The sequence below is a fragment of the Vanellus vanellus genome (genome assembly GCF_965231255.1).
Source record: "Vanellus vanellus genome assembly, chromosome: 2".
NCBI lineage: Eukaryota > Metazoa > Chordata > Aves > Charadriiformes > Charadriidae > Vanellus > Vanellus vanellus.
The window spans coordinates 8,515,853-8,587,941 of NC_138906.1; the positions used below are offsets into that span (position 1 = coordinate 8,515,853).

Here is a 72,089-nt window from a genome sequence, read left to right on the forward strand (position 1 = left end):
CCCATTTCTGCTGCTGAGAAAGGCTAATTTGCTACTGTGGTGAACATGGTGAAAATGGGGTGCAATAGGATTTACCTTCTGAGTCCAGGGGTGTCCCACTTACTTCCTTGCAGTGATGGGAGATGGAACCCGTGCTGAGGATTTTGCAGCCGGCAGTGCCTTCGGGAGGCTGAGCAACGCATTGTGGGCACTTGCCGGGAGGCCCCAGGCAGCTGAGCCCTGCCTGCCTCCAGCCAGTACCCACTGCTGGTACAGTCACCCGCACCTCGCGAGCCAAGGAGAAAGTGCAGCCAGTTGTCAGGGTGCTGGTGGTGTCCCACAGGACACTGCCACAAAAAAGACAACTGTGCTGGCAAATACTTTTGTGCATTTGCTCTGAGGGATGGGGATGTTTAAGTTTTAATAAGTTTTAATCTTTAGCCAAGGACTTCAGGCTTAATATGCTCAGGGAGCCATATAAATCAGTGGGAAGGGCCGCATAGCGTCAACCTGCAAGGTTTGTCATGAACAGGATTGCAGAATAATCTTATTTTGAATGCCTCCATGGATTTTAAAGATGGTGAGCCCCTTCCTTTAACCACATTAACTGCTATTCAAATACCTGGCTCTACTGGCTTCTGTAGCTTCATTGCCTATGCAACCGGTCTATCTCATTTGCTTAGGTTATTCATAAATTTTATTAATAGCATCATTTTTTCTGATGGGTGAAAATACAAAATGTGACTTTGTTGTTGGAAAAGTGCCGCTGATACATATGGTAATCGACACACAAACAGTGGCAGTAGTCTCACTGCAGAACCACCAAGTTAGGGAGTTAAGATAAGGGATGAGGGAAAGTTTGGTCATGACCTTGTAAGCGAAAGCTCCCCACCGTGGGGCAAGACTGCTTAGCAGCCGTGAGGACAGGGCAGCCTCCCACCAGCCTCCTGCTTGCCAGAAAGGGTTGAACTGTGTCCCACCTCCAGCTGGAAGGAGCTCTGACAGGGGTTTTGAGTGGCAACGTGCTGTTCCCACCAGGACATGCTCAGAAGAGTTTAGAGGAGCAGAGCAGCAGTTCTGGTGGTATGTCCTCTCCAGCCAGGGTTTCCTCTTCATGGTGGCCATCAGCTGTCCTTGCAACCTCCTGACCGTGTTAAGAGTCTGTTTGCTGTTTCCAGCTAAGCCATTCCTCACCACTGTGGGCATTTTTCCACAGGCTCTTGAGTGAAACAGAGCCCTTTGCCTGTCAGCTTTTGATGACCATACAGCTTTCCTTTCTCCCATGCTTTATCAAAGTCGCAAGAAGTTCCCCAAACAGCCTCCCCTCTTCTCTACTGCTTCCTCTCTCACTTCCCTAATCCATCGAGGCTTCGGGATGGTTTGGCTGTGCGAGTTGATAGCCTTGCTGGAGGAGAAATTAATATGCTCTTATTCGTTATTCATCTTTGCAACACAAAATTTTTATATCATGCTTTTCACATCTTTATATACCAGAGCCTCTTCGCACTTGTGGCATAGCTCCACCTTGGAGACTCTTTCCAGCTGCCCTTCCACGTCTCGAGTCTCAGAAACCTCCATCATTTCAGGAGTGGTATGAGGTGCCTGAGAGAAGCTGCATTGTTCCTCCGCTATATTGCATTTCACATCAGTGAGGCAGTATGTCATCAGCTTTCGGATAAACCGTGTAGGGAACCTGCTGAGGTCCAGTTAGGAGATGGAACCATACTGCACTGCTACAGCCCCTCTGTTCATTAGAGGACATGGCCCCATCCATGAACCAACACAGTAAAGGCATGCTGCTCTTTGAGGAGGGTGAAGGGGAACCCAGCAAGTGACATACCACTGGGATTCACTACTCACACTGCCTTGATGTTGTGCAGCTGGACTGGCACAACTGCCACTGTGCAAAGCAGTGAAAAGGTTCTCCTGGCCTTATAATGTTGGGGACACAATAGAGTAATTTCTGTACCTAAAATTCCCATTTTATATTCCTTGTGAAGATAGTAATTTTTTTGGTGCTCCTAATGCTGTTTTATAGCAATTTGCAGGTCTAATTGTCTTTGTGCTTTGTGAACTGTGGTGTGCCATGTGCTGCCCTCTTTACTTACTTCTGCAATCAGTCTTTAACAGATCAGGAAAACACTCTGCTAATATTTTGCAAGTCAAAAGTAGCTCAGAGTTGTTAAAACTGTCTGAAATTTTCCTGAGCAGAAATCAACCTGCTTTGATGAGATCTCCACAAACATACTCTGATTTTCTAACCCATTCATTGCATGGTCCCAATATGGTATATTTGTTACACGACCGTGGGATAATGCTTGAAGTTGTGCACTTGTGTGGAAAAGGATTCGTCGTCGAACCTGGTGAACACACAGCACAAGAGATTGGGGGTCAGCTGGGGGCTCAGAGGTGGTACTGCTGAAGTGCTGACCGAGTCTGGAGGATGGGTTTGCAGTTGGCAGTTTGGCCGTTGAAAGGGTATGGACTTGCTATTGCATTTTCCTTGACCAGTGTCATCATATTGGACATGCAGAAGGCAGTTAAAGTTGGAAAGTGGGGCTCAAACCTGCCCCAGATGACAATGCCCAGCACCATCTACCAATGCACAGCATCACTCACCTCCAGTGAAGGCAAATGTGACGATGTTCACTGATCTCTGCAGCACTGCTGTTGGTACTATGGAGGAGGAGGCTGGGAGCCTGTGGGGATGTTGGGCTGGAGTGGTGGTGGAGTGGAGGTAGAGCAGAGCTTTTGAGATGCACTTCAGAGACAGTACTGCCCACCACAGCATGCTCTTCTCTCTCTGCAGTATGCTGAAGTGTGAGAATATGCAAATATTTTAAGTCAAAAATCCTATTCACCTCTTCATAATATGGACAGTTGGTAAGGTTGACGTAGAGTGTGTCCCTTGATCTTCGCCAAGCTACCTTCAAGGCCTTGACATTTACCTGCCACTGCTGGGAACCTCACGGCCTTGCTTGGCCTCTTTTGTAGCAACAGCCTAAAAATCTTGTCCTTCTTACACTCAGAAACCAACATTTATTCTCTTTCATCTCTCCCCATAGGGCTAGGAGGCCTTTAGCACAGGCCCAGCTAGACATATGAGAAAGAATCCTGGCAAATGGTTTAAATTAAAAACTACAGTGGTTGTGCCAAGTCCTGCAGTATGAGAGTGCCAAGATCCAGAACGCGGCCGTTCATCAGCATTTGGCAAGGCAGTGACATCTTGTCAGTGCTGTCCTTGAGCACTGAGGCCCACACAGGTACGCCGACCAGTTGGTCGGGGCAGGATGCAAAGCAGTGTGGGAAAGCAGAGGGAAGACTGCCAAACTTCTCCCAAGGGAAGTCACAGCCACATTGCTTCACAATTATCTACTCCAAAGTGGCATTACTCTTGATTGCAAACAGAATGAAGTCTCCAAAGCTATTTACCAGTTACACTGAGGTGTCACGTGGGTTCAGTCTTTTATATCTGGGTATCCCAGTCTGCGCTGGTAATGAAGAGCGCATACAGAAATGCTCAGCAAAGGAGAAAACAATCCACTTCCAGTAAAGAAGGTCCTGACACAGAGAGCTGCGAGAGTGATTTTGGAGCTGAGTGCTGACTGCTGGGAAGATGCCTAGAGCTGCAGGGGAAAAAAAAAACAATAAAAAAAAAAAGAGTCTGTTTTTACATTTAATTCCTCCTGGGTCCAGAGGAGCAGGGTTTTACATCTTCATTATAAATAAGCTATACAGCATCTACATAGTGGAATCCATCACCAGTTTTGTCCCTTGGTGGGAAGAACCTGCAGGTCAATTACGGCCAACTTTATATTTGAAAGCATTACCATGCTAGACATCTTAGTTCACAGTTGAAGAATCCTTTTGTGGTACTACACGTTATTCATAGCTCAGTGCCATTCTGCTGTCATCTTTCATGCCCAGGGATGGCCAGACCTCTAATTTCAGAGGCTGCTGCAGGGCATCAGAGTCTTCTCCCCAGAAGATCATGCAGATGCATTGTACTGATGCTCCTTTCCCTGTCTGAAAGTATTTTTCCACTGCCAAAAGCTTCCAAGCTCTTCCAGTGTTTCCCCTTCTTTATAAAATGCAAAAGTCCTGTGCTATTCTATAGTTGTTTAAACATTAAAACTGTTTGCAGCTTTTATGCAGTTGAGTATTCACTGCAGCTTCCTACACCAGCTCCAGCTGGGTGGCGTGGCACGGCTGTCTCCCGAGGCGGGTCTTAACTTTGGCATAAGGCTTGCTGATATGAATAAACAGGTTCTAGAGACAATTGTTAGAGCAGCCACAGAAAATAACCAAAATGTCATGTTCCTCTCCAGAATGTGGTCCAAGCCCCATGTCCAGCAGCCATCAAAACAGTATTGCCTTCTGCCTTTCTCCATTAGTCTCCAGTAAAAATATAACTGCAGGTATGTTTCCACATGACAACCTTTCTCTTCTGCCATTTCCAAACTCTATGGAAAATCAAGTGGCTGGTGTTAGTTATGTAAGAAAAAGGAAACTTGAATTTTACGTGCAAGTAGAAACGTAAACCAAGCAAACTGTTATTTGTATTTTATTTGCTTTATTAAAAAGTCTAGGAATACAAAAAACTTTTTGCTGAGCATACAAATGACATTTTCTTTCCAGGTGTCCATAGAAATACCGGTTTATTTAAAAACAAATATAAAGCCTACAAAATGCCTGAATTTGGTTTTGCTAAAAAGCTCTTATTATGAAAAGGATAGAGAAAAAAGGGTGAGCTAGTTCCTCTTTGTTTCAAGCTTGCTGCTTTAATTCCTTGTTGCATATGAAGCAACAAATAAAAATCGTAAGGAATGTTAGAAGTTCCTATGCCTACATAAGCCTTAATAATATAACACTGAGCCGAAGAATGACAACACTGACATGAAAGGATTTTAATTTCTAAGAATGGATAAATTAGAGTTTAGGGATATATGTATTCTATCCTCATACTTAATGATATGTGGTGGCAATTATCTTTGCAGGGCCCATTTCCAGCGGCACAGACCTACTGACCCCAGGTGGGCTTCCTGCCTGGGAGACGGAGCGGCAGCAGCACAGGTCACGCCAGGTTAGACAATGGGCTGGAGACTGGACGGAAACTTGGGTCTAGGTGAAAGAGGAGACTTTGGATTTAATATTATATACTAAATATAATGCTACATTTAATGGACTGTTCCTGGCTCATGAGGAGAAACTGCATTCTCCACTAACTACAATTTCTATCTAGTTTTAATGGAGAAAATTCTCCATTGAAAAAAATAGTAAAAACCATTTTTAATACCCACAGGTAATTAAGGTACAAACAAAATTGTTGCTTCCCAGCTTCTTCATCACTGCATCCTTCTTAGACTTGTATCCTCAAGGTTCATTTTTCCAAATGGCGTAATTTTGGCAGAGGATAAGGTCGGTGCACTCCCAGACTGCATACTGCCTATCCCTCCTGCAGACTCACAGGGGCGTGCAGGCACTCAGCACCCCTGAAAGCTGGGTTTGCTATACATCTCAAACAAATGTGCAGAGCATGAATATTACAATTACCAGAGAATTAAAAAAAATCTGTCTGCATTCAAAGTAAAAACAAAACTGTGAAATTTCAAAATTTCCTGAGGTGCTCTTTTTGATCAATTTGAACTTTGGCTTCATTTCAATTTAGGCATTTATTTTATAGTACAATGCAAAATATAAACTACACTGTGAATAACATAAAAGCTTTTTCACCAGACGGGAATGCCAGACCGTTTCTACTGTTTTTTCTCAAACATATTTTTTAGCAAGTATGATTTTACAAAGCAGTTAATCTTCAGTGGAGCTGTATTCCCTGATAGAAAAGGGGATTGCTGTTTTTTTTTTAAATAGTAGAAATTATGTAGTCCTGCAATTTTCACATTTAAAAGTTTTGTAGTTCTACTTGAATCTTCCCAGTTTTTTTACAAAAAAATGCAAGCATGTCCTTTATCATAATTCCCAGTGGAAGCACCTACTCATGTTAAACCATCTAACTGGGGTCCAGTCTAGGCTGCATGGTTAAGCTGTATGTTTTTTGTATATTTGGGTACTTATGCAAGTTCTAAAATAAAATAAATATTGGTGTTGATGGAAGAGAAAGCACAAATGAAATGACAGTCTATAAAATCATCACCTCTGCAGAGATGTTGAAAAGGCAAAGTTCGCTCGTGTCACAGTAAAAGAACTGACAGCGTGAAGAAGTGATCAGATAGCAGGTTTAAAATGAGAGGTGAAAAACCCCCAAGTTTTCCCACAGAAAGAATAATTAAGCTGAGCTCATCATGAAAAGACGTGGTGGAGCCCAAGACGGTAAGTAAGTTAAAAACAGATTGGATGAGTTCATGGATCTGATCAATGGCCATCAGACACTGGTCTGCCCACAGGCTCTGCTCAGGAGCTCCCCGAGTCCTGTGCTGTGGGAGGATGCGCCAGTGAAAACTGAGTATTCTCACACTCTTCCCAAAACCTTTGGTACCAGCTGCTGTTAGAGGGAAGACACTCAGCATCTTTGCAAAAAGCAAGGCAAATCGCAGAGGTGCCAAATTCTATAAACAATAGTATAGCTGTGTTACTAGCTCTATATACAGAAGTCTGGGTACACACACCGAACTGTACACAGCTGGGAGTCCAGATATACATTCAACTTGAAAAAACTGGCTTCAGAATTCCGGAAATTAAAAAGTAAGTCTCTCACAATAGAGTTTTTTAGGCATCTTCCTCAAAAAGATACTGTACTAGATACTTCTTCTTAATATGCATTTTTGTTAATAATCTGCTCAATCTAAACTATAAAACACGCTGTGCAACATGACTGAACTAATATTGCTGTGAGAAATATTTTCCCCTTGTTTGAGTAATTTAAATTTGTAAGCTAATGTAAGTTTTTGTATTAAAGAATGTACTGCCTGCAATTTTCTTTCTTGTAAAGCACTTTGAAGCTTTCAAAGGGCACTCTAGGTTAATAAATAATATGGTATTCTTTGCCAGAACTGTAGGGCATTTCCCATAAGTTCTGAATCTTCTTTGCCAGAATTGCAACACGTTGCATGCCAAATCCTGCACACAAATGTTCTACATGTGGCAAATACATATTGGTAAAGACCAGAGGCATGGCATTCCTGGGTTTCTTAGAGAGAGTGGGGGAAGGGAAAGTAGTGGGAGGGCATAATAAGGGAGGGCAAAGAAAAAAAAATTATGTCTGTGCATACATCTAAAAAAAAAAAAAAAACCAAAAAATCCCAACCCCCCACACCCAAAACAACCCGTAACCCACACTTCATTAGTTTCAAAGACTAAACTGCTTGCTGCACGCAGCACAAACTCACAGGTACTCAGGGCTGGGTCTTTAGTTGTCCTCCAGTTATGGAAATCAGGCCTCCATTTCTGTGATAGCTGTAGATTCTTCAAACCTAGCTGTTTCTAAGGGTCAAAGCACCTGCCATCCTTGCTTCTCCAAGCACATACTAACGTAAACAGAGAGGCTGCAAGCTTGGAGAAGCATGGTCAAGATTATCACTATTTAACAGGCTGTGAAAACAAATCCTCGTCTTCAGGCAAAGTCGTGAATGCATTTCATGTGCCCGAGGCTACTGGGAATAAACCAAGGCCAATATTTATAAAGAGCAAACACTCGCCTTTTTGCAGTCTCCCCCACGGACAACTAGGCTCCCATTTCTGTGGCTTGGAAGAGGAGGGGTGGAAAGCAGTAAGACCCAGAAATTATATCAGTGCATTTGGCTGCGTATCACATAGGTTAGATCACTGAACGATACTAGGAGTTTAAAATGTCTTTGGTTATAATTTTTTTGATTTAATCTCTTTATGCGTAAGCACAAAAAAGTAATTTCAACATTCTTCGCTAGTTTAGACTAAACGTCTATAGTAATTCAAAAATTTTACCTTTTTCTGGCTTTCACTAAATTTTAAGAAAACGGTGACAAAAATTCTGAATCACCCACCAACAAAGTTTAAAAGGTACTAAAAACTACTTAGACCTAATCAAGCCTTAAGCACCAGGATTTGCTACAAGTTAAAAAAAACAAAGGGAAGCTAAAACTGAACTCCACATTCTGCAACACTAAATGAACGTTTTGCTACATGATTTCTTTTGAGGTGGCAAGAAATGACTGTAAAACTTTTGCTGTTGCCAGAATTACATTGCTTAGAGAAAAATATCCTGTGGGTTACCATTTGTTGCCATGATTTACAAAGATAAGGTCTATAGTCTGTATCAGTTTCATGTTGAAGTTTTAAAGGAAAAAAGCTTTCTGCAGAGTTTATAGATTTTTGCATGAGTGTCTGTGTTGTTGCAAAGAGGACTAAGTGATGCTCCCTCACAAGCTTTTCAAGAAAGTTGGCACATTTCTTCAGATTCATCTCCTGCGAGTTAAGACTCTCCCCTCCATTGCTTCTGTCTATCCAATAAAAAGCTGACAGGCTATCTAAAATCAAAAGGCAGAGAGAGGGGTGAGTGCAAAACATGTTTTCTAAAGAGTAGAGAGTGAGGAGTAACTGGGTGCTACTATTGCAGTTCACAAGAAAAAGCCTTCCCAGACATTGCTTTATCATTTCTTCCGTCCTTTGTGCCAATCTGTTCTCAAGAATGGTAACCAGTCGAAGCATATCAAAATGGTAGTCCGTATCAATGAACATGACTTCTACTTCCAGTCCTCCTCCTGATTTTGGAATGATGCAGCGGGCTATTATGTGATAAAGCATTTCTGTTTTTCCTGTTCCTTCTGGGCCATGGAATTCAATCACATCTCCTGTTCAAAAAAAGCAGCAAGCCGTCAGGTAAGAGAATTTATAGCTCAGTTTTCAGTGTTTACTGAGCCAATATTCTTATTCCACTAATAGGAAAATGTATTTTTTTTAAAAGTTTGATATTCATAGAACTGTTTAAAGCTGGTTTAGCACCTACCAAGAGAAATTTCCATTTTCAAGAAAGGCATCTAAAGTAAAGAAAATCAACTGAGAACGAAGGCTGAAAAAAACCCCTGCCAATAGCATCTGGGACAGCAATACCAATCAAAGATTGGCAACTGGATTTCATCTATCATTACACGTAGATGAAGGCTGAAAAGGAAGCTGCTACACAAAAGCAGCTAAGAAACGATATACCACCAGTATATTTATTTAGCACTTACATTCTTCTGTGGTGATCATCATATGAAACTGCTTCTTTTGACGAGGGGGACTCAGAGATGCCTTGAACTCCAGGCAACAACTCTACTGGCTAAAGCAAAGGATCTTTGCTTATAAACGGACTCAGTCTAACTGCCTGATCCCTGTGGGTCAATAAAATACATATCACATCATACATTTAAAATGTTAATTAAAAAAACCATTATGCTTTTCTAGGGAATCAGTCCTTTTGTTGGAAGTGAATGCAAGATACTCTAAAGTGTGTTCCAAAGTCATCTTATGTTTTACATCAGAGCAAGACTCTAAAAAAGGTTAATTTATTAGTTGCTCTTCATAAATTTCTAATTTCAGAAACTGGATCATTTATTTATGACATTTTGGATTTCAGGCAGAAGAGTAAAGACATGCACTAAGGAAAATCACACAACTGTAATTGCAGGAAGGTGAGAGATGTCTATGGCCTTGCCAAGTGCAAATGGCATAACATCTTTTCATAGGGGGGGATGCAAGACTAGAGAATTAATTGCAACTTCACTTAAACATGTTTGTGCCTGCCTGAGTTAACAGGGTTTTTCAAGTCATTACTCAACTTGCAGAAGATGTCCTTGTTCATAAGTGCGTATAATGTCAAGATGCAGCTTGGGATGAGGGGCAGAGGGTGGTAGGGAAGAAACTAAGCTCTTACTTCACCCATTGCAAGCGGTGAAAGCAATTTACACCTCATGTGACAATTCTATCCGTTTCAGTGACACTTGGACTGCCTGTCTCTCCATAATGAAATTCCTGCTGCTCCACAACTGCAATTACGTTTTCCTGAATTTCTCATAGTTTGAAACTTACTAAAAAGCTTGATTGCCTCCCAAACCCTTACTTATCTGTTCTGAATGGCTCTTCCCACTTTTGAGATGAAAGATGACTACACTTCCTATGACATAAATCTTCATTTTCTCTTCCTGTTCAGAAGTCACAATGTTCAACTGTGCCACTTGCAGCCAGCAGCTGCTCTGCTGTCACATACAGGGTGCCAGTGACATAGCCACACCACGGTAGGATACGATAGTGGCTTGGAAGTACTCCTCCTAAACGTGCTGGGTAGGTCATTCCCTCATATTTCAAGTCAATTGGAATATATTTAGAACAATTGCATAAGTCATCTCTTGTTAAGCAACAAAGTGTATCTTCTCTTTGCCGCTAGCTTTCAGCACAAGACTTCTGCCACCCTGACTGGCATTTCTGAATCCAGACCAATAGCTGAATTGGACCAATATGAAATAGATTGCTTCACCTACCTTTTCAGCAAAATCTGACTTGTTTAAGAAAAAATGGCTCTCTGTATGGCCACTCAGAAGCAGCAGAGGCCAAATCAGAATTACTGTTTGGTAATGATTCAAAAGAATTGAAATAAATGCTTGACTTTATCCATTTAAAGACATTTTATGAAGGTATCTATGTGTTACCTCCTATAAAACTTCACATAAGGGAGCTGTAATGCACAGAATAATTTGGATGAGCTTTTATTGGCAGAACTAACAAATTTATTTAAGAAAAAATTCTAAGTTGAAAGCAAACACATTCTTAAAGGAGTTTTTGTGGTGGTGGTTTATAAATTTCAACAGCAAAACAGCTAAGCACTCTTCAAAGCTTATTCAATATTGCTGAACAAGATACACACCCGGGTGGTAGCTTGACCAAAACACTTAAGTTACTCTGAAAAGAGCAACAGCTTGGACTGTAAGAAACCCTCAAGGCAGCTGGGGATTTCTGTGCCTTCATGATTATCAAAGAGGCTGCCCACAAGAAGAACCGGTGCAAAACAGAGGCCATTTATAGCAACATCTATAAATGTAGAGTTTCATTAAATTAGCCACCAGGCTGTTACAGTAAGATAAGAGGGGAAATTCATCCTTCTGGATCAGAGCAGACAAACCATGACACAGCAGAGGAGGAAGTGTGGCCAGTAATGTTTTCAAGAGGCCTTTGACACCATCACAACAGGTCATGGAAGAAACAGTGATCAGTACTAGCATCATCCATTACTGTCAAAATACTTTGAAAGGAGGGTTAGTAAAGAGATACTGTTATGGGATGGAAATAGTCTGCCAGGCAGAGTAGGAACAGACACTTTATCATGGAAGAAAGCTAATGGGAAATTTTCCTATTAGAATTGGTGTTGCCCAATGTTACAAATAGCAGTAGATTAGTGTTCCAAAATGTGCAGAAGACAAACTAATTGGGTTAATAAAGACTTAAGACTGAAGATTTAACAGATCAAGATGGATAAGCAGAATGATTTCATATGAAATTCCGCACTGACAAATTCAAGAAGTACATTTTAAGGAGTCACCCAAGACATCGCTTGGCTCACAGTAGCTTGAACGGCCAGACTAAAGAATACAATAGGCCCCTGCCATGCAATGGCATACAGGAGAAACTAAATGATGTTGCATAAATGTAAATATGTAACACTAATACATTCTTAACTGAAACACTGTGCTCAGTCCTGGTCATCAGTTCAGTGTTATCTCTTGAATAAGAGCCTTAAGTTTTGTCTGTAACCATTACACTAGCAAGTGTTGGTTAAACTATTTTCTGACGCTGCAGTTACAAACAGGCCATTAGAACACTCCGCAACAGCTCTTCAGGTTTCACATCGTCAGATACCTTGAAGTTACTGGACTAGTAATTTACAGTACTGAGCAGAACCTGTCACTAATATTTGTGCCATGTATCAGTGAAGTAGAAAGGCCTAATATTTATTCCAAGTTAATGCTGGGTGTCGTACTGCTGCCGAACATCAGAGCGTTATACTGACACCCACACCTTCATACCAGTGGCATAGGAGAAGTATGACTGGCAACAGTGGAACATTATTTAAAGCTCGTGTCACTTTTGCTCCATTCCAGAAAAGCTTAAATGGTATGTAATTAATATGCTTATGTGTTCTTAAATATGCAAGTCCACCATAATTAGAAGCAGTGACTAGAATAGTACCTATATTAGCCGTTCCTATTTTATAGTACTCTGACATGTTATGAACACAACCATGATGCAATGTTTGGATAGTTTAATGGAACTTCATATATATGTTTGTTTGTTTCAAATACCATCAGGAAAAAGAATAATTTAGGTGTTTGCATTGCTTTAATCACAGCATTTGAGATTAAGAGCTGTTCAGTACAGACTTCATGGGCAATATGTTACAGTATTCCAGAGTGACCTACTAAAAGTCAAGTTCATGACAAATGGAGAGGTAGGTCTTCAACAGGGATTTAAGACCGAATAATGAGAACACACATCAAAATAACACATGGACTCACATAAATACTGTGGTATGAAAAGACAAAGCAAAAATGTAATAAAAGGTGAAGTCCATTTATGTATATAAAGCTAAAGATCTGTGCTAGTATGTTATGTGACTTCACTATTGTCAGCCAAAAAGCATGACCAATACAGATAATTTATGCCATTTGTTAAAAGCAGAAGACAAACAGAAGTGCTTCAGAAGCTCAATGACCATGTTGGCACAGAGAAAGCAGCGACGAATTTAGGTTTCCAGCCACCTGGGAACTAAGGTTCTAGAATAGTCTTTGTACAGACACAAACAACCTAACATAGCTTTAAGATCAAAGCTGATAATTTGATGAATAGAATTATGTAATGCCATGGACTGTGACAGCAAGGGCAATTACTGACCCCCAAGAAGGATTCTTGTAGTCTGTTCTACCAGAACATGGCCAGTTTAGTCTCAAACATTTGTTTATTCTGTGCAAAGTTCATTTAAAAAACACAGGTTTAAAGATCAGCATTTTCTATTACTGCACTTTTTCAAAACAAAAAATTTCTCATCTTTAAAAAAAATATTTAAGCATTTAAGAGCCTTGTGAAGTATATACCAATTTCACTACTGGTTCTTAATTCTTCTTGTAGGTAGCAAAGCAGTTCAGAATTGAGAGTATTTCAATAATCTTCTCTGCTCCATTTGCACTGGCTTACCAGTATTTCTGTGCCCTTTATTTTTGTTATATCATATTTGAAACTTTCAGGGGCAGAAATCATATAGTGCTAAACCCCTAACGTATACTCAAGTGCTGCAAAATAATATACTAATAGTCTCACAGCGACTGCATTTGAGACTAAGCATCATCTCTCTACCAATTACCCCAATTCTTTTTATTGCTTTTTCTGCTATTTCTTCTGAACCTTCTACAATTTGTGGGAATTCAAATTGCAAACAAGTATGTTGATAACCACTGCAGCCACACACTTTTCATACAAAATCCATTCATTCACACATACATTCAACAACTGTAGTACCTCACAGCATGATCCTTACAGTTTGCCATTCATATTCCTTTTTTGCTATCTATTTCTACTTTGTATAATCAGAGTAGTCTCTTCCATTGTGAAATCCATGAATTTCCACAATCTGGAAAACCAGTCTGACCTCCTGAATAATCAAGGAATTAAGTGTCCTAATTTTTGTTTAGCTCAGTGATTTCTTTCATTAAAAAATCCAATCTTGATCTTAAAACTTCTTGCTAGAAGAATCTACCTTAAACTTGTACTGGTGTCACTGGGACGCGGCGCAATTTCTCCAATTTGAAATTCTCATTTATTCACTGAAGGGCTATCTAAGTCATTTTGATCCTAACATCATTCGTGAACTCATTCAGCTGATTAGTACCTATGTTCATAACGGAATTGCCTCTAAAGTTCCATCTAAGTACGATCAGGACTTTTCAGGCCGAGACTGAATGGCTTGATGACTTGACTTTATTGAGAAACACTGTTCGCTTATGCCCCTTTTCCTAACTGATCCAGACCACTCCATATTACTGAATTCTGTCATTTATTGAACCTCAAGTTCTTTGCGAATTTCTGCAGTTATGACTTCATGGTGGTTTTTTAGACCACTGATTAAAAAAAGTTAAATTACAAGCACGCACAGCAGCATGCTTGGTATTTACTCACCTACACCTGTGTTTTGATACCCATAAAGTGGATAATTTAAAGTCCATTTAATAATGTTCGGAATAGCAACTTACTTCATTTTATCTAGTTTGCATAAAACTACATCAACAATTAAAATTCTGAACCCATGGCAAAAAGATCTACTTGTATGCTTATCTCTGGCATATTGCTCTGAGAATACTTTTACACCAATATTTTTCCATAAATGTGATAAAGATACATTTTTACCATGAACAGGAGATCCTTCCTCAGTAAACAGATAAGGTTCAAGATTCTTCAGAGAACTTCTGCCCTCAAGTCGAGCAAGTAGCTTTTAAGGAAAAGACAGAAGAGACATGCTGTTAACTCAGAATAATGGACCTTGGGAATCAAATTTAAAGGATCCTGAGAACCAGGAGCTTTCTGTGACAGCTCTATCAAAAGATTAGTTTGATTTTAAAAATGTTTTCATAAATACATATGGAACCTATAGTCTGGACTAGAGCAACAGAAGGTTCCATCCTTACTTACAGTTAGCACATACTTTCAATGGCAATAAAGAGTGGATATACATTAGGGGAAATAAAGCTGAAAAAGAAAAAGCTGCACGGGTAGACTAGCAAGAGGGATTGCCTGTGGTATACAGCAGTGCTGCCATTTGACAGAACGAACGGAAAGATCATTTGTAATAACCATCACCTCCACAACAAACTACTGGCTGAGAGGTGAAACATTTTACCCATCATTAGTCTCCTGAGTCAGTCCCTCAGTCAGTCAGCATTTATGAGTAAAAACATGTACATTTCATCTGAAAAGTTATACAGGACTCTTCTGGACTACAATCCTATTATATCATATTTACTTGTTCAAACAATCATATTTACTTGTTCAAACATAGTATGGATTAAGAATGATCAAAAATAATTAGCCACCAGTACCTCTGCAAGACTCTAAAGCAAACTCGAATTTGTATAGCAAGTTCCTCAAGCCCCTTGTAAAGTAAGTCCATTGTAAAACAAATTAGTCCAAAGTTCACGGACAATTTCTTAAATTGAGAGGTATTTGCATAGCAAGTAGACAGGTATTCACATAACTTGTGTTATTTGTAGTTCTGGCATACTTTCATAAACCAAGAATTAACATTTCACCCAGTGCTAGAGCTGTTATTAACACACACGGGAAAGGACACTATCAGGATGCTCAGAGCATTGCCAGAGCACGTACCCCGGTGCCAAATATTTCATTCTCCAAGACACCCAGCTGTCATTTAAAGATTTAAACAAAACAAATCCCATTCAGTTTGATCCCGTCCTTCTCAAAGCCAGTCACCAAACGAGCAGTGAGCACACACCTTTAAGCATATGCTGCGCTGCCTTATCTTGCTTTCCTCTTTGCCACACCGATGAGCAACATTTCCTCTGAATTGTCTTAAAAGTTTAAACAGTTGTGTGTGTGTTTGCCTTTAATAGGAGAATAAAACTCCATTAAATGGCCCTGAATTTACTTCAAGTGGTCACAATGGGAATCTAAGTGTGACATTTTCATTGACATTTTAACATTCCCTTCCATTAAGAAAATGTCAATGTGTTTGCCTTTGTTTGCCTGTTCACACCTATTCAAGAGAGTTTTCCAACACATCCAGTGAAGGGCCATAAAAACACTTGAGTTGACCTTGCTCTGGGTCTGCAGATCCTCCCGTTATGTTTCACACATTTGTGCAGCACAGAAAACACTCACGTAGTAAATTCTTGTATATTTTGGGAACCAGTAGGGTCCTGTGACCTGGACGAAGCAAAAAAGCAGATGGACACACATACACAAGAATACAGGAACGCATCTCAGGGCACGTAAACCAGGAGCTTGCAACAACCACGAGGGCCATCGCAGACCCTCCACGTGCAGCCCTCCCATGCAAGCAGCTACCCGCACCTGGCCCTGGCCCCCAGCGAGGAGAGGTTGCGCCCGCCGCGGAGAAGGGCCGGGAATCTCTCACCCCCTCATCCGCCTGTGGAAGTTGAGAGAAACAGGAAAACCACTGCCTGCTGCTGCTTTCTGATGCTCTTCATTTCTTAGCAAAGGAAGTGCTGCTCTAGCACTCGGCGACCACACAGGTTCCACTGTGGCACTGCTGGGGCCGGGAGCCACAACTATTGCTGGGCTAAACACGCTTCTGCAGCCTCCTGCTCCCAAATTTATTTCTAGATTAATGACTACATCCTCTGCAGTTTATTCCTTCTGGAAACGATCAGTCCCCATCTCTTGACTATCACCTCTTTATGCTTACTGCTAGAGCTTTGGAAATACACAGTAGATTGATTGCTATCGTTTAAATGTGAATCTGTGGTTATTTAAATGACGAGTTTATATATTCATTTTAAATAACTACAGGTGCTTACTCTGAGTACTGCTCATGTAGGTAATTTATGATAATTCGCTGATGATAGTGCACCTGTGTTTTTATCAAACTTGTATTTACTTCCGAGTTCTGAAGCAGAATCTCCAAAGGCACTTGCCTCATTAGTGTCACGCTGGGAGCAACAGGGTTCCTGGCAAACAGCTAACAATTTTCCTTCAAATCTCAGAAAGGTTTGTCCACACTACAGCAGAAGTGATGGAAGCAAAGCTGAGAGGAGACACTAAACAGGCATCCCTCGCCTCTGCTGATATTAAAGACAGGGACAACGTGGGTTTTTCCAAATCGGCAAAAGCCACCTTGGCTCTGTTCCAGGGGAGGCATTTCCATTTTGCCTGCTCACATTTTCTTCTGTAAAATGGGGGGCAGTGGCGAGGGCGGGGATCTACAGGCAATTAAAGGGTGATCTGGATTGTGGATGTCAGGCATCCTGAGCTTTGTTGCAGACAGCGTACTGAACACAGGACCACTGAAGAGAGCCTTTGAGTGGAAAGAGCTTGAAAAGACCCACCGAAACAATTTCAAATCACGTGTTAGAGACTTCAGATTCTGTAATTTAACTGTATATGTTTGTTTCTTCTTTCATAATGCTCTTTTATACAAAATACCATCTTTTAACAACCTGCTAGTGGTAGGTCTTCACTCTTAGGTGTTCTTCAAAAGTGTAATTACATTAGCAAGAAACTGCACACATGTGCAGTTACGTGTAGAAAACAAGCTATACTGCAAGTCAGGCAACAGCTGGGTTAAATTTCATTAATGACAAGGTTGATGGGACTCGAATATTTTAGCTATGTCTTTTATAATTTATCAATTTCATCTTTTTAATAAAGAAACATGCATATGGACAGTCCTATTGAATAATATGCTTACACTATATTGGTTTCAATGAAGCTATGCATAAATGTAAGCATACATGTAGGTCTTGTCAGGAATGAGATATTACTTCATTAAAATGTTAAAGAAATTTAAATTAAATACTCGAGCTCTGTTAGAGGCTGTGAGCTAACCTACAGGCTATTTACAAATACAAACCTATCTCGAGTATGAGACAAAATTTAATTTTCAACCACTATAACCACTCTGACGGAGCTTTTGTAAACTTTGGGCACGAAGACATATGCAAGCAATTTATCATTTATTTTACTGTAATACACCAAAGGTGTTTTGCGAGAAGTTCTAATTTGTTGTATTAATTATATTCAATAATAAGTACAAGAGTGCGGTCTCAGTATAGCTCTCACTAAAATCTGATCTTACACATTTGAGAGGTACTGTTTTAAATTAAGTATTTTTTGTTTCAAGGGTTTTTACCATTTCTTCTGGACAATGTACTTTAATGGACAGTGACATTAACCTTTCTTAACCCACTGGTTATCAATTTGTCCCTTGTTCAGGTTTGGTAATCCATTCCATCATGGGCAGTTGCTGGCATGTGCATTCCCTGCTGGGATGGCTTATATGAACATAAATACATTTACCCACTTGGTCAGAAAGCAAAACTCGCGTCCTTAATTTGTGTATATTTCCTGATAGTAGGCAGCTGTTACTGGTTGGGGTTTTTTTAAGTGTCAAAAGGGCTAAAGAACTCAAGTGCCACTGAAAAAATGTGGAGCTTTAACAAGAAATATTTATTATCACAGGTTTTATGCTTTTATGTGCACTTCTCAGCATATTCTGATACAGCAACACACAAATCTCCGAGTAATTAACTTGCTGATTGTGAGTAGAAATCACTAACAAATAAACCATCTGGTGGAGAAAAAAAACCCACAAAACAACAAAACCAAACAACAAACCCCCCAAACTCAAACGCCCTTTCTCCTTAGAACAGGAAAGCAATCCCACCTTCCATAGTGTTTATTTCAATCCAACGTTCCTCCCAACTCTTCTTCCTCACTGCATCCACTCCAATGTTTGGGAGGGAGGAGTGCCAAGAAAACATTTATAAAGGGATTACCGAAGTACCTGAAACAGCCTCCCCTGCGCTGCAGGGCAGCGCCATAGCAAGCCTCCAGCCGCCCCGATGACACAAATCATGGAGTTTTCAGAGTTGGAAGGGACCTCTAGAGATCATCTAGTCCAACTCCCCTGCCAAAGCAGGATTGCCCAGAGCACATTACTCATGACTGCATCCAGGTGAGTCTTGAAAATCTCCAGAGAAGGGGACTCCACCACCTCCCTGCGCAGCCTGTGCCAGTGCTCTGTCACCCAAACCGTAAAGAAGTGTTCCCGTGTATTTGAACGGAACTTCCTATGTTCTAATTTGTGCCCATTGCCCCTCATCCTGTCACTGGGAACCATTGAAAAAGAGCCTGGCTCCATCCTCCTTCAAGCCACCCTTTAGATACTTGTACACCATAATAAGGTCTCCCCTCAGCCTTCTCTTCTCCAGGCTAAAGAGTCCCAGCTCTCTCAGCCTTTCCTCATAAGGGAGATGCTCCAAGCCCTTAATCATCTTAGTTGCCCTTCGCTGGACTCGCTCCAGCAGTTCCCTGTCCCTCTTGAACTGGGGAGCCCCAAACTGGACACAGTATTCCAGTTGTGGCCTCACCAGTGCAGAGTAGAGGGGGAGAATGACCTCCCTCGACCTACTGGCCACACTCTTCCCTATGCAGCCCAGGATTCCATTGGCCTTTTTGGCAACAAGGGCACATTGCTGGGTCATGGATAATTTACTATCTACCAGGACCCCCAAATCCTTCTCCTCAGAACTACTTCCCAGCAGGTCCGCCCCTAACCTATACTGGTGCTTTGCATTCTTCCTCCCCAGGTGCAGGACCTTGCACTTGCTTTTGTTGAACCTCGTTAGGTTCTTCTCTGCCCAGCTCTCCAGCCTGTCCAGGTCACGCTGGATGGCAGCACGGCCCTCTGGGGTGTCAGCCACCCCACCCAGTTTGGTATCATCAGCAAACTTGCTGAGGATACACTCTGTCCTCTCATCCAGGTCATTAATGAATATATTGAACAAAATTGGACCGAGTATTGACCCCTGGGGGACACCGCTGGTTACAGGCCTCCATCTAGACTCTGTGCCGCTGATCACAACCCTCTGAGTTGTGTCACACAGCCAGTTCTCAATCCACCTCGCTGTCACCTCATCTAGCCCACAAAGGCAGGACTTCTCCCGGCCTCGGCCAGCGGCCACCCACCCCCTGAAACCCTCTCCAGCAACCCCCAAAGCGCTCCAGGGCCGACTGAACACCCACCTCCCCTCACACAGGGGGCGGGCGGTAGGAGGAAGGGCGGCGGAGACGGGAAGGCGCGGCTTCTCCCCTCCTTCCCTCACACACCGCCCCATCGGGAGGCTCCGGGCGCTCCCCTCCGCCCGCCCCGAGGGGGTGGGGGACGGAGCTACGCTAGCTAACCCCCCCGGGCGGGCGGAGGGGAGCGCCTGGCACTTTCCCGGGCTGCGGCCCGCCTCGCCTCACCCTCCGCGACGGCAGTGCCCAGAGCCCCACGGTGAGGGGAACCCGGGGGAGGGAAAGAGGGGGTGTGGGGGGGCATTGCCTCACCTGAGTGCCCGACTCCGCCCTCCGCAACGCGTCACCCATGGCCGGCAGAGACTACTGCGCAAGCGCGCTGCCCGCGGGCTTTCCTGCCCTCCAACGAACCCCCGCTCGGCCGGTTGGCGGCTCTGCGCATGCGTGTTTCGCTCCCACCCTGGGAGGGTGGGGTGGAGTCCGAGGACTGAGGGTTCGCGGGTTCGAGTCCCGCCGTGGGCTCACGTCGCGCTCGCCAGCCCTGCGCGGCTCGGGATTCCCGAAAAACCGGTCACTAGGGAGGAGGGTGTTTGTTTATTTTATTTTTTTTTTTAAAGGACCTGTCTTTGTATAGGTTTGTGGTGTTTTTTCCTGCTCCTGATGAAGTCGGGGTGGGTGGCTGGGTTGATGTGACTCAAGGGATGCTCATCCGCGACACTGGGGCTGACATGACTCAAGGGAAGCTCATCAGCGCGGCCACCATTAAACTCTTGACGCCTTGCAAAATTGCCCTTTGCAAAAGCCAGCTATCAATTACAGGTTCGATTAAAAGGGGTTTGGAATATTTTAAATATGTGTATTGAATGAGCTGAGCTCGCGTGGTGCATGATGCTCCAGGGCAGGAGCCCGTGGGCCGGGCAACTGCGTGCCCGTGGCCGGCAGTGGGACCTGCTCCTCCTCCTGAGGACCACGGCTCATCTGCTGAGGTTGCGCAACCTGAGGCAGCAAGAGGGATGAGCACAGGGAGAACCTGTTTGTGTTTTCCATAGGCTAAATACAAAATCAGTAGGATAATAATAGCAACTCCCCGTAGCTGTGTATCAAAGAGCAGTAATCATATCATCCCTTTGGGTTTAGCGAGGTTATCGGGGACACTGCATGTTCTTAGGGCTAGGAGGAGAAACTGGTGGTGGAGTTCTTTGTTTCTTCAAAGAAATCATGTTTGTCTATACAAAAAGAGTTTCTGCTAGCTTGGTCCTGAATGCACCACAAATCAGAAAAATCTAACCTCAGATGCAAGGCGGTGGCTCTGTTTACTCTTTCAACCCTCTTTCAGCCCAAAATACAGTGCTCCCTCTGTTCAAAACACCCTGTTGTTGCCACCTGGCTCTAACTCAAGGTTTTAGATGGATGCCACCTGCCCCCACAAGGTCAGTCAGACTTAACCCAGCTCAAACCAGTACTTTTAGTGTCAAATCCTAAAACTGCTCATTAAAGCACAGAAAGGAGATGCTCTCTTTCGACAGCTGTGGTAGCTTTTCTTCTTCTCTGTGTGTGGATACATGTGCACAATTATCAAGAGCATGGAAGGTGGCTCTCTAGCGAGAAAGACTTGGATGGCTGTGGGGGGACACGTGGCACAAAAATGCAAGCACAATACCATTAGTTTAATTTTATTGAAGGCATTTTGGAAAAAGCTACCATAAGGGACAGGCAACCTTAAGAGCTGCGTTTCTGACTGTTGTTACAGTACCTTAGAGGTCTGGACCACGTTCCCTGGAAGAGTTTAAAAGACTTGTTAATTAGAAGTGATTGCCCTTGAAGCTGACTGGTGATTGAACCTAACCCAAGAGCAGAGTGGGCTCGCTGTGACTTATGACAAAGACACTACTCACCGCAACAACTACAGGATTTTTTTTTTTTAATTATAGGCTCTTTGTTGCTGTTCTCCTCTAATTAAAGCCATTGCACTAATTTTTTAAAAGCGATCACTACTTGAATTCAGAGACATACAATACACAGCACACGTAAATGCCAGTTGACTGAAACCCACTCCAACCTCATCACTTACCACCGCCTGTATTGCAGTAGGGTCCTATGGGAGCTCTTCTACCGCATGGGTGAACACTGTTTTGGTATTACAATCTAATGCAAGATGAAGTATCACAGTTCAATGGAGATCGAGCAACAAAGATTGAAGAGAGAGAGGGTAAAAACATTAAATTCACCTGAGCAGTAGAAAAAAAAAGATACTCAATTGCTTAACATATTTAGTACTTAACAGTTAGAAATGTGTAAATCAAATACATTGGTCGCCTTGATAGGCAGATTGCCGTAACCACCTCTCATATGTTACTTTTGCATTCATTTGCTTCACACAGTGTGGCTGGCATTATGGAGTTAGAAAATCGATACTTATTTTGACAGTGCTCTGCCTTAATAAGGACTCACATTGTGCTTTTTTCATTTGTCAGCACTATCATTTCTTTGCAGATCAAAAGCTAGATTTTGGCAACGATGCACACTTCAAACTTGAACCCCAAACCAGCCCGATGTAGATCTTTGTCTATCTAAACCGCTGCCCTCTGCACCTCAGCAGTCAGCATCGCTGGCATCTTACCAAATTCGATATTGTAGTATTTTTGCAAAACTGTCAACACATTTCTCATCCAATCATCTTTTTAGGTTTTCTATCTGCAGAGTAAATCTCTGCATTTACCTTGCTCCTTTGAAGAAAAACAGTAACGCAGGTAAGCAGGAGAACTCTTTACCATTGGCTTCAGCAGAGCCAGGATTTACCCTGCTTTTTAGGTTTGTGGTGGTTTTTGTTTTGTTTTGTTTTGTTTTGTTTTGTTTTAATTCTGTCTGCATTCTTTCCTATTTGTCTGCAGCATTTCTGAGTGATGACAGTCTGTGATCCAGGAGTAGAGGATCCTACCCGCTCCTTACTCTCCCTTCTTAAATACCAGGAACCTCCTTAATGCAGAATCCTCCTTAACACACTATAGCTATAAGTAGCTCATAGTATCCAGGGACTCTATGCCCCAGCACTCCTGTTTCTACAGGCAGAAATTTAGTCTTCCTTTGTTTGGCATGTGGGGAGCCTGAGGGTGCCCCTCGAGCCACAGGCACTGTTTATGTAGCAATTCAGCAGCAAGAGCAATGACTTTTCTAATAGCAGAAAGATCAGGCTCTAGGGGCATGCATCTCCGTCTTTATGAAATGTGTATTGTGGAGAAAATTCCTCTTTCCCAATCTTGATTTTGAGCATCTTCCGCACCGAGCTGCTGTGTTTTCCACTGCACATACTTAAGACCTTCATCACACGGAGACAAAATGACAGTGCTAGAGAGGAACGTATCTGAAGTGGAGTTGCAGCCCCCAGCAAAATTATTTTTTATTATTTTGGGAGGATTGTTTGCACATTCGTATGCTCATTGTTGTTAATTTCAGGCAATAGAAGGAAACTGGGCTCGGTTCTGGGGAAGGAAGGAGTAGCCCAGGTGCCCTGGGACTGTAGAGAACTGAGTCTACTGTTTATAGAAACATTTAATTTTTTTTTAAGAAGCAAAGTCCTAACTTTAAATTGCCAGGTGGTCTACAATACAGAGCCAGTCTAAAGAATTAACACCCTATCCTGGAACAAGGCCTGAGGTAAGAGCTTAAGCAAAAGCAAAAAGCATGAAGAAAACCAATGTGGTGATGAGAAATTTAGACTGTGTGAAGATGTTTGCAAAAAATACATCAAACTTTTATATTTAATTAAGTAATAGCTAAATTAGAAACTGGAATGTAAATGTTTCCTCCTTTAAGTGTTTTTTTTTTTCAGCCGCAGGGATTTTGTTCCAACATGAGCTTCATCATTTTGAGCATATTGTCACTTAATGTTCCCTCACAAGATTTGTGTGGGTGACATTCCAGCACAAACCAGCTCCAAACAGATCTTCTAGGTTGAAAACAGTTTGTCTCTGTTCATGTAGTTGAATTAAACTCTTTCAGCAAAGTCAGCTATAGTTTTTCTAATTAACCTCTAGACTCTTAAATACCTTCACTCCAAATGTGACTAATTGGCTATCCAAAAAGTCATTAAACAGAATCCAAGAAAGAAAATAGAAAGGTCTCGTTTTCTCAGTCTGTCTTATCTTCTCCTTTGTGTAGTGATGCTCAAAACCCAAAAGGTTTGCCAACTAAAGATTATCTCAAAGTTGTAAGAAGACTTCAGCAAGGAATAATAATAGTAATAATAATAATAATAACAACAACAACAATAATAGTTAAAAGTAAGGCTTAATGTAGATGTTGAATCTGCATGTGGCAAAGCAAATGATGAACTGCCCATGGGATTATTTGCAATCTCCCTCTTGTGTGACTCCTCCAGTTTCACGCAGCTGATTTCGGCCCCACTGTTCCAAGTTTCTCTCAATGAGTGAAGTGATCTGTCACTGGGTTTTATTAGATTTTTTTAGAGCAGATGGCTGATTCTTTTACCTGGAGAGCTGCCACTTTCTTTAGATGCATCTCTGTTTTATGGTAGTCTAATTTATCTGTTTACTTGAGAAATAAGTAACTTAAATTATTACAAGAGTATTTTAATTTCACTGACCTCAGAGAAAGTGATAGATTTGCTGTATAACCTGGAAAACAAAACAAAACAAAACAAAGAGAAAAGAATTTAGTCCATTGGTAGATGGACTACTAGACGTGAAAAAAACAGCCCAGGTCATTACTAAGTTCTTTTGTCTGTGATAGAGTTTCATAGCTGGTTGCTGGATATTCCACTTTACATTTCAGCTTGCAGAGTTACATCAGAAATAAACTTGCTCTGTGTTGCCGTTCACCTGTATTTATATCTAGATTTTTAATTTCTGCAGGTTGCCTTTTATCAGCTTGTATTCCTGAGCTGGAATTACTCCTTGTTTGTTTGTACCAGGTTGTTCTTTTCCTGTTGCTTCTTCCGTCCTGTCTGACTAATTCTGCACTGGCTCATTGCAAAGCTGCCAGACACTCCTTACTCGGATGTTAATCACAGAGAGAGGGACTGGTTTTGTATTGGTGACCTGGCCAGGCTTATTTTCTTACTTGTTTTGGGGTCACAGTTTAAGGTTAGCAATAAATAAATAAATAAATAAATAAACAAAGGTTTACAGAGAAGAGCACACGATTTGTGAAGACACCTTCATAACCAGCGGTGACTACAGCTGCAGTTTCGTTTTGAGTACTTGAGCTCCGACCTGCAGCCCACAGAGGGAGAGGGCTTGTGTTTGACCTCGTGAACCTCCATCGCTGCTTGTACCCCGCTGATGGGAATAATGCAAATTTTGCCCCAGTCGAATGTGCTTGTGAAAATGTTCTCTGCCTTCTACAGAGCTGTTCAATGAAGTATGAATGATCTTTCTAAATTCTACTCTTGCGAGTTCCCCTTTACTTGAATGCTCATGTCCTTACGAGCCCCGGGTTTTACAAACATGACAAAGAAGCCATGCAGGCATTATGACCTTGCTGAAAAATTAGCACAAATCCTAGGGCTGTCAATAGGAATGAACCAGTATTTTTATTAATTAGCTATATATGCCACCCTGGGTATGCTGATAAAAGATGCATCCAGGTAGCTGGCACCAAGTCCAAGCTGACTACTACTCCTTGGCGAAAGCAAACCAGCATTTGCCCCAGCGGTACAGAGAACTAATGGTACAGGTCAAGCATGCATTTCTAGCCATGAGATAAAGCCCAAGAAGAATAACTGTATAATCCAGGCCATTTCCTTTTTTTCTTTTCTTTTTTTTTTTATTTTTCTTTTAAACTGACTAGGGAATCCCCATTTTACCCTTTTTACACAAATTTAGCATTAAAGTTGCTGTTTTCTGTAATCCCCATAGACTTCCTGTCAGCGTGAAATATACATCTATTTCTTTTCTTTTTGATCTTAACACTTGTAAGTAATAAATAATTGATAGTCAAAGGAATTCTGGGAATATATTCAGCCTTAAATTGAGCACTAAACTATTTGCAAATGTGCTTAGGCACTAGCCCAAAAGATACATCAAAAGAATGTCAATTGGATATTGGGAAGTGAAGTGCCATCGTATGTTAGAATTAGGAAGCATAAAATATAAGTAGCGAGATAACAGCTGTCAGATCTGCTACCGGTAGTAATAGAAAAAGGTATGTTTTTATAGAAGGCTATAAACTTTTGTTCAAGCTAGATGACACTTTCACCTCAGTAATGACACTCCAGACCCTGCTGATGGAATGCCTCGTTTTTGACTGTTGTCTTGAAAGTAGGGCTTGACACTGTGCTCACCCTGGAGACATCTACAACTTAGTCTGAATGGTCTGCGAAATAAATCTCTTAGAAAGACCTGGGGTATATTTACTGCAGTGACTGGCCATCTTTGGTACTGATGACAGATTTACTACGGCACTCTTATTTCACCATGGCTACAAGCCCCAACATAAGCTTGGTCAGTAAAGCCATAATCTGTGCTGCTGTGGCCAGACAGTAGGGTCTGAGCTAACCTGACTACACCTACACTGCTGCGCTTGCAACAGTCATACCCCAATATCTGGATATCTGTGAATAAATTCAGATGTTGTATGATGCCGGCCTTGCCACTGTAACTGAAGCTCAAGTATGCTCTTCCTGGGGCGCCTCCCCTTGGAATCCATTTCCAAACACACAAATTACAAGAAGGTAATGACAAGGAAGAATGATGATATATTTATTTACCAATGGTAAATCATGCTTGATCAACATTTTATGGTGAAATGGCTGGCTAAGAAGATGAGAGGAGAGTGATGGATGTAATATATCTTGTCTTAGGTACACTTTTTGACACCATAGCATTCTTATCTGGAAGCTGAGGAAGTACACCTTGGATGAATAGACCGTTAGATGAGTTGAAAACTGCCTGGACTGTGAAGTTTGAAGAAGAATTATCAGAGGCCTGATGCCCAGTTGGTGCCTGGTTAGTAGTTGTGTACCATGGGGTTGATACAGGGGCTGATACTGTTCAGCTCTTTCATTGTGATCAGCGAGAATGCACCCTAAGAAAACTTATGTGTGATGCTAAATTAGAGGAAATCATTAGCATGCCAAACAATAGAGCTTTGGTCCAGACAGATCTTGAAACATTTGTGGATCCTACATTAAGACATTCAGTAAGCTTGGTACCTGGAGCAGAATAACCTCATGCAGCAATACAGACTCGGAATTTACTGTGAGAACTGGAAACTGAGGGCAAATTTGAGGGCAAGGTTCATGGTTTGCATCTTGGGAGATTCAAACAGGACATTAGCAAAATTTCTTCAGTAGGATGACAGTATAGCACTGGAATACATTATTTGGAAGAGTTGTGGACTCTCGATCCTTGGAGTTTTTAAAGACTCAGCCAGATAAAGCCATGGCTGATTTGATCTAGAGTTGGTGACATCCTGGCTTTGAGTGGAAGGTTGGTTCAAATGGCCTTCAGGACCTTCTTCCAGCTTCTCTCATTCTGTAATCTTTGTTTCCACACAGCAAGTGAGTTTGCTTGTGACCTCCCTAGATCTGTTAGGTTTGTCTTGCTTAGAAGTTTCTTGCATCTGTGCAAACTGAACATCTGTGACCACAGGTGTAGATCAAATATGGCTTTGCATTGCCTTTGTCAGAAGTCACTCTGTCTTCTGGTGCTATGGAAAGCTGTATCATCCATGATGTATGTTACATCAGCTTCAGGGATTCTCTTGTATAAGGCAACTTGCAGGAACTAGTACTAAATTGCACATGTGGAGTGTTGCAAAGAGAGCACGCTCCACCCACGTTCATTTGGCATACTCGTGGTACTTCTGTCATGATGATGGAAGATGGTCACAGCAGTGACATAGAATAGAGTCAGTCAAGAGTTTACTGATCAGTAGTTTTCCTATCAGAGAATACAGACTGGTGGAAAACAAAAACTTCTTGTGGACTCTCTTTTGATTGAATGAAAATGGGTTGTATGGATTTCTCATCTTCAAAATTTCGGGGGGAGTTTTTTTGGAAGTTGTTGAGACATCACTAGTTAGCAATTTCATTGTGAAAACTGACTGTGAAACAATTTTTCTGATACATGCTGAAGTTAATTATACTAAGATATTTGAATGAAAAAGGGCCATAGTTGAAATGAAACATTCAAAGAAATGTTCATGTTGGCTCACTGGTGGATTGGTGTACAAGACTTTGCTCTTTCGGCTTTGAAATCTTGAAACTCCCCTAGGATGGGAAATGTCTTTCTGCTGTTTGTTAAAGAAAATAGCTATCTAACGTTATATTAGGTCAGGGTGGCACGAAAGAGCCTTCTTGTGGCTTGGGACCATCATCCTGAATTTTGATTTCCTATATTCGGTGCATCCTGACACTAGTGCAAAAAGTCACTTTGGGATAAGTAGCATTTCTCTAATTTTTAAATGTATTCCCTTTGCTTGTGTTCATACCTATTTTCATGCTTGATTTTCTGCAAATGTTCTGACAATAAGCTGCTGATGGGAACGTTCACTGAAGCAGCAAATTTGAAAGTGAACATTCAAGTATATCTGCAGAAAATGAATTCTAAATATATATATATAAAGCACAAGTTTTTTTCATCAACTGTATTACCTCTGCATCACATAAGCAGTGATGGCCTGAATTTTCTGATAATGAATGTTTATAACAAACTTGCTGAGGGATAGGTTACAAAAAGAGAATTCTTACAGAAAAGTCTGAAAAAGGGTTAGAACTGAGGTTTGGTAATGGTGAAAATTTTCTCTGGAGAAAAAAGTGTATGATAACATTCCTTCTCTGCAAATATGTTTTTCTGAAATACTTCCTCAGATTACGTAGATCATGAAAACATGGCACCTCTTTTGCTGCCATAATCTTTGATACGCAGTGCAGCAGTGAACAGCGTTGCATCGAAACATTAACTGTGAAAATTAATCACTTCACTAAAACAAATCTGAGTAACTGAAGATCTTCAATGTGTAGGCTAAGGCTGCATTTGCCTGATTGCTTTCAAATGACATAAATTCAAGCTGCTCCTACCAGATGTGATCCCTCTTTGAGCTGCAAGTTCTTGCTGCCTCCTTTGGGCCGTGCTGGTGGTTGTGTATTGGACCAGCTCAGCTCTTTGACCCAGCTGGGAGCTGATGGAGGCAAGAGGAAGGAGTCTGCCTTTGCTTTCGGTGCTCCGTTCCCTGATGTGGAGATGGCAACGTGAAGCCAGAGGTGTGAGAAGGCAGGACTGTCTCGTGCTGACAGTCTGTATTTAGGTTGGCCAAAAGTGGCTACAGGGCCAGTTGCAGGGAGAGCTCAAAGCACTGGTTAATCTCAAACGTTAATATCTCCTCCGTGAAATTTATGGTCTCAAAAAACAAGCCTGAAATTCTGAAGCCCAAAATAAAGCATCCAGAAGAAAACACCCTGTTGCTCGGCCATCAGGAGGTGATCCCAAAAGTTTTTTGTCCTTGACCCAACACAGGGCAGTTTCTACCCTTTAATTTGTGAGGGAATTGCGATAGATCTGTAGGCTAAAATAATTTCTGTATAAACCCTCTGTCAGAAGCAGAGTTTCAACAAGAGTGATTTCACCCCAGGTAGCAACCGCAGCATGAAATGTGTTACAGTGCTTCCCAAAGACCTGCATGCAAGCACTAGCTTGGATTTATTAAACGGATGGTCAATAACAAAGAAAACGATCTAAGACAACAGGGCAAGTTGGGAAGTAGTACCAGACTTGTGGGAGCTGCACAGCCCATGACCACTGGTTTGAGGGGTATTAAGGGTGCTGAGAACTGAACGCTAGGAGAGAACAGGACTGGTTTGCAAGAAGAGAGGGGAAATAGGGACTGGTACAGTTAGGAGTCTGAGATTAACACCACAACTTCTAATTGAACACAACAGCCACTAAAATTGGTGATTTTTTTTCTGAGTTTAAGAATACATGGATTATTTAGAGAGTGACAGTTATGGGGATCCAGAAAAGCTGTTCTCACCCCATAATCTGGAGTCTTCAGCTGACTGCCATGTTTGCCTGCCCTTCTAAAGCGAACCTAATAGATCCTTCAAAAATAGCTTTAAATAAAATAACCAGAATCTTTCTCTCCATTCCCCTTTCCCTCTTGCCATTGGCCAACAAAGCCCTGACAGACAAAAGCCTTCACTAGTGTAAATTCCAGACCCCAAAATTAACTTAAAAGGTAGCACAGAGGTAAAAAAAAAAGGAATAATCTGGGTGATTTTACCCACTATTATCGTCCGAAGGCTGTATGAGCAAGTGTTCTCTACCTTCTCAAGAAATGAGGTGTCTCTGAGGAATTAAGCAAAGCTAGATAGATGAGGAGTCTCAGGAGCAGTGAAAGGGAACACAAAAAGGGTCAGCTTGCCTTCCTTGCAAGCAGCTCTGCTAATGTTTTAACATAAAATAGACATTAAATAGGGGCCTGGAGAAGGAAGGGGAAACGGTCCTGATAAGTTTGAGGGATTGTGGAAGTATCTTTCAGAGTCCAACTTTATCTGCATCTTCAATATTGTCCTTTTTCTCTTCTTATCCTGTCTTGGAAAAAATATATTTCACAATCCAAGATTATTAGCCAACAACTGTGATTTAAATCATTAATTGCAAGCATCTCAGCTTACATATGACTATGCATTGACCTTTGTATGGCTAGATGAACTCCCGTACCACTGCTTTCTTGTATCATTTTATCACCTTTATTATCAGTCTCTTTTGTCCTTACGACATGTTGTCTTGCTGTGCCTTGCCTGTGGGATATTTGAAGCCAGGCAGCAGCCATGTGCTCCCCTCTTCACAGGCAGTTCTCTGATGTGTCCCCTTTCCCACCAGCGTGCTCAGTCCTCAGTGCCAGCAGCGACTTGGCACAGAAAACTGTGGCTGGCGGATTATCCTAACGCTGTCTTCACAGGGCAGCCAGGTGTTGACCACGGCAAGAGAAATAAATGTTGATTTTCTTTTTCTCTGGGTCATCCACTCCCTTTCAGTTAAACAAGAGGTGAACTAGGCCCAGCCAGCGCTGAGATGTCTGCTGACATTCTCCAGCTGTGCATTTATCATCTGCTTCTATTCTTTATTTTTCGCCCCCTCCCTTTTGCAGGATGAAAGTAATGACAATGTGGGATTCTAAATATATCCAAGCTGCTTGCAGGTTCTGTGATTGCGCTGTAGGCTGTGTGAAATCTGCAGGCAACACTACGCCCGCTTGCAGTGTTGCTTTAGGTGAGAATCTGTTTAGTGCCCTAAGAGAAAGTTAGAGGCCAAAGGCTAACACACTGAAGGAGATGCTGGCAGTATTTGCCTGAAACCCTCTGTCTGTTAGCAGGTAAGGTCCCTGCTGGAAAATAATGAGTGTGGTTCAGTGGTAGGTCTCCATTACGGTGCATTACACACCCACCAGCAGCACACAAAGGTTCATCAAATGAAGCATTTCTGGGAGAGAGCACATCCAAGGGCACACCAGGAGTACTTGATCCCAGCGAGGTAGTTATTTTTTTAGGCTGTGAGCCTCAGACCCGCTGAAGCAGTCCCTTCTGCTCCCTCACCTCCTCCTACTCCCAGCCACTCCTTCCCACTCCCTTACTCCTCCTTCTGCTATGCTGGCACAAGCATTTGGGCATGTGGTGAAGTGCAAAGGGAGAGCTAATCCGGCTGAAAAAAATCCTGGCTGAAAAAGAAGGGGTAGGGGGTTAGGCAGCTCAGCTCCCTGCTCGGATTTATTTGCAGCAACCTGGGAGGTACAAGGAGGAATGATGGAGGAGCAGGGACTCCTTAGGCAGACAGAGTTGCTGAAAATAATGCTCATCAGGCTATAATGGGATTTCCTTTTTGTGATGACTTCTTCCTGCCACCTGCGAGGAGACATGACAGCTCTGTCAGAGCTTGCTTGGAGAGGATGGGGAGGAAATCACCTGCTCACAAATGCTGAACTCCAAACTGGGCATTGAAGGGCAATTCAGAAGAAACTGTCAAGTGATCATCAAGATCTTTTATATTCTTGTTTGTTTGGCATATAGTTCAGTTCAAAATAACGTTTTTTAACTAGTGAAGCTCTGCATGGTTTGAACCTCACTGCCTCCAAACACAGGAACTGCCGCTTAGTTCAAAGCGTTGATAAGAGAAACCAGTGAACCATTAGAGAGTCATCTACCGAAAAGAAAATGTCTCCTTGGTTTATACAAAGTAGTACCTCATTTGCAATCAGAAGTTGTTCTAATGCTGCCTTCGCTTTAAAACTGTATTAATGCACTATCTAGAAAAGTAATCAGAATGGTTTATGTAATTTGTAAACTATCTTTCTATGCTTTCTTATTGTGGTGTTAAATATGATCATTATGTTTCTGTGCGCATATATATATACCCTTCTCTCTTTTACTTTTCAATATTACTTACCTCCTGGCCTGAAGAGATAACCAGAGGCTGTAGAGAGTGTTTTTAATGAGTCAGTTTGAAAGTCACTCTGGGGATCTGAGGTCCCACAAGTGCTTTAGAAAACATGACTGAGGACTCAAATACACCCAGCAGCTTCAGGCACTGGGTTAAAGTGAAATAATGCTTCAAAACTAAGTCCTGGCCATCAGGCAGTGATTACAAGCACCTCACCTGAGTCCTGCGGGTCTCCACGTAGTAAGTGAAGACAGATAGCTCAGAGGGCACGTCAGCGTGCCTGAGGCAATACCCCCCTTCTGTGTGTAATAAGCCTATGGGATGAGGACGCCTGTGGGCTGAGAAGAAGCTCTTAGGCTAGCCGATGAGAAGTGATGGACGAAGATGTGTCTGAGAGCAGGTGCCTGACTTGGGACTGCCTACGGGTTGCCTTTGTCCCTTACAGATCTGAGCTCTAGGAAGGTAGGTAATGATAGGTGGACTCTTCAGTGGAAAAATACAAGCAGTCCCTGAGTGAGAACCAGATTGCTGCCTTCTGGAGACGTTCATCAGTAAGGAGTCAGATTCATGCTTACTTTCTTACTGGCCCGTTGAATGTTGTCTTCTTATAGCAGCTTTCCAGTATCTGAAGGGGGCCTACAAGAAAGAGGGAGAGGGACTTTTTGCAAGGGCATGTAGTGATAGCATGAGGGGGAATGGCTTCAAACTGGAAGAGGGCAGATTTAGATTAGATATCAGGAAGAAATTTTTCACTATGAGGGTGATAAGGCACTGAAACAAATTGCCCAGGGAAGTTGTGGCTGCCCCATCCCTGAAGGTGTTCAAGGCCAGGCTGGATGGGGCTTTGAGCAACCTGGTCTAGTGGGATGTGTCCCTGCCCATGGCAGGGGGTTGGAACTCGGTGATCTTTAAGGTTGCTTCCAACCTAAACCATTCTATGAATCTATGACTCTTTGCAGCTCAGTGCGCCAGCTGCAGTAGGAGGTGCGTGGGAGCGGGACTGGGCACTTTATATTCTGATGGCTGGAAGATCTTGCTGAGAAGGGGAAGCTGTGGGAAGTAGGAATCTGGGTCTTTAACATCTTAGGAGTGTGCTGCAGACACCGAGTTATGATACAAAAGGCTACCACCATCTTCTCCATCTGAGTTCTGCAGTGAACTCCCGTGTAAGACTCACTTGGATACACTGAGATAAACTCTTTCCTCCCCTCAGGAGTTTTGTAGGAAGCACGAAGGCTTCACAGCAATTTTGGGACAGCATTTAGGGACTCAGCATGTTTCTTCTTTTTCAGACCTCAGGTAAGTTTGTATGCCAAAGTGGTGACAAAAGTTGAGATAGGTAAATGCACACACACATATATATACACACACACATACATGTATGTATAGATTTAGTTCCTCTGGCAGCTATTTGGTACTGCAGTAAGTGGTCAGAATGATTATTTGAGAATGAGTTCCCCCAAACCGGCTCATTTGCTGGTGATGTAGCTGGGGAGGATCTGGCCTTCTGGCTATTAAATCAGGGAGGCCTTTTTTTTTTTTTTTTGAAAACCGAGTTGTGTTAGAAAAGTACAACACAGAACAAGTCCCTTGTGTTACGCTTTTTTCTCATTCCAGCAGGAATGGCTGGGAGCAGGGGTGTGGTGCACAGAGATGAGCCATGACTTTTTCATTAGAAAGTAAGTATGGATTTACAAAGTGATGATTCAGTGGCTGTGTTCCTGCAGTGTGCCAGGCAGTTTGTGACTGCTGGATAATCTTTAAACTATTGCCTCACTCTATGTAACTTTGAGCTCCTGAATTACACTAGAATCTCATACTTCATCTGTAAAGCTGTGAAGCAAATATATTTTTCAAACAGTACGAAACATTTTTTTTCCCCTAGTTTTTTCATGCCAATTCCATACCCTTCCTGTGGGAGCTAGAGTGCCTGGCTAAGTGGAAAAGTAATAGTGGGTCTGCAATAAATAGATAATAGATAAAAAACTTGCTCTGTTGTAAAGGGTGCAGCTGCTTGATTGCATCTGTGTGTGATACCCACTTTCTTGTCAGGCTTTGAGATTATTAGTACTGAATCTTCACCTCGTTGCTTGCATCTACTGATAGTCTTTCTTACTTTCAACCTCATGATGTGATAGTCTCAGCTACTGTAATGATAGCTGACTTTTATGCAAAAAAGCCCCCACAAACAACAAAACAAAACCATCTGAGGAGAGGCACGGCACCCACACAAGTACCACAGAAGTACTTCTTCCTTAGCTGCTCTGAAGAGTTGCAACAAACCTTAACATTTCTCAGAGTGGGATCATAGACAAGAGGAAATTTGCTATGTGAGGGCCCACAGAATAGTGGAGTGGCCACGCACGTCTGCCTCAGTTGGGGGTCTGCTTGTTGTGTGGGTAAATACATTTGATTTAGCTTTGATCTACTTTGCTTGGGCTACAAGCAGGGTGAAGAGATCAATGGAAGAGCCACCCACTTGGTTAATCACCCACAGCCCACTCCATGCTGCTGCGTTGTCACCGCTACCCATAGTTGAGATATATAGATTAGGAACAGTTTGCATATGTTTACAGGTGCTGCAATTGTTTTGTTTTTCTTTTTTTTTTTTTTTCAGTTGCAGAACAGACCTGTTGCTTTGTTGTGTAGGTGAAGGTATTGTGTGAAACCAGGTGTCCACAGACTTGAAAGACTTTGTTTTCGCAAACGCTGAAGCTATGATACAGGAGACTTGAACCATCAGGTTTTGCCTTTACACGGTAGTAGTATCAAAACATTTAGTAATTCATTAGCAAAATTCCGTACTTAATGGAAAAGTCCTGGTTTGTCTGTTAGTTGATATATGTTTCAGCCCCCCGAAACAAGCGGAGCTGGATGCAGGGAGGTATTAGTGGAGACACGGGAGCTGAGGGGGAAGAAGCAGCAGAGTATTTGAGAATATTATTTTTTTCCATATAGCAGAAGATGAAAATACTGGTTTGGGAGGGTGGGTTTCCTTTGATATCTCATATAGAGAAATACTCTCATATAGAGAGTTTTGATGGTGACTGAGCTTGTATCACTTAGAAACGCTGAGGCTGACATAAATCTTTATGGGGCTTCAGGATGTCCTGGCTTGAGGGCCTAAACCACGACACAGGTAGAGGAGCAAAAAATGTGTAAATCAACAGACAGTGGGACAACTACCATAGGTCTGAGCACTCTGCAGTAGGTGACAGCTATCGGATGTTGGACCTATAAACTTAAGAGTCAAAACAATCCCCCTTACCCAGCATTTTTACTGTTAAATGGAAAAGTGCTTGCAGTGAGTAAGGTCCAACTAGAGATTTGGGGGATTCTTGATCAGTTTTAATATGCAAATGCCCAATAAAGGTATGTTTGCTTCAGTTAGAAGTAGGTCCAGCTTCAGTTTCTGTGAATCTTTCTGTGGGAAGGTCTTGGAGAAGGAAACAGCCCATTCCCCTGCTGGCAGAAAGAATATGCCAGGATTTTTGTGTTACTGAAGAGAATTAGCCTCTGGCCTCTGTGGAAGGCTGAGGTTCCACCTCCAAGTACTGTGTGCCAGTACCAGCCTCAGAGCCCTTCTGGTGTGTGACTTGTTGCAACCTGAAATATTCACAAGGTTTTCCTCAAAAGCCTTTTTAAAAACAGTTCTTCTGCTTGAGAAAGTTAAACACAGACTTGGAAAGACATTTGGTATAAATAGCGGGGGTTTAGGAGATGAGGAATGGGACGTTGCTTTTAATGGTGCTTGAGAGCAGCTAGTGTCCTAGTCCTGTGGCAAGGCTTGGTCAGACCCCTTTTTGTGCCTCTGGGGTTGATCCTGTCATGTGCAGTTTGGATGTCTGTGATTTTGGACAGCTGTATTCAGCTATGATAAATATTTTCTTAAAGCCTGATTAGATCAAAATGATGCTTGTGTTGTGTGTGACAGTGCTTGTGGCGACTCGGAGAACCAAAGACCATCTCCACAAAGAGCCTTCTTGATATCTTTGGTTTGGCTGGTTAACAAATTCATTTAGTAACTGGAAAAATATGTTGCTGCTTTGTTGACGTGTTGACTCATTTGATGTATTTTAAAAGAAAACAAACAACAAACTGATTTGCTTGTCCAAACGAGTCAAGCTGACTTATCTGCAGAGGTAGGCTGGGCTGGAGGATGTCAAGATCATCTCTCATCAGATTATTGTGATCTCTTGTTTGCTTCATGGTCTGTATGAAGAAATCAGTTCTATGTTGCCATCAATTCTGGGCCTTAGATGAGGTTTCATATGGTATCGTTGTGATGAACAGATCTATGCTTTACGAACAGCACGTTATGGGAAACTTACCAAACCACGAAACTTGAGTATGTTTGATATTGATAAAAACTACATTGCATAAAAGTTATTTGAATGGTATTTTAATGACTCAGCCAGCAACAGAAGAAAATATTCCATTCAGTGCACAGGAGACAAGATGTGCAGTTTCCAAGCTAGAGTAATGGAGGGTTAGCTCAATCCGCAGGCAATTTTTTTTAAGGATGGAAACCATTGGATAGGAGGTTCTGCACATACACGTGTGCAGTTGCTTTTGAATGATGCACTTCTCATAGCAGGGGTGGCTCTATATAGTGTGCAGCTGGGTTATTGTTTCCATCCTGGAATAACCCTGGAGGAACTTAAATCCCTCTCTTTTTTGGTGTGTCTAAACAGCCTGAATTGCCATTTTTGGAACTGTCTGTAATATATCTGTTTCCAAGCATATAAAGATTTGGGTGGCCATACGTGCTCTCCAACAAGGACAAATTCATCACTGTATTGCTGGGTTCTGCGCTGTTCTGCTGGCTATCTGTAGCCGTTCCGGGAAAATTAAGCAAAAAGTCCTTTATACAGTGGCACCTGGGAAGTTGCCTCTGCCATGTTAATTTGTTGTTGTCTAATAATATAGCCGTGCTGATGCTGCAACCTCTCTGTGAGGGTGATATTTGCCTTTCTCTGTAAGCTTCTTGGCTATTTTCTTTACACAACTACTGGAAATGTTTACATCTTTCAGGCCCCTACCCTTCACTCAAACTTGGTTGAAGTTGCTCAGTGAGTTCAAGTTGGAGGGAGGGAAGAAACTGCCAGATAATACAAGCTTTTTTCCTAAGAATATCAAACTGAAAACCCAAACACTGAATTTGAAAGTGAATACTACAATTAATACAAAAACTTGACAAATACAGCTGACTTTATGCTATTTCCATGTTCAATATGGGCAGTCATCTTTCTTTTTCCTTAAATTTACAATTCATAAGTGTATTGCTGGTATTGTTTAGGAAGATAGGGATAAATGAAGTAGTACAGACCTTCCCTAGGTACTAGCTAGACCTTCTGTTGTTTTCCACATTTCTTCAGAAGTGCAGGGGTAAAATCCCCTGAGATCAAAACATAGTTTCTGGTGTATTATTTCCAAAATTAGAGGTGTAATGCTTGGCAGATTCCATGGTGCAGCATCACAAAGTACACAGAAGTGAGTATATGGAACAAAATTTTGTGTTCTGTTTTAAAACCATGTAATGCAGTCAGGTCATTGTATACATACATATACACAATATATGCAGAGCTTTACTCTAGAGTTAATAATAACCAGATTTCAAGGTAGACAGGAGTGTTAACACAGGTGAAAGTGAACATGAGAGTTTACTGCAAGTCTGTTGGCTTTGCTTGAGTTTGAGGAACTGGTGCTTTCATTAATTATGAATGTTCTATATCATAACATTTGTATGAGAACTATCAAAATAAAAGTGTATTATTTACATTGGTGTCAGAGTTACTGCCGTTGATCTTCTCAGCTAAAACTGGGTGCTGGGTCATGCTGGACTGGCGTCAAATTTCAGACTGTTATTTGCAAAGTGCAAAAGGGTAATTTCTCAGCTGGGGCAAGATGAAGTTGTTAAAATTCAGTTTTAAAGGCAAAGAATCAGAGCGGTTTAAAATAAACTTTGCATAGCCGCTACCTCAAAGAGACTGTCTAAGGCATTCAGCTACCATGGTGATGAATGTGGTATAAATAGAAAATGGATCAGATAGAATCCAAAATGTTTCTGAGTAGATCTAAATTAACAGTGGCTCTTCAGGAAAGAGAGGTAGGAAGTCACTGTGCAAAATTCAAGAAAATACACACCAATAGTAAATCTAGAGTGCTTTGTAGAATGAGGAAGGTAGGAAGCAGTTGATAATATCATGGCTGGTAATACGACACCAACGGGAGTATTGTATTCTAATTCTGTTCAGCCCTAGCACAGAAAAAGCAGACCTAAGAAACGTTTTAGAAATTTGAGAAGCATAGAAAGATTTTTACCTGGGAGACAAAAACCTCTTTTGAACAGACAGGTGCTAGAAATGGCAACGTTCCCCCATGTATCTACAAAACAAATAAGGATCCCACAGCAGAGGGATACACAACTAGGAAAGACACTCAGAAATAAGTCACCTGCTCTGCAAAAAACGTACATCTCTGTCTCCCCTCAACCAATCTGTCTTTAACTTGTCTTTTTAACTTGTCATGTAACAAAAGACCCCAATATAATTTAAAGACAGCAAGTACTTTTTAGTCTGTTTGAATAAGCAGCTTGTAGTTTTCTGCCACAATATATTAAGGCCAACTGTTTGTTAGGAATTACTGCTTGTTTAGGCCCCTATTTGCAGACTTATTTAAAGGACATCATAAAACTTTAGGGACATGGATAATTCTGTTTTTTTCAGTGGGACTATTCACGTGCTTTAAATTACAGGTGGACTGAAGTACCCTGCTGAAAAACCATCTTAGAAATAGCCATGTACAGGTCTACGTAGATACAAAGAATTTGCAATAGGTTAATATTTGCTCTACAGATATGTCTTTGTATGACTAGTTTGCACTGTGTTGCTGCATTTTTTTGGCCTTGTTTCGTCTGCAGCCAAGGGGAAAGCTTAGCTTCTCCAGCAATTTACTTTCCAGTGATTGACTAATACCCTGTGATTGCTTGTGTGTGAACACCATTACTTGGTGACCTTTCCTAGTGATTGTATGATGACAACTGCGTAACAGCTGCCCTTAACCTAGCCTCATGTTTGAGATGATGAAGGGATTAAAGACCCGTCTTTTGTGGTGCTACTTTTTGAACATCTGAATGGAGTATTTTTTACATTGTCATCGGTTTTGCTAGCTAGAAAACAAGTTGAGACTACAGTCATGTATTTGTGACCAAGATGTAGGCGTGTTTTTTTGGCTGGTCAGATGAACAAAATCAGATGGTGTAGTTTATCTAACTCAAAAGTAATTCGCTGAATATGATCTGATAGCAGTTCTCCACTACTTGCCAAAAATCAAGGTTTAAAGCTGATCAGCCACTTATCTAGAGAGTGAAATTTTAGATTTGAAAGTAATTTTTTTTAAAAATACACAGCTGAAATTATTTTGGATGGAGGATGATAGCTGGACAGAACAGAAACTTCATGGGATGTATGATAGTGCTCCCTCACCCTCATGCTACTCAATTCAAGATACTGGACCTCTCTGCGAGGAAGCAGAGGTGCAAGAGAATGTTCTCGGGGCCTCTATGAACGTGTCCATGAAATAAGGAGTGACGGAAGAATATACCATTACAACTATCCCTTTAACTAGAATTCACCGTGAGCATGTGGCCTGCAGGGTAAGTTGTTGAGGCAACATGAACCTAAGTGCCAGCAGTACAGTCCTTCAACAGATCTTAGGTCTTATCAGTACCACTAAGATAGCCTTAGTGCTTTTACAGATCAGCTCAGCAACGAGGAAAAGCTGACTGAAGCTGATTGCAAGCAGGGGAGAGGTTATGTAAACAAAGAAAACCTTTTTCATTGTCTCATTTCTTTGAGGGTATGCAAACACAATTGATTAACTTGCTAATTAATTTGGTGATGCCCCTGGACTCTGAGCTGTCACTAAGCTTTTGCATGCATTTTGTTCTGGAACCCCTGTCTCCTCTTGGCAGACTACACATGTAAACAAAGCTGGGTTTCCATTACCCTTACTCTGAAATAGCAACGTGATATATCTGGGTATGACACTATCGGCTTTTAAGATCCATGATCTAGAACACAACATGCAGTTCATTTTAATAACACAAAGCTAGCATAAATGCATCAAAACCACCCTCTTCTCGCATACTGGCTTCTCATAGGTAAGTGCAGGCTCGCTTTTTCAAAGTTATCTAAGAGCTTCTTGGGAGCCTCTCTGTTACTATTGAATAAATTCTCACAGGAGTAAAGGGTTATCAAAACTTCAACACCTTCTACTTCTTTAGATTACCTTCTTTATTGTAAACGTACAGTAACATCAACACTTTAAGATAAAAACCCTAAAACAAAAAGTAAAGAAACTAATCCTCTCCTGCCTACACAGTTCTCTCTTTGAGACTGAAATGAAAGAATGGCAGATATTAGCCACATCACTTAACATATACCTGGAAGGCATTTGGATGCTGTGATAAAAAGGGTGTAGACAAACCAACATAAACCAGCATAGCTTCAGTCATATAACTCGTGTCAGGCTCTACAGATAGTCAAACTGAGACCACGTACACTTCTTGGGTGTCCATTTCCCTTTCAGTATAGATTAAACTCAGCTAATTGTCATAGCCTATATGGTGCTGAGAGCGGAAAGATATAATGACCCCTGTGATCTTAAAGCATTAAATGACAATAACAATGGCTATGTTCTGAGGGAGAGGCCATGATGTCCTCCAAATGCCACATGATGACGGTACTGGAAGAATCTCATTCACCAAGACGTATAGATCAGGATCCTCCCTCTTCTACCCGAGGAACTAGTTATCATCATTGTCACTTAAATAATCATTAGACACTTGATTTCTATCACCTGGATGAATGCTTTCACATTTCTCATTGCTGTAAGACCATCAGCTGAGGTATGTTATCATAGTTTCATGGCACAATTTTTGTTCCAGGTTCTCCATGGACTTGTGTCTGTTACTTAGACGATGGACAGATGTCCTCTTCTGGATCCAGTTGGAACAGCTTAAGATGTTACAGTGCTTTACCACCCCCGCCCCGTCTGCTAACAAAGCAACTTGTTTGAGTGCTCCCTAGCCCACTTCAGGCACAATCAACTGAGTTAGCGCATAGCTCCTATTTAAACTGTTTGAACTATCTCAGCTGATTCTGCTTGAAGTGGGTTAGGGAGCACTCACACAAACAGCTGGGAGGGCTCTGGGGATAGTTATCAATGCCCCAGGGACCCTGATAAACAGCTTGAGAAGAGAAGGGCAGGGCACAAATGTTTCAAACCTCTGCAGCTGTTTGCAAATTGAGTATCTACATAGAGCCTGTAGGCTGCATGTAAGCTATGGCAATACCTGTGTTTCCAGATGAGATGTTCTCCTCCGCCATAACAGCTGGTGACTTCTTAAATAAAAAAAAAAAAAAGAAGGAAAGTTGAGAATCATAAGAAAGTTTACAGAAATGTGCCCATATAGCATATGAGCAGATATTCTCTGAGCCCAGCACAGCATATTGTGCAACAGCATGAGAGAGGGGAAATTTTGGCCAGGAAAGTCAAAGCATATTCTTTCTTTTATCTGTTGGATGCTAACGCAGTGCCTTTCACATGCCATTTTGATTTGGCTGGCCTGAAAAGGAGGGTAGATGATTTCTATTGAGCTTCAGTCCCCAGTCTTGGAGCCTACTTATTAGGGTCTGAGTGTTAGCTGTTTCAACCTACCGATAAGGGAGCCCTTCCAACAAACAAATTGGGCTGCCTTCCACCATGTTCTTTATCTTCCAAAATCTCCGAGGGGAACGGAGTGAACAAATATGTTGAGCAAGTGTGCTCAGTTTGCGGTAAACGGTTGAACGACCCCCTCCCAGGGCACATGCACAGTCTACAGCCATCACACCAATGTCGGGTATGAGGACCAGAGGGTACATCTCATTAATTTTCTTACACAAGCCGTGGGTCTGCATGAGCTTCTGGTGTAGTGATGCGGAGCTGAGGGCGACAGAGAACTCCACCCTTGTGGGGAACACACTCCTTCTGGCGGTTCGTGCTTGGGCCCGGGCGTCTGGGGGTCTATTTCTGGCATTACCACACACTCACAGTATGACCAGGCTGAGTCACATATGAGGCATCATTATCCTGTATGTAAATTAGGTATCAACAACTTTGCAGGTGATGTTTGTTGCAGCCTGTTTTTTTTTTTTTTTTTTTTTTTATAGTGTACTAATATGTTGTACTCTGGGCCTGTTTACAGCCAACCTGGAGGATTCGTGGGCTGTAGCACGGCCACCTGCACCCACAGAAACACAGCTTTGTGTTTTTTACAATTGACTGATTCAATGTTGGTGTTTTTTTCCTGGGGCAAACCCCACCTTCACTGAAACGTGAACTGTGAGGCAAGTCCTGCTCTGAATGGCAGCGGCATCTGCAGCGTTTGCTGGGGGGTGGTGAACCCTTTCTTCCCCCCCCCCCCCCGCACTACATCCTCTGTGGTCATACATGGCTTGAAAGCAGCTTTTAAGATGATGAAACCCATCTTGACTTGTGTGTCCTTGCTGGGACCAGCCCTGGCTGACAGGCCCAGATGACGGCACACCCCTTAAAAAGCAGGAAGGCGAGTACGACATCAAGCCCAAAACAAGACTACAACCCTGTTGACACCCATACCCCCTGAGAAGCCTCTCCACCCGCCTCCTGAGCCCGTGAGAGAGGGCCGAAACCTCCCGCAGCCCCGCACCGCCCTGACCCAAGATGGCGGCCACCGAGCGGCGGGGGCGGCCGGCGGCGGCCGCGTCACGTGGCGGCGGCGGGCGGCGCATGCGCCCTGGGGGCGGCGCTGACAGGCGGCTGCATGGTGCCCGCCGCCGCTGAGCTGCCCATGCACTGAGGCCGCGCCGGGCCGGGCCGGGGGAGCCGGCGGCGGCCTGGATGGTGGCCTAGGGTCCGCATTGCCGGCTCCCCAGCATGGCGAGCTACCTGCCCCCCTGCGTGATAGACGGAGGCACCGGGTGAGTGCGGGGAGGGAAGGGGGGAGCGGCGCGGCGCTGCGCTGCCACCCCCTTTTCTGGGGAGCGGGGGGTGTCTCCGCCGCGCCGGCGGCCCTCAGCCGCCTCCCGCTGCACGGTGAGGGCCCTCAGTGGGAAGTCCCGTCCCCCTCACGGTTCCGGGCTCCTGTCGTATGTCCCGGTCCCCTCTCGGCCTGTCGTCCCTGGGGCGGAGGGTCTCTCTCCCCTCCGGGCCCCGCCGCCGCTGGGGCGGCCGCTGTTGCCCACCGGCCTCCACCGAGTACCCTCCTCCTCCTCTTCCTCCTCCTCCTCCTCCTCCTCCTCCTCCTCCTCATGCCCTGCCTCCCCGCTGGGAGCCGGGCAGTCCTGCCGTGTGCCCCGGGCAGGCCGTGTGCCTCCGGGCATGGTGCGTTTCTATGTGCCCTTTTCTCCTCTTGGGTCCAATTTTTCTTCGCGTTCACTGACTTTAAACTACTGCATCATTCAAATACTAAAAACGGGGACAGCTTGTTTCAAATGATTGCCTGGGGAGAGGGACACACGTGTTGGCTTTGCCTGGGAGCTGTGAAGCGGCGCTGAGGGTGGTCCAGAGGCAGGTGAGGTGGCGCTTGCTGGGCTGCGGCATCCCCTTCGTGTGCGCACAGCTCCGGGACCGCGGTTGGATTACATCTGGCTGTGCCTCTGGACGCCTCGTACGTCTTCTTGAACCTTTCCAGGTATTACCTCTGACCAGCAATGAGATGAGAGCTGGCTGTCTTATACTAGTGGTATTTCTTGGTCATTAGGTCATTCCTTTTTCACCTTTGTCAAATCGGTGTGAGATTTATTCTGCATTTAGCCAAATCACAAGTTTTGTAGCTCAAGTCTTTGAAGACTAAATTTAATCTAAATTGCAGAGGCTGTGCTTGGGAGGTGTTTCAGGAACAGGTCTTTCCTACCTGTCTGTGGCTAGAGAAGACCCATTCATCAACTGATAGACCAGTTCTGCTATGCCTCAGGAGTGGGAGGTGCCAGAGTGAGCTGTAATGAAGGTGATACTGAATATGTGCTGTGCTTTTCCTAATATCTGTGGCCTGACAGTTACGGACAGCTCTGAGGAGAGAAGAGACCAGTCCACGAGTAACTATTCAGCCAGTAACTTTACTTCTCAGGCTCTGCCTCAGTGTCACCGATTGCATTAATTTATTGCAATAATAGACCTTTCCTCTGCAGGGAATTTGCAGCACTGTTTTCATTTCTTTAATGCTTGGCAAGTTACCTTTAAAATTTCCCAGACTGAGCAATCTTGGAAAAAACGAACCCAAAACCAAACCAACCAACCAACAAACCCCAACCCCCTAGATAACGAGAGGAAGCATTTCCCAGTAGTGTGGTGGCACATCGCCGCCTTCTGAAAGAGTGTTTTATATTTTGAAATAGGTCTGTATTAAACTGTCACAATACTTCTAGAAGTCTCTTGTCCTGTTTCTGTTTATAGCTTACCTTACCAGAAATCAGCTCTGTTCCCTCAATGGGGAATACTGGAGTCCACAGCTGAAGACTCTGGGAGTAGAATAGAGACCGGGTTCCATCTTTCATGTAATTCTGCCTGTGCATTAGATACTCCTTGGTAGTTTCCCAGGTTCCTTCTATTTATTTGCTGAAGATATTTTAAATATCTGTTATCTACAGAACTGCTGGTGTTACAGGAATATTACTTCACAGTTTTGAAGAGTTTTTAAAGGAGAGAAATGGGAGCTCTAGATGGATCCTTTAAAAAGGCTACAGTATAAACTACAAAATCCAGAAAATGTGTTAAATGCAATATCTGTCTTTTGCAGGAGACCTTCTTTGCTCTCAGTTTGTGGAGCAATTCCAGTGTTGCACTAGCAGTAGATATTGCTGGCTAACAGTTGTACAAAATAAATAAGGATAGAAAACGGTTTATTGTGTCCTTTTTAGAAATTCTACTGAAGCTATTATTTCTCTGAATCTATTTAGTGTTTGCATGGGTAAAACTGTTGGAATTTGTGTGTGTGTATCAGTTTGTTCAGGAAGGGTTCAGATAGTCCCCAAACGATTCGACTTTGCATTTCCATGCCTCCAAATGATCTTAATTCATGTGAGACAATATGGTGTCTCTGCTGATGGGACTTCTGCTCGATTTTGTTGCAGGGCACTCAAATGTGGAAGACTTTTCAGCAATGAGATTATTGAATTTGAAATAAGTTATCTTACAGAATTCAAGAAAAAATAGAGTCTGAAACAAAGCAGCCAGAAGTAGCTTGACTCATTGATACACAGTCTCTGGAATTTTCCTCTATGTGGGCTGAAAACCTTCTTATTGTTAGAATGAATCTACTTTGGGTTACAAGCTTCAAACAATTCATTCAAATTATTCATGAAAGGGCTTTCAGATGAAAAACTTGGAAGAGCATAGTGGAAAGAAAAAGGTGTATGCAGATGTGCACTGTGGAACATTAGATATCTAAAATACACTTTTCCACTTACATCTCTGGTACTGAATGAGGTGCTTTGTCCAGGCACTAATCCCTATTCTTTTTGTGTTAAGGGGATTTAAGAAGTTTGTGAAAAGACTCTCTTTGCTGCTGTTGTTGTTTTGTGTCTAAGGAGCCTGGTTTAATTTACTGTTGTTTGCAGCCATAGGCCTCAGTTATGTAAAACGCTGGAATTTCTCAAAAAAAAAAAAAAAAAAAGGCAAGAACAGGTGTATAGACAATAGGTGCAGACTTCTAGTGAGAAACACATGGTCAGAGCAGGACAGGATAACACGTTCTTTTTCTCTATTGGATAGATGACTTGAACTTTGTCATAAACTGTTCACTATTCACAAATTTTGCAGAAAGCAATAGTTTGCTACCATCATTTCCGTTAGTATTTGCAAATGACTTGTCCTACTTCAGTTTTGATGCAGTACATCTTCATTTGCATTAGGTTTTCCTCGTGATTGGTTTACACATTGCTATCAGTCTTTTTGTGGAGAAGGGCATGCTATTTTTAGTGTTGCTGTTTTGGTGTTGCTGTTCTAAGTAGCTTTAAACTCCCTAACTAGTTTTACTAACTGGTATTTAGCTGTGGGACATCAAAACGCTAGTAGGTGGGTGTGCGAAACAAAGATGTCTTAAAATACCTCTCCTCTTCAGTGTGTGTATTTGTAGACAGTGAGGAATACTTCTATTTTGGGTGTATTTTGTTGAAGTCACTCCATTTTTCTTTTAGTAAAGAAAAATTACTTCGGCAGAGTCTTACTGCTGAGAAGTAAATACTTGATTTCTGGGAGAAATGAGTTGGACTTGTCTTAACCCTTAGGGTGTTTTTTGTTGTTGTTGCTGGGCTATTAAAGATAGCTGGAGCCTCTGAACATGTTACATTTTAACCTTCTTACTATATTTCTGCTGTTAAATGAGTTGCTTTCGCCAAGTGTTACCTCTGCTCTTTACACAGGAGACTTGTGAACAAGCATTATTGTAATTGCTGTTCTGGGTCTAAGGAGCCTGGGTTAATTAACTGTTCTTTATAATCACAGCTTCAGTCCTGTAAAGTGCTAGACTCAAAAAAAAAAAAAAAAAAAAAAAAAAAAAAAAAAAAGGCTCTAATGTACAATTTATTCTTACAGTGGCTGTTGGTGCTCTTGGGTAAACTGAGCTGGCATAATAGGTCTTTTTTGGTTTGATATTTCCTCCATCATCCCTTCTTTCTTAATTCCTGTTCCTTCATCACATCCTTCTTCATTTCAGAAGTGCCTTTCCACGTCTTCAGGAAGACCTTGTGTTGTGAGTTTCTCAGGCATGTTTTTAATAAGGATAATACTGTCTGTTTATGGCAGTGTCACATCACAGGTGTTCTGGCAGTAATAACTGTTAGTTATTTAGCATCTTAGCTGTCACAGAAAGTGTTTTCTTTACAGAGGTTATATTTTGTTTGTTTACAGGACTTCCTTAAAGCATTTTGGTGTTTTCAATCACTTCATGTCTATCTCTCCAGAGCTTTTTTTTTTTTTTTTGTGTGGATGTAACACATTGTTTTGAAGATCTGGACCAAAAACGCAATAGAAATCGAGGAAATAGAAAAATGTTCACAGCTGGGCTTTAGTCTTTTGCATATTTGTCCAGAGAACTAATTGGATGTCTTATATTTTGAGATGGACAAGGAACCTGCCTCAGTTGGTGATTTTTATATGCCTAAATTATATTGTTCTTATGCTTTAGTAAGAATTTTCCAAAACATATCCCTGCTCTTTAAAATAGTTGAGGGTGCAGTATCTGCTTCCAAGTTCAATCCATTTGTACATCTTTGCAGTCAACTTTCTACATAAGTTTTTCTGTTTTTTTTTTTTTTTTCACAGTAGGATCTCAGAAAAGAAGGGAGTTAGGACTTAACCATTCCTCAAGCAAAAGCTAGTGAAACTGATTTGTGTAGTAACTAATCACCTGGGAAAACCAGGATGTACTAGAGAATGATCTCTCTTTTTAGAAATGGCTTGTTTGAACAATATATAATTTTCAGATTTTCTTTTTTAATGAGTGGTCCCTTCAAATCCGCTTGCATAAAATAGCCTTAGTCTATTGGATTGTTTTTCTGCTAATCTTTATTGCAGTCTCCAGTATCCTATATTCTGGAGAGTTTCCAGTAGGTTCCTATCTCACTGGCAATAAATCTGCTACTTTTAATGAAATTAAGTTGGAATACTGATTATCTACATGTTCCCTACAGCTGTCTCTGTAATTTACAGATCACAAGATGTTGCATTACCATTAGTCTGCTAGGCTGTAGCCCAGGAGAAAGAAAACCATGTTTTAGATGCTTAAATATTCATTGGGGAAGGGACTAGAGACCAGGTAACCTCTCTAACTGTTTAGTCCAGAGCCTTTCAGGTCAATGAATATTTAAATATCTTGTATAAAAGGGAACAATCTCTGTAGGAGGTCCTGGAAGTGGGTCACCCAAACACTTTAATGGGCTCTTGGGTATGGCTCTCGAAGGCAGAATGTTTCAGGTCCTGCTGGGCAGAAGAAAAATCTGGGAACAAGTCTGCCATGTCCTGAGTGAATAGACCACTGGATAAGAAAGGGCAGCGCAACCTCGTCATCTCCTTTCCTTCTCTTCCTCAGTGATTTTGAGAGTAGTTTGAGCTTCCCTTCCATTTGTTTTTGTCAAAACACCTGAAACACGGCCGCTTGTTCAAGTCTCTCTCTTGTTTGATCCTAAATAGATTATTTTTTTTGAACAGCATTTTTTTTCCACTTCCTTGCTTCAACATTTGAACTGAGATTTTAGTTATTCTCATAATTCTGGTATTAATCCTTTGTGGATTAATGGCATGCAAAAGAAATCTTGCCACAAGTTATCTTCTGTGAGATGTGTTCTTTGAAGAGAACTATTTTTCACTGATACTGAGAAATAAGTTTGTCCTGTAGTTTTAACTGGGGTTAATTCACCTAGTGGGGAAAAAAAAAAAATCTGTAAAATTTTGAGCCATAGGCTTTTTGTAACTTTGTAAGTTATTCTAGCAAGAGGATCTGATCCCTACTTGAGAGAGAAGGTAAACCTATGGCAGACTGATGGCCTAAGTTGATTTTTAGAGGGTGTTTTCTCGCTAATACTGTGAGTGGGTGTGAGTTTAGCATGTGTGTAGAGGGGGAAAGGTGGCAAATGGAACTCACCTCTCAGCCAGAGTTTAGATTAAGTGAGTTCTGGTTATATTGCAGGGACCTTTTAATTTTTTTATATATACATATGCACACATATAAAAATGATATAAAAAGTATATATACATATTTACATGCTTAGGTATATATGTGTATATGTATGTATTGACTTCTGTTTTGTCACTGGGGCTTGAAGGGCTGTTTTCATGGGGTTTCTGCCTGATTGCCATTCTTAAGTCTTAGAACTAGGTCTCTTGAATCCAAAACCAGTTTCCTTGGTCCTCGCTATGTGCATTTGAGCAAAACCCATTTGAGAGAGAAATGAAGAGGAAGTGTCCTGTAATATGGCTTAAATCCCAGTGTAACTCCTGCTGTTACTTGTTATATTTTAACAATATTCCCTAGGTAGGCCTCATTCTAAAATGTGAAGAAACTACGCAATAATAATCATAAAAACGAATTTACTAGTAATGGCCTTCTTTACAAATCCTGTTTAATGTCCTGATTGTATTTTTTGAGAGCCACAGAAAGTATGCATAAACATTTTGGATTAGACTGAAAGCATATGCCCACATAATGATGATTAAAAATACAACAAACCCTTGCCCTGAAAACACAGTCCTTGTCTTTTTAGCCTTGGGGAAAATGGCTTTTTTAAAGATTATTTGAAGTCTCTTGAAGCTATAGCTTTGAAGAGATGTTGAAAATATAATATTTAAATTCCAAGGTCATTACTAACTCAGTTTTGATTTCATTCCTTTATCTAAGCAAACTGACTCTTAATGAGTGTTTTTATACCAAATACTCCATAAAGGGGAGCTTACTGTTAAGGCTGTTAATGAAGAAGCAACCCTCTGCTTTAGCAATGGCACGATACTGTTTGCAAATACTGAGAGTAGGATCTAGACAAGCACCCTAAATTCACTTTAGGACCTAGATTGTGATTGGTCTTATTTAAGATGTTGTGGCTTTAGGTTTTCATGGTGAAAATGGATGTGAATAATGCTAATTTCCTTCAAATCCTGCTATTACTGTACTTCTATTCCAGTCTAGTGACAATATTGGAGAAAGGCGTCAATCTCTGCAACCATTCAATAAACTTTGTTGGTTTTATTTCCTTCTTTTGGAAACTGCTTCTGAATTGTTTGGGTCATCTCCCCACCCCAGAGTTAGAACTGTTTTTCTAGTCTAGGGTGTTAATTATTTCTAGTTGCTAAAGACCTGAACTAGCTTGTAGCCAGTAACACCATGCAGAGATTTTAGGTTTTGCGTGAAAATTCCTTTTTTTTTTTCTTCCCTAATTTACCTGTGTTTTTTTTTTTTCATCTTGACACTTTACTTGTTAAAATAGATATTATGTGTATATTGAAAGAGACAGACAATGCTTCATACCATCTGCTGCCCATTTCTAAACCTTTTTATCAATGCATGTTTATTTCGGTGTAGGATGTCTATATTACCGCACATGGATACTCTACCTGTGACAATGTGAGTAATTTGTGCAAGGCATGAAAGGAGATTGTAATGGAGAATTCTGAACTGTGGTTTGTAGTTAAGACATGCTCCCCCCCCCCCCCCCCGTATTTGACAATATTAAACAAATATGCAAAGTCTAATGACATCTTTGGTCATGGTAGCTGTCTGAAAGGTAAGATCTGCACAGCCCTTTTTTTGCCAGAGGGTGGAATGAGGCCTGCCTGTCTTTTGTCATAATTGGTCAACAAGATGGAGAAAATAAGAGCTGAGTTTTCAGATTTCATAGTTCAGAAAAAAAAACCACTACCAAAATTTGTAAGCCGAAGGTGTCTGAAAAATAAATAACACCTGAAATATTTACGACTTCTGAGTTTTCTTCTCAGCAGGATGACATGTGAAAGCATAACCCAGAAAATGTGGATGTGGTATGCAATTGTTTGGCCTTAACTTTAAGAAAAGTAGTGAATTGCAAGGGTTTTTTTTCTTTTTTTACATTTAATTACATGTAATGATCTTGTGATCGTTCTTTTTCTAGGTATACGAAACTTGGCTATGCAGGAAATACAGAACCTCAGTTCATCATCCCATCATGTGAGTAATTTTTTGTCCCTCCGAATTCTAGTATACACCGCTATCACTGAGCAGTTTTATGAGTAAATGATGTGTTTTCCAGCTCCCAGCTCAGCCTTCATGGCCTCTTGTCCATCTGAGAAGTGATACTCATTGAGTTAGCATCTTTGGCTAGAGTGTAGCTAAACAGAACTCCTTGTTTGCCGTTAGCTAGGGCTGTTGCTCATTAAATCAGCTCTTGGTTGCTATGACAAAGATGAAGAGAACTCCAGTCCAATTTCCTTTTTATCTCCATTATTTTTCTGCCAGGACTCTTGAGTAGACAGAATGCAATTTACCTCCTGTCTACCTGACACCATGGTTACTGCCCAGATAATCTGGGGAAGGCTTCCAATCAAATTAAGTACTAAAGTGCAGGTGGTGTCTGCCTTATTTACATTGTCTGGGACTGTAGACAGTTTAATATTCAAAAAAGTTGTTCCTATTAGAAAATCTTCTTTTTGAGTGTGTGTTTACCAATTAAAATGGTTTTGCCCATTTAACATGCTTTTGTTGAGCAGATTTACTCTTAATTTTTTTGTTCTGTTAAACTTGTTTAAAATGTTATGCCTTTTTGGTGTTCTTGATTCTAATAGTCATCTTAATAGTTTGTCTCAAATGCTATATATGTTTATAAATAGCAGCACTGGCTAAGTATTTACGTTTATAATGGCATCTATTATCTCATGGTTATCTCCAGTTATGTTAAACACTACCATTTACTTCTTGTGAACTTCCTCAATTAACTAGTTATTAATGCATCTAGATTGCCTTGTAGCTACTCACAGTAGAAAGCATAAAGATAAAGAATTAATAAAGGGAGTCAGGGGCCAAAGAGGTGGAGGGGGGACATGCTCTTTACCAGATGCAGCTGCAGTACTGGTTATAGTCTTACTGTTTTAAGTATTGTAAAACGTTCAAACCTAAACCGCTGGTACAGATTTAAATGTCCTACATTAAAGAAGTGGGATAGCAGAAGTTTCCTGTGAATTTGTTATAAATTCTGCTTTATAAAACTATAAACTTGTTGGGGCTTAGATGTGTTTCCAAAAGAATTGTTTGCCTGTCAGTAATTTTTGGTGCTGATAGTATTTGGTGCGTTTGTGGATGATGCCTGTCTACTCTGCATTTTCTACTGTACATTATTTAGAACCTGATTATAACCTATTAAAAGAAAACTGTATATAGATGAGGTTATGTTTTAAGAATAATTTATGCCATTTTTATTTTTAGCTTGCCCCAGATTTGTTTTTTTGCTGTCTCATCTTCTTGCCTGTAGCAGCCATCATCTAATAATTTTAGTGATAGTTGCAGCCTGCTAATGGGAAACATAAGTGTCTCCAAAGATTTCCCTGTAGCACTGCAAATTGATTTCTCCCTTCCCCCCTTCCTCCTTCTCACCAACCGGGATAATGACTCCAATACTTATTTCTGAAGTGCATGGTTTATGTTTTTTTCTCCTCCTGTGTTCTTTCTCTTAATTTTGGAGTTGAAACTCAGAAAATCGTGTTGCTTATTGACTTTAAAAGTATCATCAGTGGAATGCTGCGCTTGCACAGGTTTAGTGACTGGTGTAGTGTGTAACAGATTATGTTTTTAAGATTTTCTCTGAGTTATTAATGAAGAATGGGTGACTAGAATCCTGTGTGATGCAGTGAGAACGAACGCTGCTATATTGGCTTGTACATAGATCGCTTACATAATTTCTACTTTCTGGAAATGATGCTTTCTATATACCGATTTTTGTTTCTGGACAAGAATCCTTAAGTAAATAAGTATTCATTACTTGGTATTTAGCTGTTTTAATTTTGTTTTGATTTGTTTGGGTTTTAATTTAAGGTATTGCAATCCGAGAATCAGCCAAAGTAGGTGACCAGGCTCAGAGGAGGGTAATGAAAGGCGTTGATGATCTGGACTTTTTCATAGGAGATGAAGCCATAGATAAACCTACCTATGCTACAAAGGTAAGTGTTGAGTATTTTTAAGAAGTCTTTCCAAAGTTTCACATTTTTATTGTATAATGTTTTAGAACTTCTTGCTAGCCATTTAAAATGTTTACTTTTCTGTAAAGTATATTTGTTGCATTTTAAAAACTGCATGATTTAGTTCCTGGGTTTATCTTTTACTCTGTTTAGTCTGTTTTACTAGTGCTGTCCTATGTGATTGGTGCATGAACCCCTGTGTAAATACCCATTGATGCAGTGCAGCTGTTCAGTTTTCAAAATTATTAGCTATTAAAATAGTCATAAACACTGAATATTTAAATTCTTGCTAAAAGTGTATCCTCTTAAGATGACACATGAACTGGGGAATGTGTTGGATACTTTTGCTTCAGGGAACGTCACAATTGTTTTGTGGAGGGCTGTCTTCAATGCAGCTTTTCTGTGAATCATATTTTCCATAGCCTAGTAAAGGACTTCTTGTACTGACAATATGTTACCAGCTTATGAATTATGTGGAAAAAATCCTATTTTATACATCCTACTGTGTTACTTAAATGTCAACTGTGTTCTTAATGTTGAACCAAATGTAAACATCATCCCTGCCAGAATTTTCGTTGAAAAATATATAGCCTATATGGTCTTTATTTCTTTTTATAGGTTTGAAGGCATATTGAAGCCAAGTATGAATCTCAACTTTATAAATGATAAAATTTATACAAAAAAGAGATTAAAACAGAGTGCCGCAATAGATCAATAGCAGTATTAGAAATAGAGTCTGGATTCTGGCTTCTAGTCCTGCAAGATAGAATTGCAATTTGAAGTATCTGGGAGCAGGAGATAACTTCAAATAATGCCTCCAAATTAAAATTAGAATGGAGGATTTGATAAGGTAATCATGAGATGAGACGTTTCCATCCTTGCAGAAGGTGTAAGGGTTTGGGGACTTAGACTGTTCCTATTTCTGTGTTTGATTATCCTTGTATAGTCTAGAGTGTTGACAAATTTCCTCGCTTCAGTGGCCTATACGACATGGTATTGTTGAAGACTGGGACCTTATGGAGAGATTCATGGAGCAGGTCATTTTTAAATACCTACGAGCTGAACCTGAGGATCACTATTTTTTAATGGTGAGTTAATGAGACTGGGGAAGAAAATATATTTTTTTAAGGGGAAAGCTAAATAATGTTCTAAGCGTAAGTAGCTGTGTTGGAGGATTTTTCTCTGTATATGTCTTATTTCTTCAGCAACCGAAGTGAGGGGTGGGGTGGGGGGAGGAGGGAGAAGAAAGCTGCGTTATAACTAAATTCTGTTCATTTTGCAATGCAGGCTAGTGCAGGTTGGGTTTTGTTTTTGAAAAGCTTCAATCACTTTGTTTAAACTAAATTCTGCTTGAAATTTTCTATTTTGGGTGCACTGAGAATTTTAAAAGTTTGACTACCATACCAAGCTAATCAACACATAAACTGTTAGGACTCTATTAAAGTGCTTTTTCAAAACTTTTTTTTTTTTTCAGACAGAGCCTCCGCTGAACACACCAGAAAACAGAGAGTATCTTGCAGAAATCATGTTCGAATCATTTAACATACCAGGGCTTTACATTGCTGTTCAGGTGAACAAGTGAATATATACTTCTAAAGTATGGTATAGCTGCAGTATGTGTAGCCTTTTCTATGCATGTGTCTAAAATGTGTGAAGCAGTATTTTCCAAGATTGTAAATTAGCACATTCTGTCTGCTTCTAAGTATAAACTCTTTCACATGTAGGCGGTGTTGGCCTTAGCTGCCTCTTGGACGTCACGGCAGGTTGGAGAACGTACTTTGACTGGAATTGTCATTGATAGTGGTGATGGAGTGACCCACGTAATTCCTGTGGTATGTATGTACCAAGATGTGGTTTCAAATTATCAGTGGTTTGGACAACAAGTGTGGGGTTTGTTTACAATAGGTTTAAATAAGAAGTGTCAAATGAAACTTTAAATTTTTAGTGTTACCTGGTTGTTTTGGATTTTTCCCTCCATTATGATTGTTTTGAAAAGTACGTATTTTATTATGTGAACTTATTTATGTAGTTAATTTAGTTTGCAGAGTATAGGAAAGTCACAGTAAGGAATCATCAGGTCATCTTTTAAAGGCTATTTCTGTGTAAAACTTTGTCTTCTGATACTGTGATGCCTCAGTTTTGTTTAATATTAATGCTTATCACAGTTTCGGATCTCCTGCATGCCATCAGTGTCTCGACAAGAAATGTCCTATACTTCTTTGATGTCCTGCGTTTTGATTGTTAATACAACTGAAAATGTGTGCTTTTTATATGATTTTATTGTATTTTAGAGGTTAGTGAACTCTGCTTATGTGCAAACAACTACAAGCTTGTATAAATGCATATTCATATACGTAGTTGATCTCAGACGGCTTAATTATTTTAGGATGCTAAAAATATAGAATTATCTGTGCATACTGGCATCTGTTCTACTGATGTCACTTTATGTATTTCTGAAGCATATAGTATACTTGAATGAAGAGTTATTTTAGAATGAGGATTTGATTCCCTTTAACTTGATCTTGCATTTTGGTATTAACCTGGTCTTCTCAGTATTTTCTTCATATGGGAAATTCTGGGATAAACCAGCATTTTCCATATGAAACTGAAAAGTGTAAAAAAGCAAGGGAAGAAATAATGTTGGCTCAGCAATACCGTGTTTTTTTTTTTTTTCAGTAAACACATCTTGAAAAAAAGAAATTTCTTGGTTTTACTGTGCTTATCATTAGATACTACTTCATTTGATTTTTCTTGTCTGAGAATTTTTATAAACTTTATACTTTTTCTTATTAGTTTTTTGTTCTCAAACAGGACAGGAGTGGTCTATTTATATTACGTTTGCTTTTCAAATTGTGCCTAAAAGGAACCATTTGACCAGACTTTTGTCTTCTAATGTGTGCAAGATTTTTGTCTGTCACTTGTGTATCTATTAGATAATCAGTGTCTGTTTATATGTGGTAATCAAGATCTTGTCAATAAAAATAATATCCATTTTGCAGTGGGTTGCACACTTTTCTAGTGATTTCACAGTTTCAAAATTTTACTTTTGAGTAAAAATCAAAATAAAGTATTATAAAAATGAGTGTTAGTTTTGCTGCTAATTATTGATACACAGCAGGCTTTTCCCTAAATATTTTTTCCCTCTCCTCCTACATAGGCAGAAGGCTATGTAATTGGAAGTTGCATCAAACATATTCCTATTGCGGGTAGAGATATTACTTACTTTATTCAACAACTCCTAAGGGAAAGGGAGGTGGGAATTCCTCCTGAACAATCTCTGGAGACAGCAAAAGCCATAAAGGTATACCCTTCTTTATCTCTTAATAAATAAATAAAACTCTTTGAGCTAATTTTTTGGCTTTAACAAGTTGCCGGTGGCTCTCTTAAAAATGCAAATGTAGGCAGTGTATTGTAATTACACAAGCTTCTGGTGGTTTATCCAATCAAGTGCGGGGGAAGGAGAAAGAGGAAGAAAATCTTCATGCCAGACTATTTGGAGTGAGTATGTTCTGCAGATTAAATCAGCATTTCAAGCTTTAAATTTGTTTAAAATTTGCTTTTTAATTTAATGAAAAATAAATGTATGTAATGTCAGTAGGGTGATCGTGTGGGTCTGATCTTGCAATGAGAGCTCGCCATTGAACTTTATTGTCACAAACCTAATGGTTGTGGTGTTTTCATTTTGAGAGAGACTAATCTAGATGAGTCCGTGTGTAATTTTATTGGAACAAACAGGCCATGTTCATCGTCTTGTAGGGTTGAGTCTTCAGTAGTCATTTGAGTAAGAACATCTGTTGAACAGCCCCATCTGTAAGAATGCTCACATATTTTTGTTTTCAGATTGTGTTATACTTTAATTCAATGATGGAATAATTATTTTGGCAATTTTTAATGCATGGTATTTCTTAACAGGAGAAATACTGTTACATTTGCCCAGACATAGTGAAAGAATTTGCCAAGTACGACGGAGATCCTCGAAAATGGATCAAACAATATACTGGCATCAATGCAATCAACAAAACCAAGTTTGTTATAGATGTCGGTTATGAAAGGTTCCTTGGACCTGAAATTTTCTTTCATCCTGAGGTAAGGATAGAGACTAGCAATAGTAAGCTGTAGCAACTTCACTGTGTGAGTGAAGTGGTGGTGGGGGGAGGAGGGAGGTACTATCATTTTTGGTGCCAGTGCGCCATCACGTGGAAGTAAGAGATCAGTAAGTCTCCTGACTGCAAGCCATGTACAGTCTCAGGTAATTTGAGCACAGCAGACAATTATTTTTCTAATGTCCTGTGTAACATTTAAAACATCTTACTCTGTTCCTTTCAAGGCAATCTAAAATTGAGAAGAGATTGTTTGAACTTAGAGATTTTATATAGTATCTTCCTTCTTTCTTTCAGCATTGGTTTTAACCAGGATGCCTTTATACTGTGTATTTGGTTATGTTGCCAATCCCTTTGGGCACTACTCGGCATGGTAGCATTGCACTCATAATACTCTAAGTCTTTGACACCGACTTGTGATACTGGGTCAGTTTTTAAAGCGTGGATGCTAAATTTGCCCTTGAGGGAAGTCCGTTGAAATATCTGTTGGTGTAGTCATAAGTAACATGTATAGTTCTGGGAAACATTACAATACCTAGTCTGTCTGGTTTTTGGTAATTCAGTTTGAGTGAGCTTCGGGATATTGTGATATTGCGGGAGAGGAAAGAGTCAAGTTTTAATATGTTACAGCATAGCAGAGGAGGCCCTCTCCATTCCTGCACACTCCACTGAGTTTATTGCAGGCACCCATAACCTGTAATACAGTTAAACTTAATCGAGATCCACATTAACACTGGTGAAGTTTCCCTTTGTCTACCCTCCTCCTATTGGAAGAACATTAAAAAACATTCTCTTGGCCTTTTGTCTAAATTTCAGCCTTAATCTCTTTGTGGTCAGTTTATAGCCATCTCATCTTGTGCCAACATTAAACCCCTGGGCTAAATAGTTTGTCCGCCCTGCTGTTTACCCGTGTGATCTCAAAGAGAGACATTGAATCCCATGTCGGACATCATTTTAATAGCTCCTCTTTCCATAGTCCCTTCACAGACTGTTAGGAACAGATAAAGGACTAATTTCAATTTTCTTCATTTCTTGATAGTTTCTTGGCTCTGTATTGAAAAAAAAAACAAAACTGAACTGACTTTCTAGACAAGAAAAACAGACTAGATGATACGTACTGCATCCAAAGAGAATTTCTCGCTGGACTTCATTAACTCCTCACTTCAAAGGGTGTCAAGTTAGCTAGGTAAAAGTTGCCTTTGGTAAAGCTGTCTTGTAATCTTTTCCTATTTTCAGTTTACAAAATTTGTTCTGAAGTCTTTAATACTCTTGCAGTTAGGCTTTGGCGGTTGTAGTTACGCAGATTATTTCTACACTTTTTAAATTAGGCATTTTACTTGCTATTCTCCAGCCATATGGTATTTGCCAGCAGACTGCAATTTCACATGTCAGTTTTCTTGTCCCTGTTCTGGGAGCATGTTATACTCTGCTTTGGATGCCATAACTCTCATTTCTACTTATTCCTTTTGCCCTGCTGTTTTATCAATATCTTTATGGAGAGCTCGGGAGTTTTCAGGCTGTGGTTCATGCAAATGAGAACTCTCCTTATGAAGCGATGCTGCTTCTTTCTTCTCATTTAATTTATGTGGCTTCATATTTTAGCTTCTTGCATGATTAATTCTGACTGTGGAAATTAGCTTGAATTCTTGGGGATTTTTCACATCATTCTTATGGCTCCTGATCTCCAAGCCACCTTCCTTTGCTAATTTCTCTTTCAGTTCAGTGTGTTCTTGTGTTTTGGCCTTTGTTTTTCATCCAGTGAGATACTTCATCTTGTTTAGGATGTAAATCCCAAATAGTTTCTACACCTTTGGAAAATTTTTAAAGTTGTATAATAATATATTATTATGTATCAATAATTCATTTAATTTCTCAAAGTTTATCCTGTGAAAGGGCAAAACCTAGGCTATGAACTGTTTTGAAAGCTCATGTTAAGTTTTAAATGGAAAATTGCTAGTAGTCCAAGAATGTTTACTAGCGTTAGCAACTCTGACTCTCTACTATAACTCTGACTCTCTACTATTTATAAATGCAGCAATTTACGTTAGCACTGTGTTGATTTTTTGCATTGATGGAGACTTCCACGCAAGACCTTACAGTATTTATGCCTTTTTGAATGTTAGAGATTTTGTGTGCTTGAAACTAAATCTGACTTTTTGGTGGGAATTTAACATAAGTGTTTTAGTAGGGTTGAAAATTTTTTACAGAGGAACACTTCAATTTGCACACTGATATTTTTGATTTCCCTTAAATGGAAAGACAGGACCACATTGCACAGTAACAGTATGTTTACTATTGCAGAACTCGCTCATATCACGTGAAGTCCATAGTGCGTAAATTGTAAATCATGAATTTATGACCAAGGAAGAGAATGTGAGTTTCTCAGCAGAAAAGGGAATTCTCATTTCCCTTGTACAGAAATGGGTTTATTATAGAGTAAGTGGTGCGCAGGAGTAATACCAACTTTTATTCCCACCTGCCCCCTTTAAAAGTACTATTACAAAATCTTTCTACATCACTTCTGTCTTTTTGTTTCTGGATTCTTGAGATGAAAAAATCTAATGCCTGTTCTATTTCATTTTAGTTTGCTAATCCAGATTTTATGGAATCCATTTCGGATGTAGTTGATGAAGTTATACAGAACTGTCCCATTGATGTCCGGCGTCCATTATATAAGGTATGGTCTTTCTGTTGCAAGATTAACGTGATTTATTTGAAGATAAATATCAACGTCATTATCATGAAGCATACACGTAGCTACCACTTAACCCACTATGAGAAATGTGAACTTTGAATAGAAATAAAGTTCAAGTTAAACAAAGTGCTGCTTCTGAACGAAGAGTATTTGATATTTGCTGCTGCTTATTTTTCAAAGAAAGGTTATCTGTAACAGAGAGTTGGTACATAGGTAAGTATTGTCCCTGAGGAACTGAGGCAGGGGGAAGTTATTTGTATCTGACACTTGTAATGTGAATTTTTGTGTATGAATGTCCCTGGCTTTTGCCTTTTTTAAGGGTTAAATCATGGTCTTACCCCCTCACTCCCCTCTGCCCACCGCTTTGTTAAGCAGTGGTTTCAGATATATGTATTTTTCTCATAGCCTTGACTTGTATCTGCCCACTGTCTGGAGTTTTAGTCAGGTATCGAACCCAGTATTAAAGTACGCGAAGACTTAAAATCTTTTAGGAGACAATAATTAAGCCTGCTTGAACTTGCCCAAGGTGTAGTCCAGAGAGTACGTTCAGTCAATGATTCTTTAAGAACTGAAAAGGAAGGTGCTGACAGGTATAGCCAATGGCAAATGCTCTCTGTATTGGCAGCATGTGCTGTGCTTCCTGGTTGTTTTCTGCTTGTGCAGCAGCAGTGCCCTTTTGGAAATAACAGCCTAAGGTAATAGCAAGCAGACCTCTCCATGCTCGTGTAAAAGGTGGTAGTTTTCCTCACCCGTTACAGTGAGCGTTAAGTTCCAACTAAGTTGTATCTCATGGTAATTCATAACTGAAAAATTCCCGGTCTGTTTTTACTTGTCTAGTAAATGTATTCTGTAATCTAGAACGAGACGTAGTGCTTCAGAGCAAATCTGTGGAGCAGGTTAAAAAGGGAAGGTAAACTACTTAAGCTCGTATGTGGAGTGAATTTTGCAGTAGATGTCTTCAATGTCTTCAAGTTTAGGTATATTGCAGAAGGTTTTGGGAAGCTCTTAGTGTCTTGTTTGTGCTTAGGGGCTGTGCTTTTTTCCCAAAAGACCAAAGTTGCCAATAGCTTCATTGCTTGGTAGGATAAGGATTAGTACTGACTTCTAGAAAGTTGTATTTAAAATATGAAGTTAAGTTATTCTCGCCTCACCATAAACAGCAGGCAAATAACTTTTCCTTGGCTTGCCACTGATTGCGACTTTGTTTTTCCATTTTCTGTTTTTCATTATACTTAATTAAAACAATGTTACACAATTACCTATTGACTGTAATAATAGATGTCAGTAGTTATTAACACTAATAGTTGTTATTTCTTTACGCAAGGTCACTGCAAAGGGGCGAGCATCTCTGTTCTTATTGTTTAAAGCAGTGTATAGGTGCAGAAATCCCCTCATACTTTCTCTTAGTTTCTGTGGTTTATCAATTTTGCTTGTCCACAGTGTTGTGTGGTGGCCAGCAAAGGCCCTGTGCTTTGGAGCTGGGTTTCTGTCAAATGTTTCTGGATTTTTCCTTGGAGTTTGTGCAGAAAATAGCTGCAAGTACCCTTCTTGCGGGTTATATGTGGTATGTAGCCTTTGAAGCATCGTTTCACAACCCATCTTTTGAAGTCCTATGGTATTTCTCTTTTCTAGTTTTATTGCCAGTATCCCTGATTCCCAGTCTGATCAACATCTCTCTTATGAACCCAGTTATCTTACCTTATGTTGATGCTTGGACCAGCAGGACCTTCATAAGACTGATTTCTTCATCCAGACCCCACAGCTTGTAGCAAACGCTCTTTCGCACGTGATAAATAAAGCCTTTTTAATTGCATAATGATTGCCAGCAATGCACTCGTTTAATTCCCATGATCACACCATCTTAATGTGATTGCTTGGAAGACTTGATTTATGGTCTTACTCTGTCTGTCTCTAACACGGAGTTGAGAGTTCTGAATTGCTTGGGATAAGCTGCTTTCTGCTAAAATGGAAGAAAATAAGTAGGCTGCTGGGTTTGGAACCAGGGGACTTGCATTGAAATTTGAAGATATAAGGTTGATTTTCTTAGTTTTAACTTTAAAGTTAAACAAAGGGCTTTCATAAGTTGCTTGATGTTCTAGTAAACAGTATTTTTTTATTGGTAATGCGTTCAGAAACCTTCACTCCATACTCTACTTTGTCTTCCTTTTTCCCCATTCAGAGTATCTACCCAGATACTTCCAGAGTTTAGATGGTAACAGGAGAATAGTATTGACAGTACTGAGGTCTGTGCCTTCTCCCAGTAGAAAGGATATAAGTGTAGGGTCATTGGCTGTCCCCACAATTGATTTCGTTCAATTTCTGCCTGCTGTGTATTTGGCATAAATATATGGATGAAAGAATTTAAGGTAAGTGACATCTGAAACCAGGTAAGTTCTGTCAGAAACATCTCCGAAAGACCCTAAGCAAGCGTGTTTAAATATTCATGATTCAAAGCTGTGACGTCCTCGACCTCAAACTTTTAAGTTAGCTTCTCAAGCTGAAAACATTGCATGAGTGTATTTGCGAGTACAGTGTTTTATTATAAATATGTCATTCAGGTTTTCAGTAGAAATGCAGTTGCATGGAGGCAGGTTTTAAATGATGTTGGCTCTTTTCCTTAGAGAAGATGACTTTTTAGCTGAGTGTCCAGTTATTGTGGACAATAGTGAACGTGAGCTTGCTGATACAATTAAGATTTGGACTCGCTTGTATCAACCTTCTCTCGGATGGTTAAAGTGTTGACTGCCTAGCTCATTACAAACCATCCTCAAAGGCTGGAGAGATCTGGGGTGCAGGAGGCTAAAGGGGTGGTAAACATGCCCCTAACATCACTTCTGACTTGAATTGCTGGTAAATACTTGGTGTGAAAACAGCTTCACATGCACAACGCGGTGTGTAGATGGCGCTGTCAGACTGCTGTGCAGCATCCCGCTGGACATCTGCGAGCTGCCGAGAGAAATAAGTCTGTGATGGTGCCCAGCTCATTTGCTGTATCAACCCTATTCTTGCCTTTGCTCTCTGAAATTGTAGGTATCCTAAAGCAGAAGACTGCATAGTGTTCAACTGACTTTTGCTTATCTGTGCTTCAGCAAAATGACAATGTTTGCCGTTAATTACTGAGTAGGGAGTGGGGAAGCCCTGATGAGCCAGGCCGTTAGATCTGCGTCATATTGGCACCGATGATAAGATGTGGGAAAGGAAAGGTATTCCTGCTACTCCACGTGGAAGCCCCAAGTGATTAACAGTTAGTGTAGCACTGGAGTACTGAGAAGCCCCGTTTATTCCTATCACAACTGTAATTAATTTTATAGCATTACCCATGCTAGCAAGTTTAACAGTAGCTCAATATATCTGCAGTCTTTTGTGGTTACTTTTGTGTCTGAGTGCAGGCATATTTCTGCAGAACAGCATGACAATAAGTAATGCTGGAATCTTCTGCTATTACTTGAACTGTTAAATGAACATTGAAAACTATGATTTTGAAGAAACAGAAACTGTTTCTTCATCATTAAAAGTCAAACTTAGTTAAAAAAATAGTGTTTCTCACAATACATTTACTTCTTTATTATATATATGTTGTTTGTTATATGTAATATTTCTCTTTGTAGGGAAAATATAATGTTGGCAAATATTGCCTGGTTTTAACTAAATTAACAGCGGCATGTAGCTTAATTGATTCGCTTGCTCATGAAGTGCTTGTCTTCATCTTGTGAACCTTCCAGTTTTTACCCATAATAATTTTTATTAACAGTCGTATATTACTCTCATTACATGTCTCTGGTGGTGTGGTCGTGTCATGTTAAACAACTTTTATTTAGGCTGTCATCTGGATTGAAGGGAAACTGGGTGTGTTGTTGAAGTTCCTATTTACCAGGAAAGCAGTGGGTGATTCTGTTTGGTGCTGCAAAGTCTGAAGTGTCCAGCTGAGAGTGCACTTACACCGTGTTACAAGGCGCCGTAGGAAGGTGCGGAAACCAGTTCAGCACCTTGTGTTTCGTAGTGTTGAGTTCTGCAGAAGCTAACTTAACCTTTTGGAATTTTTATGTAAACTTTATTTAGATAGAGATTTCTGTTACAGTAACTGGGTGGTTTTGTTAGGTAGCTTAATATCTCTGCAGCATTGCACTGTGCAGGCGTAATACCAGAAATGGTATGGAGAGAAACTCAATATCATGGAGTTCATAAGAGAAGCAAAGGGTATGGATGAGGAGTGATAAACTTCTTGCCAGCACTCTGAGAGGATTGGTGTTCACCCCCCAGTTTCCTTACAGAAATGTCTTACTTCCATTATTTACTTGTGGTTAGCTTGTGCGGAACATCTTCAACCCTCTCTTCTAAGGGAATACATTCTTTTGAAACAAATTTTCAACCAGTCAGCTATAAAAGTAAAAATCAGCTGGAACTTCTTTCTGTCAGATGATATGATAATCGGTGTTAGCTGTTAAACCTGTGGTCTGCCTAGAGCTGTTAAACCAGCCGAAGTGTCTTTGAGCAGAGTAAGATCAGAAGAAACCTTGTTTAAAGGAATCAGCTGGAAACAGGGACTTAAATCCTAATTTTCTTGATGCCTTTTTCTGGGAGGCCAGAGAATTCATAGGCAGGCTGAAAACCCAAACATCACTAGTAAGCTTTCTCCACCGATGTATTTAGCATGCTTCATTGTTACGTTTTTTGTTGTGTAGTTACTGGAATTACTGTGTTGTTTTACACTCAGTTATTCTACAGAAGGTGTTTGCTGGGGGGGTGGTTTCTTGGTTGTTTTTGGGGGTTTTTATTTGTGTGTGTGTGGTGTGTTGGTGTGGTTTTTTTTTTTTTTTTTTATCTGACAGTCTTTTCCCACCTTCATTGAGTACTTTGCAGGTGGTGGGTGTATTGTTTGAGGGGTGGGGACCGTGTAAGTATTCTGCTTTCATTGTGAATGAGGACTACTTGGCTCCTGACCTCTTTGTAGAAGACTGACCTGCTGTGTTGTGATAACTTCCTGAAGCTCATACGTGAGCAGTCTTCTACTAAAGAGTTAGCACAGATTTGGCCCAGTGCTGACAAGAAGTGCAGGGAGCAGGGGAACTGTAACTGTATAATTAACCATCTTATAATGACAGTTGGTGTCACCCAGGTACTTCCATCCAAAACTCTGCTTGGCCTGGTTTGTCCAGATGTATGATAATGAGATGACTCACCTTTCAACAGGTATATCCTAGTGCTTCTGTTCTCCTTGACCAGTATTGGTGTTAATCTTCCTTCAGTGTGTAGAAGTACTTGAATAATCATAATCTGAGGAAGGTGTAACCTCTTAGCTTCTAACCCTGAAATGATAAAAGATCCTCTCAATGTTACTGCTAACCCTGTAGTTGCATGAGTTGGTCTCAGATGTATTCAAACAATTATTCTCAGGTGTATTCTGAAATCTATTTTTAGTGGTACCATTGTCCACTTTATGGAGTATACTTGAAGTTTAATTTGGTTTGAATAGAATTATTGCTTTCAGTCTCCACCAATTTCATTATCTCCAGGTAATATTTTCTGATGGCATCTTTTTAATTGCTATTTCATCACTCAGGTTCATTGTTGTCTTTTCCCCCGTTATCAATTTTCTTTTCCCATGCGGAGCGCATAACCACTTTGAGACAGAGGAAGAAATGTTCTTGTCTTTGGGGGGAGCAGGGGGAATATCCCTCCTGCTTTAATTTTAGGACCAACTGTGGTTTCTGGCTCCTATTTATCCAAACGGCTCCTTTCCTCTTCTCAGCCTTTCTCTTTCTTTTGGGAAATGTTTCAGCAATGTTATGGGAACGTGTGCTTTCCTTTTAAGTACAGCTGCCTTGTTATGCACTCTTTTATACTGTAGATAATCTGAAGCTGTGAAGAAATTAGTTTTTCTTACTGTAATGGTTTTTATGATGTGCAGAGATTTTTTTTTTTTTTTTCATGAATAAACAACGAGTTTTCTTCTCACTTTACAAGTTACAAACAGGACTTTCCTTGTTATCTGTTGCTTAAAATCCAAGCAGTTACTTCTGCACCCTGCAAGTGTGAATGCTTATTATGCATGTCTTTGACTCTTCAGATCTGTGTGCAGCTTCCTGGCTGAAAACAGGGGTTCAGGGATTCTGTCATTATGTGCACAGTCTGGTCTGCAATGTCAAAAACTATTACTGAGAGGCAATCCTTTGACCTGGGTATAATGAAGTCTTGATCTCAGTTGACTTCTTTGTAGACATGTGTCTAAGGCATATGAGTGGTTTTACTAAATGCTAATTAGCACTTTGGTTTGCAGTTGCAGCAGTACGCAAGGGCACGCATGCAGTTTTGTCACATACGGTTCATTTTCTGATTATGAAATGCATCTTTGCTGCCACCAATGTTATGTTCTAGAGTTCGTGTTTTGAATCTCCCCACCATTTAAAATTACTTCTCTGTTAGTCTGTGACCCTGCAATGTTATCAGAATTAAGGTTCTAAAACCCCTGTTCAAAATCCAAGTACAAGTCCAGGCTCAGAGGCTTTTGGTTCCGCTCTGAAAACTAATACCAGGCAAGCAGGTGTAGCCAGGCAAAGTGAAAGGCATTGTACCTTTCTCTGTCCTGCAGTCCTCTTTGGAGGTGTGGTACCTTTTTGAAGAATTACTGGACTTGCTTGTTGCTATGTTTAGAAGTTTAACTCTTAAAATAATATTAAAAAAAAAAGGGCTCTGGATAACTTCACAACTTCTGGAAAGACACTCACAGTAATGTAACAAGGCTAGAGCCTTATTTGGCATCAGGGCTAAAACTGCTTACTATGAGCATCCCTGGGAAACTTTTTGTTGCAGTGTCTTTTTTCTGCTGCTGTGCACATGTAGAGTACTAGCTCACCCTTTGAATGGAATCTTCTTTTGTAATAATGTATTCTACATAGAACTCTTCTTTAAAGGGAAAAAAAGCAAATAGGGCACCGTGGACTTCTTATGGAAATTGAACAGTGTTTAAGGTGTTCTATGTAGCTTGTCAGCTTCGTAATGTTAAGATCCAGTTACCTCTGCAGTGCTGGCTTTTGGGAAACTCACTTGAAAATGGATTTAAAGAATGTGTCTATTTTCTGCACAGAATGTGGTCCTCTCGGGAGGATCCACGATGTTCAGGGACTTTGGACGACGACTGCAAAGGGATTTGAAGAGAGTAGTGGATGCGAGATTGCGACTTAGTGAAGAACTCAGTGGTGGTCGGATAAAAGTAAGTAAAAATTTCAAGTGCATTAATTACGTGAATAGTGAAAGAAATACAATTAAGAATTTTCACCCCACTAGTGAAAATGTAGTGCTGTAAAATGAGTAGTATATATGTATGCGTTGTTCAACATATTGGTAGCCTTGCAATGTCTTTACAGGAATCTTAAAGTTACTGTGAGCAGCCTCTAAGGGCATTTCTGGTTTCCCTTCTAGGATATGCATGATCTTAGCAGTAGGCAATAGGGATTTAACTGTTGTATCCTTCAGGATACTAATCATGAAGAGTTTTATGACTTAGTCTCCTAGGGAGGGTGGCAGACTGAGTAATAAGTGTGAGATAGTGATGTGAATGGAGGAGTGAAGATGTCTGGGTCTGAGCATTTTCAGTTTGTAAGGATTTTGCCAGAAAATGTAAACCAACTAAATATGAACTGTTTTTTTTTCTTAGCCCAAACCAGTTGAGGTTCAAGTGATAACACATCACATGCAGCGTTACGCAGTTTGGTTTGGTGGTTCCATGCTGGCTTCAACAGTAAGTCTTTATCAAAATTGTTCTGTGTTTTTTGTTTGTTTGTGTTTTTTTTTTTTTTTTTTTTTTTAAATTGCATATTGTCTTCTGGCTATGTATTTTCTGAGTACTAAGTTGTAGACCTTTTCCTTGTGACAGACAGACTAAGCTGCATCACATTCTGGAATCTTTACCCAACTTTTATCTCAGTAAAATTTGTACAGGGCAAGTGGGAGATTTACTTGAGTAAGGATATCATGATTTGATATAATTCTGAGGTAGTTTTCACATAATAGTTGCAATGTAGTTCCTTTATTCTTAAAGTCAGCTCTAGAGATTAGTTAAGACTTCAGGAACACAAGATCCAAATCAATGGTCTTAAACATAAGAGAAGCAAATACAGGAAAACAGCAGCAATTCCTGTCTCCAAAGTGGGATTTCTTATTGCTGTGATTAAAAGCAACTGTCTGTCCAGACAAACTTTGCTTGATTAATTGTATTATTCATATCTTAATATTTCCAGTTTTATTCTATTTAAAAAATGTAACACCACATCATAAAGCTGCAGTCTACAAAAATGTTAAGGTATTGGTTTGTTTGTCTGTTTTTCTACTTGATATATTCTTACGCTTTTGAGGGGATTTCTTTTATATTTTCACAGCCAGAGTTTTTCCAAGTATGTCACACCAAGAAAGACTATGAAGAGTATGGTCCTAGTATTTGTCGTCATAATCCTGTTTTTGGAGTCATGTCATAATGCTTGTCTAATGGAAACAAGACCTGATATCCTTCTGATGAAGAAACTCATGTAAAGCAGAGGAAGGCAGCAGATACTGTAAAAACTGAAGCAAGGTGTGGTTATCTCTTGGAAGCATTTCGATCACCACCGTGCACTGAAGCACAGCCCCAAGTCATTTCAGTAAAAGCCATTTCTCTGCTGACTACTTTAAAGCCTATCCTTCTTTCTTCCTAAATGTGAGGTAATTGAAAATAGGTAAGTCCCGGTTTAGGAGGTTGTGCTGAAACTACTGAAACTGAATCTAGAAGAATAAGGCAGTGTTTTACTGCTTGTACCCTGATTCTGCAATCAGATCTTTAGCAATGGAGCACTAAATACCACATTGCCTTCAGGGGAGTTGGGATGGATGCAGGTACGTGCCCAAACGGATTAGATTGCAGGATTGGGACTGTACTTTGTAAATGTAGGTTTTTCATATCATTTTGTATTTTATGATATTGGTAGGGTGAATTGATGACTAGTTCTAAGCACGAACAGCTATCAATGTCATGGAGTGGTGTTACGCGTTTCCAGGTGTGAGGCATGTATTGGAGTTGTGCTGGTGTTTTTTCTTTGGGGGGGTCAAGCCATGTATGCTAGAAATTGATTTGTTCTTGTTTGGATGACACAAACTAAGTGATTTACAGTATTGTATGAAGTTTATTATAGCCACTGTTACTTTGTTTTGAATTTTCTGAAACTGTTTTATAGAAGACAATGTTTTGTTTTGATGTTGGTGAGTGGTGGATGACACACGGGCCTTGCACCAGTGAAATAAAAGCTGTTAACATCTTTATGAATGTTTGTGGTAGTCCTGATTTACTTACTCCTCCACTTCATCTCACAAGGTTAGCTTTCCATTTATATGTCAATGTACATGGAATCATAATGACACTGAAGTTGGAAGGGACCTCTGGAGACTTCTGGTCCAGACTTCTGCTTAGTGCAGGGCTCATTTCAAAGTCAGATCTGGTTGCTCAGGGCCAGTCAAGTTTCAAGGATCTCTGTGAAGGCAGGTTCCTTAACATTTCTATGCAACCTGTTCCAGAGCCTAACTACCCTGTTATGAGTATATGTTCTTGTTGCGGACACCATGTTTGTTCTTTTATGTTTTAAATCTAAATAGGGTAGGAAATCCTACTTATTCTGTCTGTACTGATACTTATCTGACCTCTGGCAGCAGAGGTTTTGTAACAGTTTTTGTATCCCAGTAAGAATTTTGCAAGACGCATCAGTTTGGTTTTAACTGGCTTGCAGGGATTGAGAGCAAGCAATTATTTGTTCAGCATAAATTAGAAATTAAACAAAGTGACTCAAGCCTTGTTTTGAATGCATTTGAACTTAAATCTCAGCTCTCAGGAGAAACGCATTGAAGCTTACTTTGCTCAATCCTCTCACTAAGGAAGAAATGAGTAATGTAATATAATGTGTACTGTTTCACATATTTCCAGTGGTACATCAGCTTGTCTATGTTTAAATCTGTGTTTGAAGTTTGTCACTGCACTGCTGGCTACTTGGGTTTTTGGCCTGTACAGCGGAATCCAGAACCATGGGCGCAGCATGGCTGGCGTCAGGCTTCAGAGGAAGATGTACATCTGTAGCGCACTGAGCAAATGTGGGCTGAAACACCGTCATGCTCACTTGGTGCTACAAAACAGGGGGTGCTGGGGATGAGGTGTAGTTACACGTGGCCTGCAACCAGTTTTAGCCAGACACTAAGATATCTTAAAATTAGCAGGAGGTGGCCTTTTTTGCTTCACACTTCTGACATAAGGCATGGGCACTCATTTTTTTGGGGGGGAAGAAACTTCTGTCAAAAAGCAAGCAAGACTCGCTTTGAAAGCAAATGAGGAAAAGTGCTCATCTTCACTCTCCATTTAAAAAAAAAAAAATAAAAAAATCTACAGCAATAGTAAGAAAACTAATGGATGTTCAAATGTCCTGCAGCTGAGTTCCCTTGTTCTTCAGCTTTTGGGAAGCCTGACCTTACGTATCACACACACTACAGACCACATGAGTTTAAAACTGTCATTGAGCGTAAAAGAATTCAAGATGAGATGTCACAGAGGACTGGCAAATGTGAGTTGTTAGCCCCTTTTCTTTTGTCTTGCTGACTACTGTTGGGCTAATTTAAGGTTGTTGGCAAGTAAACTTGCCTTTTCAGTTACATTTTTATGGATTCCTTGCAAGTAGTTAATGAATAACCACAAGGACCTATGAGCAGCAAGTTGGAAATTGATTCCCTGATCTGCTGTTTCGGGCACTCACCTGAGAAGGAGCAAGTGCATTGGTTTTGAATCCTCTTGGACAGAGGAAGGAACCGAACCCAAGACTTAGATACCTTCTAGCCCTTCTGGCTTTATTTTGCCTCCACTTACATACCAGCCGTATGCATCCGAGCAGATTCCTGGAGCCTGGTGAGGGTAACACTTTGCTGCACTAACAGCTTGCTGATGCTGAAGGGGTTGTGGTGCTGCTTTGACCCTGGAGCAGGCTCTGGCAATCACAGGACACTTCTGTGAGATGATTTGACACTCTCACCTTGCACATAAACTCTCCCCACTCGTGTGTTTTTGCATGCAATGACCCGTTAGATAGACTTACTGTGTTTGGTGAAACTGCAAGTTTACTGAATAGAACAATGAGTTTGGACCCAAACTGGTCTTGAGTTTTGCTGCTGATTGCTTAATGAGTCTTGTGAAGTCGGTTCCTCTGGTTTGTTCTTTTTCTTTTTATTTAATTGGTTTGTAAAACGCCTTAAATCTATTGAAAAGCACTGTAAAAATCGAGGTCAACAGCATTGCTTCAGTGGTGGGCCTGTATGGAGACAGAGTGTAGGTAAGCTAAATGGCATCAAGAAGTTCAGTCTGATCCGCATAGTTATAATTGGGACATCTTTGTTGAGGGTTTATGGTACCATATGCCCATTAGAAAAGGGGATTACCCGTCCCTGTCAACCAATTAGCAAATGATGTGTTTTAGCCTTGATTAACTTTGACTTGATTTGAGTCAGTGTTCTGAAAGTGCAAGGTATTGTTTCCTGCTACTGATCCTCTCAGCGTTTTCCTTTTTTACAGTAGTATTTAAAAGCACTTAAGGCTTTTATGAACCTGAAGAGCATTGTGCATATGTTCAGTGTGGTACTTCCAATTAAATACAATTAGTGAAGTCTTGACGTGAACTGGAGTACTGATCTTTCTGTAAATAATTAATTCTTTATGATCACTGGGTTCTCTCTCATCTGGAAAAATTACTGTTGTGCCAAACAAGTGTTGGAGAAGGAACAAGTGAAAAGCTTATTTGAAGCCACCAGGGATACTGAGCAGAGATATGCAGTCTCCTGCTTAATTGAAAAGTGCGTTGCATAATATTAGGAAGTGCTGTGTAGTGGCTGTCGGATAGTTACAGAATGAAAGCTCAGGTAAACCTATGGCACAGGAATAGCCAGTTGCTGCATCTTCACACACTTTTGCCAAGAGCATTTCTGCAAAAGGTAATGAAAAAAAAAAAAAACAAGGGAAGAAAGTAGTGAAGGGGAGTGTCCATATAATTTTTCAACTTATTAGGTTTCTTTTCTGTAAACTGAATGTACGTGATAGGAGAAAGAGGCAGAATTGTATGTATTCACAGCTTGCTTCTGTGGCCACTTTTGTTCTTACTGTTTCAGGTCTGATGATTCTCTTGTAAACACTTCACGGCCTCACCCGAAGTCAGTGGAAAAGACTCTGTGGCATTATTGATCCTGTGATGTTCTAGATTCCGTTTCTTACTGCCACCTACCATGTCAGCTTTGCCCAAAGTGACACAGCATGGTCAAGTCACTTCATTTCTGTATGTTTTTTCCTGATCTTTTCCTAGTGACTGCCTCTTAGAAAATACCTTAGCATTTGGCTGCTCTGACATGACTGTCAAATCTTTAGCTGCAGATGTCTGACATGGTCACTTTGGCTTCAAAGAGAGTAACATAATTATATCCTAA

General features: G+C 40.8%; 2 protein-coding genes across 3 annotated transcripts; one reads left to right on the forward strand and one right to left on the reverse strand.

The window, feature by feature from the left end:
• Positions 1 to 8,049: 8,049 nt before the first annotated feature.
• XRCC2 (X-ray repair cross complementing 2) lies at positions 8,050 to 20,061 on the reverse strand (the record flags this gene model as incomplete). The annotated part of the gene is made up of 3 exons (XM_082499619.1): positions 8,050 to 8,765; positions 14,344 to 14,425; positions 20,023 to 20,061. The coding sequence occupies 3 exons, from the start codon at positions 20,059 to 20,061 to the stop codon at positions 8,050 to 8,052; spliced, it is 837 nt and encodes a 278-aa protein (XP_082355745.1).
• A 22,940-nt stretch (positions 20,062 to 43,001) lies between these two features.
• Positions 43,002 to 68,906, forward strand: ACTR3B (actin related protein 3B). 2 transcript variants are annotated; one of them, XM_082479638.1, is made up of 12 exons: positions 43,002 to 43,111; positions 50,768 to 50,823; positions 52,681 to 52,805; positions 53,801 to 53,911; positions 54,298 to 54,393; positions 54,548 to 54,655; positions 55,981 to 56,124; positions 56,736 to 56,909; positions 59,508 to 59,600; positions 66,703 to 66,828; positions 67,273 to 67,356; positions 67,998 to 68,906. In XM_082479638.1, the coding sequence occupies exons 1-12, from the start codon at positions 43,068 to 43,070 to the stop codon at positions 68,142 to 68,144; spliced, it is 1,308 nt and encodes a 435-aa protein (XP_082335764.1). In that variant the 5' UTR covers positions 43,002 to 43,067; the 3' UTR covers positions 68,145 to 68,906. The 2 variants fall into 2 exon arrangements, with proteins under 2 accessions (XP_082335764.1, XP_082335763.1); XM_082479637.1 differs by having other exon boundaries at positions 43,005 to 43,111; positions 67,994 to 68,906.
• Positions 68,907 to 72,089: the final 3,183 nt, after the last annotated feature.

Excerpts from the sequence above, each read along its gene's own strand:
- ACTR3B (XM_082479638.1), top strand. The coding sequence starts at position 43,068 with ATGGCGAGCTACCTGCCCCCCTGCGTGATAGACGGAGGCACCGG. Across the intron at positions 52,806-53,800 it reads AACCTACCTATGCTACAAAG|TGGCCTATACGACATGGTAT; the intron begins GTAAGTGTTGAG and ends TCCTCGCTTCAG. Across the intron at positions 54,656-55,980 it reads TGACCCACGTAATTCCTGTG|GCAGAAGGCTATGTAATTGG; the intron begins GTATGTATGTAC and ends CCTCCTACATAG.